The sequence below is a fragment of the Triticum aestivum genome, chromosome 2B (assembly GCF_018294505.1).
Source record: "Triticum aestivum cultivar Chinese Spring chromosome 2B, IWGSC CS RefSeq v2.1, whole genome shotgun sequence".
NCBI classification, from domain to species: domain Eukaryota; kingdom Viridiplantae; phylum Streptophyta; class Magnoliopsida; order Poales; family Poaceae; genus Triticum; species Triticum aestivum.
Window position 1 is genome coordinate 536,471,189 of NC_057798.1, and position 72,089 is coordinate 536,543,277.

The following is a 72,089-nucleotide window of genomic DNA, read 5'->3' on the forward strand; positions in this document are numbered from 1 at the left end:
AAATTCCAATTTCAATCGCTTATAATTCCAAGATCTCGTATCATCACATAGCCTATACCATGTCATTGCATCTCCCTTCAAAGATAAAGGGAAGACCTTCCTTTTGACAACATCATCGGGAATACCTGCAAGCTTAAATAATCCACAAACTTCATCCACAAAGATAAGGTGTAAGTCGGGATGCAAAGTTCCGTCTCCTGCAAAAGGATTAGCTAGCAGTTTTTCTATCATACCCGAAGGAATCTCAAAGTGAATATTTTCATAAAGTTCAGTAGGTTGAGGAACATCTCTTTGCTCCTCTGGTTGGGGTGAAGATACCCCAAACAAGCCACTCAAAGGATTAGTTTCCATAGTGACAAGTAACAGAAAATTTCAGCACACTATATAATTGTTTCCTTACCAAGTTCCACTCACCAAGAGCGCTACGCTCCCCGGCAACGGCGCCAGAAAAGAGTCTTGATGACCCACAAGTGTAGGGGATCTATCGTAGTCCTTTCGATAAGTAAGAGTGTCGAACCCAACGAGGAGCAGAAGGAAATGATAAGTGGTTTTCAGTAAGGTTTTCTCTGCAAGCACTGAAATAGTAGGTGGTAGAAAGTTTTGTGATAAGATAAATAGTAACGAGCCAAAGTAAATAAAGTAAATAAGGTGCAACAAGGTGGCCCAATCCTTTATGTAGCAAAGGATAAGCCTGGACAAATTCTAATAATAATGAAGGAGCTCCCGAGGACACATTGGGAATTATCGTCAAGCTAGTTTCATCACGTTCATAAGATTCGCGTTCGGTACTTTGATAATTTGGTATGTGGGTAGACCAACACTTGGGTACTGCCCTCACTTGGACAAGCATACCACTTATGATTAACCCCTATTGCAAGCATCCGCAACTACAAAAAGGAGTATTAAGGTAAACCTAACCACAACATTAAACACATGGGTCCATATCTACCCCTAACGAAGCAACGCATAAACTAGGGTTTAAGCTTCTATCACTCTAGCAACCCATCATCTACTTATTAATTCCCTATGCCTTCCTCTAGGCTAAATAATGGTGAAGTGTCATGTAGTCGACGTTCACATAACACCACTAGAGGAGAGACAACATACATCTCATCAAAATATCGAACGAATACCAAATTCACATGACTACTAATAGCAAGACTTCACCCATGTCCTCAGGAACTAAAGTAACTACTCACAAAGCATAATCATGTTCATAATCAGAGGTGTAATAATATGCATTAAGGATCTGAACATATAATCTTCCAAAAAGTAAACCAATAAGTATAAACTATAAGGAGTAATCAACACTACTAGCAACCCACAGGTACCAATTTGTGGTTTTGGATACAAGATTGGATACAAGAGATGAACTAGGGTTTGAGAGGAGATGGTGTTGGTGAAGATGTTGATGGAGATTGATCCCCTCCCGATGAGAGGATCATTGGTGATGACGTTGGTGATGATTTCCCCCTCCCTGAGGGAAGTGTCCCCGGCAGAACAGCTCCGCCAGAGCCCTAGATTGATTCCGGCAAGGTTCCGCCTCGTGGCGGCGGAGTTTCTTCCCGTAAGCTTGCCCACGAATTTTTTTCCAGGACAAAACCCTTCATATAGCGGAAGATGGTTGCCGGAAGCCCACCAGGGGGCCCAGGAGATAGGGGGCACGCCCTATAGGGGGGGCGCCCCCTGTCTCCTGGACAGGGTGTGGGCCCCCTGGCCTATTTCTTTTGCTCATAAATTCTTAATAAATCCAAAAGTGGTTTTGTGGAGTTTCAGGACTTTTGGAGTTGTGCAGAATAGGTTTCCAACGTTTGCTCCTTTTTCAGCCAGAATTCCAGCTGCCAGCATTCCCCCTCTTCATGGTAAACCTTGTAAAATAAGAGAGAATAGCCATAAGTATTGAGATATAATGTGTAATAACAGCCCATAATGCAATAAATATTGATATAAAAGCATGATGCAAAATGGACATATCATTCATCCACCCCCAACTGGCTCGATCGGGGTCATGTTTATCTAGCGGCAACAGCCTCTACTACCACGGGGTCCTATTCATCCAACCCCCACTGGGAACTGTTCATCCAAGGAATTGCTCGATCCGGTTCAAGGGAAGGAGGCAGCTGGTTCGATCGGCTTCAGTTAGCAGTAGTAGCAAAGGAATTGCTCGATCCGGTTCAGTTAACAGCTAGGGATTGATCGATCGCTCGGGTTCAGTAACGTGTAGCCTGCAGTGCAATCGCTCGGATTTAGTTAGAGCCCAACGCCTCGCACCCACGCGCGTACGTGTACGAGAGAAACGCACAATACCTCTATGCATCGCTTGGCCCCGACCACCCGCCGTAACAGGGAACTCCCCGAAATTTTCCTCGCCCTCGCTTCTACCATGATTTTTTCCGTCATGGACGGCCCAAAGAATGTCCTTCAGGTTCGTCTCTAGCCCGCCCAGGACGAAAAGCCCATTTTCTATCATGATTTTTTGTCATAGAAGTAGGATCCCACCACATCTATGAAGATACCGGGTTTTGTCATAATCGTCGTCATAGAAGTGTCATAATTGTGATAGGAAAAAAATTCATTCGGCCCAAAATGTCACGGATGTGTCTTTTTTTGGTAGTGCTAGTAAGAATGAAATAATTGGTCTAGCTTCTATTGTTGTGCCTCCTACTGATCCTGTAGAGCTAGTGGGCCCATAACCCACAGGTCCCAGGATGGAAACAATCCGTAATTCCCGAGTAGTTAAGCTACAATAACCACACACTAATGGTGCCATCTCATCGCGATTAATTTCATAAACCTCACCTTGATCCTAACCGAACTTGAATTCAATTCAAAAGCAAGTCAAACTATTAATTTTCAAATAATAAAATAAAAATGTAGGCTGGGTTGAAAATATTTCCTAACTATTTGTCATGAATTATCCAACATATTTTGAATTAATAAAATGTCCTAAGCTAATTAAAATAGAGTTAGCAACAATTAAATTTACCAGTCCAATTAAAAAAATATCCAACCTTTTCAAAATTAAATTTTAACTTTGTGTGCTGCTTTAAAATATTGCCTAGTAATTATGTGCTAACTGGAACATTTGACAAAGTTCGTTTGATAACTAAATAAATAGAAAAGCATAGAGGAGATAGCAAACAAAAAATAATAAATGAAGAAGGAACCTAAGTACTGTGCACTTTCACCCATCATACATAGTACTGGCCCAGCCCAACCTCTCAATCATCTCCTTCCTTATGCTACAGTGGGGCAGGGGGTGGCCGTGGCGGCCATCCCGCGGCCATGGCCATGTTCTGGCCATCGCTGACCTCCCAAGTGCCGGAAGGCATCCCCTCTTTCGTCTTCGTCTATCGGTAACTTTACTTTAGGCTATATTTTTATTCACCACATGATATGTGTTTTGCTTGGAGCGTCTTGTATGATTTGAGTCTTTGATTTTTAGTTTATCACAATCATCCTTGCTGTACACACCTTTTGAGAGACACACATGAATCGGAATTTATTAGAATACTCTATGTGCTTCACTTATATCTTTTGAGCTAGATAATCTTGCTCTAGTGCTTCACTTATACCTTTTTAGAGCACAGTGGTGGTTTTATTTTGTAGAAATTATTGATCTCTCGGGCTTCACTTATATTATTTTGAGATTCTTTTAGAACAACATGGTAATTTGCTTTGGTTATAAAATTAGTTCTAATATGATGGGCATCCAAGTTGGGTAAAATAAAAGCTTTCATATAAAGTGCATTGAATACTATGAGAAGTTTGATTCTTTATGATTGTTTTGAGATATGAAGATAGTTATATTAGAGACATGCTAGTGGAGTAGTTGTGAGTTTGAGAGATACCTGTGTTAAAGTTTGTAATTCCCGTAGCATGCACGTATGGTGAACTGTTATGTGATGAAGTTGGAGCATGATTTATTTATTGAATGTTTTCCTTATGTGTGGAGGTTGAGGTCGCGCGATGGTTAACTCCTAGAAACCCTTCCCCTAGGAGCATGCGTGTAGTACTTTGTTTTGATTACTTGTAGATTTTTGCAATAATTATATGAGTTCTTTATGACTAATGTTGAGTCCATGGATTATACGCAATCTCACCCTTCCACCATTGCTAGCCTCTCTTGTTCCGCGCAACTTTCGCCGGTACCATACACCCACCATATACCTTCCTCAAAACAGCCACTATACCTACTTATTATGGCATTTCCATAGCCATTCCGAGATATATTGCCATGCAACTTTCCACTGTTCCGTTTATTATGGCACACTCAATCATTGTCATATTGCCTTGCATGATCATGTAGTTGACATCGTATTTGTGGCAAAGCCACCTTTATATTTCTTTCATACATGTCGCTCTTGATTCATTGCATATCCCAGTACACCACCGGAGGCATTCACATATAGTCATATTTTGTTCTAAGTATTGAGTTGTAATTCTTGAGTTGTAAGTAAATAAAAGTGTGATGATCTTCATTATTAGAGCATTGTCCCAGTGAAAAAAGGATGATGGAGACTATGATTCCCCCACAAGTCGAGATGAGTCTTCGGACTTAAAAAAAAATAGGCCAAAGAAGCCCAAACCAAAAAAAGGAGGCCAAAGAAGCCCAAATAAGAAAAAGGCCAAAGAAGCCCACAAAAAACAAAAAAAGAGATAAAAAGAGAGAAGCGACAATGCTACCATCCTTTTACCACACTTGTGCTTCAAAATAGCACCATGATCTTCATGGTAGAGAGTCTCCTATGTTGTCACTTTCATATACTAGTGGGAATTTTCATTATAAAACTTGGTTTTTATATTCCAATGATGGGCTTCCTCAAAATGCCCTAGGTCTTCGTGAGCAAGTGAGTTGGATGCACACCCACTTAGTTTCTCTTTGAGCTTTCATACACTTATAGTTCTAGTGCATGCGTTGCAATCCCTACTCACATTGATATCTATTGATGGGCATCTCCATAGCCCGTTGATACGCCTATTTGATGTGAGACTATATTCTCCTTTTTGTCTTCTCCACAACCACCATTCTATTCCACCTATAGTGCTATGTCCATGACTCACGCTCATGTATTGTGTGAAGATTGAATTTTTTTGAAAATGCTAAAGTATGAAACAATTGCTTGTCTGAAACCGAGGTTGTGCATGATTTAAATATTTTGTGTGATGAAGATAGAGCAAAGCCATACTATATGATTTTGTAGGGATAGATTTTTTGGCCATGTTATTTTGAAAATACATGATTGCTTTGTTAGTATGCTTGAAGTATTATCCTATTTTATGTCAATATTAAACTTTTGTTTTGAATCTTATGGATCTGAATATTCATGCCCCAATAGAGAAGATTACATTGATAAATATGTTAGGTAGCATTCCACATCAAAAATTCTGTTTTTATCATTTACCTACTCGAGGACGAGCAGGAATTAAGCTTAGGGATGCTTGATACGTCTCCAACATATCTATAATTTTTGATTGTTCCATGCTATTATATTATATGTTTTGGATGCTTAATGGTCTTTATTATGCACTTTTATATTATTTTTGGGACTAACCTATTAACCGGAGGCCCAGTGCAAATTGCTAATTTTTTTTGCCTATTTTAGTGTTTCGTAGAAAAGGAATATCAAACGGAGTCCAAACGGAATGAAACCTTCAGGGAAATCATTTTTGGAACAAACGCAATCCAGGAGACTTGGAGTGGACGTCAAGGAAGCAACATGGTGGCCACCAGGTAAGAGGGCGTGCCCAGGGGGGTAGGCGCGCCCCCACCCTCGTGGGCCCCTCATGGCTCTACCGACCTAGTTCTTTTGCCTATATATACAAATATACCCCGAAAACATCCAGGAGCACCACGAAACCCTATTTCCACCGCCGCAACCTTATGTACCATGAGATCCCATCTTGGGGCCTTTTTTTGGCGCTCCGTCGGAGGGGGAATAAATCACAGAGGGCTTCTACATCAACACCATAGCCTCTCCGATGATGTGTGAGTAGTTTAACATAAACCTTCGGGTCCATAGTTATTAGGTAGATGGCTTCTTCTCTCTCTTTGTTTCTCAATACAAAGTTCTCCTTGATCTTCTTGGAGATCTATTCGATTTAATACTTTTTGCGGTGTGTTTGTCGAGATCCGATGAATTGTGGGTTTATGATCAACATTATCTATGAACAATATTTGATTCTTCTCTGAATTCTTATATGTATGATTTGATATCTTTGCAAGTGTCTTCGAATTATCAGTTTGGTTTGACCTACTAGATTGATCTTTCTTGCAATTGGAGAAGTGCTTAGCTTTGGGTTCAATCTTGCAGTGTCCTTTCCCAATAACAGCAGGGGCAGAAAGGCACGTATTTTATTGTTTCCATCGAGCATAAAAAGATGCAGTTTATATCATATTGCTTGAGTTTATCCCTCTACATCATGTCATCTTGCTTAATGCGTTACTCTGTTCTTGTGAACTTAATACTGTAGATGCATGCTGGATAGCGGTCGATGTGTGGAGTAATCTCTACTCCTTATGTCTCAGTTGGTAGTCTCCGTTTCGGGTTTATTTTCGTCCCACCACTTTCGTCTGGTTTTTTTCATCGGTTTTTTCGTCCCCTTCTCACACTCCGAACTGCCCGACCCGCTAAAAAAATCCCCTCGTCCGATCCCCAACCTCCCCCCATCCCGTCGCCGTTGCTGCCTACCTTGCCTCCTACCGGTGCGCCACCGCTCCCGCCTATTTCCGGCGCGCCATCATCCCCGCCTCCTACCGGCGCGCCGCCGGACCCTCCTTCTTCCCTGGAGCGCCGCCACCCCGCTGCCCCCGCCATCTTCCCGAGCGCGCCGCTGTTGCCGTCTACCCCGGAGCGCCACCGCCCCGCCACCCCCGCCCATGGGACCAGTGGTCCCATCACCGGTCCACCCCCACCCAGATCTGCCGGAGGTGCACTAGATCCTTCCTCACGGCCGGTTCCCACGACTCGGTCGCCGCCCCAACCGCTGTAGCAGCCGAGCACCTCCACTAGGTGCCCCGGCGGTTCGGACCCCCACCTGGCTCCTCCCTCGAACCCAGCGAGCCTCCGCCCCGGCCTACTTCCCGCGCGAGGTCGCCTCCGCCTCCTCCTGGTGCACCGCCGCCTCCACCATCTTCCGACACAAGGCCGTCCCCTCCTTCAGGGTGAGGTGGATTTGCCTGTAATGAAATCCAAAGACATGGCTCAATTTTTTTTCTTTGAATGGCTTCTACCAAAGAAGCATGTCAACACACACCCATGGATGGATGGGGATGGGGCGACGACGGCGGCTGTGGCGGCCTTCTCTCGGTGCTTGCTGATGTGGTGGATATCGATGTCGGTGACGGGTTGCAGCACGTAGATGTCAAAGGTACTGACTCCTTCCATCCTACTTCCCTCACCTCCCCTCCCCTCACCTCATCTTCTTCTTCTGGATTTTTTGATTTGATCCGTGCGGTTAGTTTCTGCAGGCTGCGGGTGTAACGGAGGAGCACCATGGCGGGTGTGCAGGCCATGGCTCGCTATGGAAGGCCCTTCCCTTCCCTCTCTCTGTTCGGGCCATGCTCAGGCACGACGACCTATGGAAGGAAGGGGACGCCAACGACCTATGGAAGGGAGGGAAGGGGAGGCCGGTGAATTGGGGTAGGGGATGCGGGTGACCTGGGGAAGGGCGGTCGGGGGCTGTTTAGCTCGCCGTCGCTGTCGGCAGCCGGCGGACACCACCCGTCGCTTGGAGGACGACAGTAATGGAGTAAGAGGGGGCGTATCGGGAAGGAGTTTTGGGCGATGGGAGGAGGGGAACAGCAGCCGCGCTAGGCAGCAAGCCTCGCCGTGCCGCTTGGTGGCCGAGATGTGGCCGCCCCATGCTCTGATCCGATGGGCCTCCTCTGCTTGATGGTTGCACTTGTTGAGGTTCGTCCTTCTCTGGTTCGCATCTTCTTCATCTTTGCTTTGGATTGGTCGTGCTAATTTCACATGTTTTCCTTTGTTTCGTTCATGTGCAGTTTGGTACGGTTTCCTATTGTTAGCTGTGTCGAGCCTTGGGTCTTGTCTCTTCTTTGCATTGAGGTTAGTCCACTCCTATGTGCTTGCCTATATAATGCTCGGTGAAATGTGTGTGTGTTGATGCTTGTTCTACGGTTCAACCTACTTCTCCTATCACTGTTGCTTCTTCTTCTCGTCCGTCCTGCTGCTTACCCAATGTGCTTCTGCTTGCTGCCTGAGGTAAATAGGCCGTTCTGTTCCTTCTGTGACCGGCGAGTGTTCATTGCATTCCTGTGTGTCATTGTGCTCTGACCATTTTTTTGTGTATTTCATAGGTTGTACGATCTCTTCTGTCGCTGTGTCGTTCGACTCATCAAGGTTTTCTTCTTTCGTTTCTACTACATTTGTGCGTGTTTTACATTCAGTATCTTTTATGTCATGATGTTTGCCTTGGTGATCTTTTAAATATCTGAATGTCGTGTTGATCATTTAAATGTTCCGGATATGGTCGGGGGTTGTGTGTTGTTGGTTCTCGTGCTACTTAGGTTTCATGTATGCGTGTGAGCAGGATGTGTACGCTTGTTTTCTTTGTAATACCTGTTTTGGAGGCCATGGTAGCTCTATGCCCCACGCGCTCCCTCTTTTTGTTTTACACAAAAGCATATTTGTCAAATTCTCAGACTAAATTTTTGAAAGAAACCACAGTTCATTACAACACCAATTATGGATATGGATCCATCTTGCTGCACTGGATGTAATAAGAATTGCATGTGATAAGCAGGCGCCTCCTGTAGGTATGAATTTTTGCTAATATCATTGAATTTCTCCTGAGATCTCTCTAGACCTTTCCAAATGTATTTTAGTTCAGTGTTTGTATTAACTAGCAGAAGAAGGGATGCTAATGGAAAGAATTTGAGATGCATAAACATGAAAGCACTAAAAGATTTGCTCGAAGCAAAGATGGCTAGCCGAGATACATATGGCAAGAATCTTCGGAGATTGACATCTTTTCATCTTCTATTGAGATATACTTGCCCATGGGTCACAACTCATGAAGTTACTTCCTTTTGGTTTTGATTTTGAATTATATGTGTCATAGGTCTCAACTGATGAAGTTACTTCCTTTTGGTGAAGGTCTGAATGTCATCACGATCTTGGCTGAGAGGCAGACATTTTGGAAGGTTCTTGTCTGTATAGATTAGTTGATAGGATGACAATTTAAGTTTATTGAAGCTCTTGTTTAGAAGGCGGGGGTCTGCTTTGGTTTCTTGCTATTTGCCTTTCTCTTAAAGTAATTGACTGGATGCATCCGACAGTTTATAAATCAATAATTTCAATGGTTCTACTTTTTAAATTTATAACTCTTAGGATTTTCTCTTAAAAATAATGTGAGAGTTATTTTTTAGGGGGAAATAGCTTTTGTTCACTTGATAAATCATGTTCGTTGTAATCAGTGTTGCTATATCAAAAAGTAGTGCCTCGTGCCGGGTAGCATCCATGTTGCTATTTCTCCATGTCTTCTTCACCTGAGTAGATTGCCTTCCATCGAACAGGGCTACTATTCTTGATCATAAGAACTGTTATTGTTCTAATTTTACTAGATGAAGCTACAATGGTTAACATATGAAGTGCAGGTTCTAGGTTTGTTATATTAATCATGGCTACAGTTCTTGATCATATGATCTTATATCCTATATGTGCAAATCATGCCTTTAGGTTACTGGAATTTCACTATTGTTTAATTTAGGAACAGTAGATTGATCCGTTATCAAGGGCAACATGAATTATATGTGATTCCGAACCTTTATTAAGTTTCCCTTCTTTTAGCATATTTGTTGCTAACTGAGATAGTACCAAGCACGATCTTTGGTTTGCCATGTACGACACCGCGGAGTCATTTTATTAAGCTGGCATTAGTAATTTTGCATTTTACATAGTTCATGTGCAAGTTAAACGTATGTCCAATAATTACTAATATTAAGTTTATAATGTTGGCACAGTCTGTTATTGCCGTTATCTTCTTGGGAGTACTTGAGAAGGCGTGGCTGGGAATGTGGGGACACGCCATGGCAGAGGCGCATGTTCGGCAGGAGGAGTCAGGGAGGCATGAAGGTGGACATGTGGATGTTATCGTGGCATTGACACATTTCTCTCCACCGATGCTATATACCAGGGTGAGTGAATGCTATCGTGGCCTTAGATGCCCTGTCTAATTCTTGCTTGAATTTTTGGTTTTGTATGCTTGGATGTATGTTCAGTTCCTACATTGTTTTTCTCATGTGGAGTTGAAACCACATTTGGTTGCTCCAATAGCAAATAATTGTATGTTTCACTCTGAAATCATATTGCATATAGAGAGATGTTCATTGTTAGTCATCGGGTTGTGGTATGAATTGACAACTTTCATAGTCAGCTTACCATGTCATCTATTAAGAATCAAGCAAATTTGGGCCTCTAAAAAACACTCAGGTTGACGCAGTAATTTTGGCAAAATGAGATACTATGATTTTCCTCTCTTTAATTTTGAATTACCTTTGACAAGAAAATGTTTCCTGTTTTTTGGTCTAACCTGTCGTAATTTTGTCTTGTTGGTCCATCTATATGAGAACCTTCTAAGTGGAAGTCACATGGTGGAGCCTTTGACAGGAAAATGTTTGTCTTGTCGGTCCATCTATATGAGAACCTTCTAAGTGGAAGTCACATGGTGGAGTCTCAGTATGTCAAGTACAGTTTGATTAAGTACAGTTTGATTAGTATGACAAGTCATGTCAGCGGGATGAATATTTACGAGGTTGATTATCTCCCAGGAAGACAACTAGAAAGTATGTTCGCAATTTCATGACTAAATTATACAATTATATAAATTGTGTTCTACTTGAAGTTTGTCAGTTAAAATCATGTTGACTCGCCTACTGTTTAGTGGCTCTATTTTGATCATATAATTAGGTTTACATCTTGACTCGCTTGATTTGATAAATTCCATTCTTACCAAGGGTCATCATTTGTATATTTCCTCTTCGGAGGGTGATCTCGTCGCCCACGGAGAAGCAATCCAAGGAGAAGATAGTAGGTTCTGCGCCCAACCTCTGCTCCCTATCAAAGGAGGGGAAGTGGTTGCGAGCATGCCATCAGCGTTGGGTCGATGGTGTTGTGCCTCGGCAGCTGGGATCATGCAAGGCAGATGGGAAGCAACAGTGCCGCCTCTCCCCCCGAGCTCCAAATACATGATAGCAGCATCGAGGTGAGCAGTGGCAAAGGTTCCCACCTGAACATATCGAGCCGTGACACCAGTACAGCCACAACCTCCAATACTACTACGACTGATGGCTATCCTCTACCCATGAGTGTTATGCAAATTTGCGTAATTTAACTCCAGTGATGTGGATTTCATTATGTGGTAATTTTGTTTATGTAGAAATTGATGCGTTGGAAATAGTAAATCTGTTATCTTGTTTACAAGTGTGGTGATGCCGATTGTAGAAATTGGGCAATGTGGGATCTCCGATCCTCGTGTTGGTTTGATTTCGCTTTGTTCATCTGACTTAGGAATCATGAGGCTATTCATGTCCAACTGAACACAAGGGTTTTTTTAATACTTTTGGAATATATGCTACTTATGCTTATCTATGCTGAAACTGCATCTGCAAGGCATTGTTTGTCCTGCGTTCCAGATCGATGCCGCTTTATTCATGGGTTGGGTTGTCAGTTTCAAGCCACTTAATTTTTGGGTTGCGATTGTTGTCAATGCTGTTGAATAGTACAAATCAATGATCCTGCGTTTGTAGGTTCTGACCTGGTAGTATCATGTATGTACTCAACAAAACGTGAACTGACAGCCATGGTAGTATTATGATTCCTGGCAACCATGGTAGTATTATCTGTAGTGTTGGCCAGCATGTTTATTTCACAATTTTACAAATATCTTTTCTTCGTTTTGTGTTGGAAAGTTAAGCATGAACCATTTAGAGAATTCAACAATATGACTCATGCTCATCTCCATGTCAATGCTAGGAGGAGAAAAACTGCATTCAGAGGTTACGGAATGGCAATGGGTGGGTTACCTCCCAGGAGCAGATGACTGGCATGGTTAGTGCTCTAGGCCATGAATCTCATGGATCCCATGATACAGGTACATCAAGGAAATTGTAATAAGTTCATGGCACAACATATAATTTAACGTTAGCTTTCTACATTAAATATCAGGAAAAATTTCTTACAATTCATTTACATGATGGTCGGTCCTGTTACATGAATCTTAACAATAAAGATACAGTCGTCTACATTTAGTTTGCTTTTCTATTGCTGGGTAATCCTCTTATGCCATCATTTTCTTAGTATTTTTATGGTGCATGTATCTGGTCCAAATCCGACGGAGACAAGCAAAATCGTGCTGCTTCTTCTTCTTTCGATTGTAAGTGAATCCTTTGATGACAGTGCTATTTTTTGTTGTATTAATACTGCATCTGATTCACACACTTCATCTATCCTTGTTCGAGAAATTGTGCATGTTTTTGCTTCATTAGTCCAGGAAAATCCAGTTGAAAACATTTAGGAACTCAGGACGACACGTATTGATTATATTTCATTGTGATGGCCGTTGCCGACACAGCTACTATGGGTACAAGCAACTTCTATTTCGCTCGTCACCGGAAACCACCGCCCAGATCCATCTCTTCTCAACCATGCCGACGTGGTGGTCAGGGGCGCTTACAACTTGTGAGGGCCTGCATTCTCGCTGTTGATCCGTGATGGCATGTCCTCCCCGCGCCCTAGCCGCGTTTTAGCTGATGGTTTGGGTCTGCCGGTGGAGGGAGAGGGGGCGACCTCTGTCGCTCCTTCTCTCTAGCCTCTTCATCTTGATGAAGCTGTAGGAGTAGAGGGGCATGCGCGTGATGGATCTGCTCCAAGCACCTCAAGCCACGCATCTTCAAGGTGATCACTTCATCCACATTCAATCTCAGTTCCCGCGTTTACTCCTTTTTTGGGGTGGATGGATGCATGATACTCTGATAGTAGCGGGCAGCTGTAGTACATACTACACATTGGCACGCTGAAACAAGCATGTAATTTTCTCAGAAATTTTTATGTCACATGCTAGTGGAGTGGATTATAACATTTGAATGGAACAAATTGTAGGTATTTCTTTTGCAATGGCAGCATAAAGCAACAATTGATATATCATATTTCATTAATGGTTGCTTGAAATATATTAGGGTGTAGATAATTAGCTATTTACCTTCACTTCCTTTTCTTTCCTTTTACATATATTGGGCTGCATAATAGCTTAATTTTGTAAGGTTGACACAAATGATGTAGGGATTAAACGATTGATGAAAAGGCTTGTCATAGAAGAGAGATGGTGAGAGAGAACATAATGGAGTGGAATTTCATGACAAGCTTCCACAAAATTCAAAGAATCTACGGGGATATGAGACAAGAGAGTGAATTCTTTTCACTTGTATCATCTTGGCCCTGTATTAAAAAAGAGAGTCTGGGACTATTATAGGGGTCTTATTTTGAGAAATATTATAAGGGACTATGGGACGGTGCGATCAGTTGCTACCATGGTTATCAATGTATTCGTGAGTAATTGCAGGTTTTCTTTGCCACAAAGGTGCACACATATTGTAGTAAGCCACATGGTTTTGTAGCTTCAGGCATGAGACTAAAACCGTTCTCTATTTTTTCCTTAATTGTAGTCAGTGGGTACCACATATTTCTTTTGATAGATTGTGACATGTTTCTACTTTTTACACCACAATCGTACTCTCGTAGATGGACATGAAGAATATTTGCCTGGTGAAAATGCGATTTTGAGTGCGGTGAATTTTGCCTGATATGTATTCTTGTTGTATGGTGGATGGGAAAGAGCGACACGGCCTTTCCATTTATCCATCACCAATTCCTTCTGATCTTTCCATTCACATCAGCCCTCCGTCGCCGGTGGATGACAACGGCGAGGTGCGGCTGGGACTCCATGAGGAGGCCGCAAATAAGAAATGTGATGGTTTTGTTTCTCTCTTTACATATTTCTTTTTCTTAAGGGCAGACGAGAAAAATTGATGAAACATGTAAGTTGTCAAATTCTTTTGCTTTATCTTGAGAAGTGCAAGTTTTCTAAAAATTGTGATGCAAATTTGGTAAGGTGGTAGAGATCCTCAACATATAATATTGTATATGCTCCTCCTCAGGATGTAGCGAACTAGGGATCTATTATGCTTTTTCTTGACCAAATCCAAAGTACTATTATTAGGAGGTCCACCTGTTCTTAAACCATGTGTACATGATTTCCTTTTTGTATTTGTTTTAGTATATCTTCCAGTCTTCTTAATGATTTTTCACATATGTGTTTCTATGTCAGTGCTGCTCGGAGTGGTGCATACAACGTCGAGTTTTGCTTGGCTGATACACATGTGGACCATGACTTGCTTCCCTTTATTTTGCTCACTGAACAGGTGCCATTAACTCCTACAATTGCAGGTTTCATCTTCTCAGATGCCAGATTATATTCAGTTGAGAGAGATGACAACGAGGTGCATGCAAGTAATGATAGGTACCCCTATCTTACACCTTTTTTGCAATAATTTTTTTGCATGCTTTCCTTGATTTGGTTTCCTTTTCCATGTGCAATGTCAATTTGTTATTCCTTCAAAGTGAGATGAAAATGAAGATTATACTTGTATAACTAAAGTTTGATCTTCAGTCCTACTCCCTCCGTCTGGAATTAGTTGACACTCAAATGGATGTATCTAGATGTATTTCAGTGCTAGATACATCCGTTTGAGCGCCAACTTATTTCGGACAGAGGAAGTACACAACATCCTTTTTAACAGAATAAAAGGCCACAACTTCACCACATATGAGTGTAACTAAATCTCATGTTTCATGCTATAACTTATGTACTAAATTCTATTAACATGACTAATTTTTTTGGTTTTATTTAATATCCCTCTATAACATCTTCAATTATCAAACATGCCAGCATTCATGTGAATGTTGGTAAAATATTCCTGTCCATTTTGGTTCAGTATCAATTAATGTATTTTTCATTAGATATAGGCAGTGGTGGGTGGCGGAATGGCAAGGCGTCCAATCAGATGTCCTGGGTCCGTGAGGAGTTGGTGGCTCTCAACTACAACAATATCATCATGGCAATCTATATTGGTTGATCAATTGCTAACATCCTAACACAGCATGTTTTGAATTGCATTTATTTATGACTAAAAGTAGCCGTTTCTACTGTTGTATTAAGATTTCAACGAGAATGCAGAATCGGCTCTAAGGGAGCAAGGGTGTTCGGCGCCTAGAGGAGTGTTCAGGTTCAAGGATCTGGCCCTCGCCGTTGAGACCAACGGGGTCGTCGCCGAGTACATCTGGTATGTACACATGAACCTCCCTCGACTACAATGTCGCTGATGTTTATTTCTTCTTTCATACTATGTTCCTAGAGAGCACAGTAGTAGCTTCAGGATAGGGGACCAATCCTGCATCTTTTTCTGATTTCTTTTTTATTAGATTAGCACGAGAGCGAGCAGTGCATTGAAGATTTGACCCCTTAAAGTTCATACTACTTATATCCAAAGTTTCCAAGACTTGGTGGGTGATAAGTGACGTTTGTAGTTTGTAGTCTATAATCGTCTTGGTCCCGGTTCCAACTGGTTGGATACATGTTTTACCAGAAAAAGAAAATTGTGTGTTACTAATTCATGTACTCTCAGAAGTAATGTTCCTTTTTCCCTGTAATTGGGGTTCGCTTCATGTTAAATTTACTATAAATTGTATGTGGTGGGATCTAGGATCCTACCTGGTCTAGGGCGTAGGTTGTACGGGAAGGGGGAGGGTTGACGGAGATGCGATTGCGGCTGCCGGCGGTGGGGTGCCGTGTCGTGATGAAGAAGAGGCGGCGGCGGCGCAAGAGGTGGCTAGCAAGATGAACAACACAAGGGACGCGAGATTTATACTGGTTTAGGCCACCATTGTGGTGTAATACCCTACTCCAGTGTGTGGTGTGTGGATTGCCTCTTGGGATGATGAGGAACAGTACAGGGGGAAGAACTGCCTCGCGAGGGGAGGAGTACTTGTGCTGGTGTGGGTGATTCTGGTCAGGGTTCGATTGGTCGATCCCCTGCCTTGAGAGTGGCTAGTCCTATTTATAGAGGCCTTGGTCCTCTTCCCAAATATTGAGCGGGAAGGGATTCCACAATGGCGGGATTTGAAGGGGGACAGCTAGTACAAGCTATCACTACAAAAAAAAGAAACATCCGTGACATTTTGGGCCGAACGAATTTTTTTCCTGTCATACATATGACACTTCTGTGACGATAATTGTGACAAAACCCGGTATCATCATAGATGTGGTGGGATCCTACTTCTATGACAAAAAATCATGACAGAAAATGGGCTTTTCGTCCTGGGCAGGCCGGAGACGCAACTGCATGACATTCTTTGGGCCGTCCATGACGGAAAGAACCGTGGTAGAAGTGAGGGGGAGGAAAATTTCGGGGAGTTGCCGGTTACGGTGGGAGGTCGGGGGCCGAGCGATGCGCGTTTCTCTCGTACACGTGCGATGCCTTGGCTCTAACTGAAACCGAGCGAGGCATTGGGCTCTAACTGAACCCGAGCGATTGCACTGCAAGCTACGCGTTACTAAACCCGAGCGATCGATCGATGGCTGTGAACCGAACCCGATGGAGTGATTCCTTTGCTACTGCTGCTAACTGAAGCCGATCGATTGGATGAACAGAGAGCATTGCAGGGGGGGGGTTGGATGAACAGTGAGCAGTGGCGTTGCCTCTGGATGAATAGGACCCCGTGGTGTGGAGGGCTGGATGAACAGTAAATGGTGGAGGGGTGCCCGTGGAGGGGTGGTTGAACAGGACCCCGTGGTGTGGTGGAGGGCTGGATGAACAGTATACGGTGGAGGGGTGCCCGTGGAGGGGTGGTTGAACAGTAGCCGGTGGAGTAGCGCGCGGTGGAGGCTGGATGAATAGGAGCCCGTGGAGGCTGGAGGAGGTCGATGGTAGCCCGTGCAGGCTGGAGGAGGTCGACGGTGGAGATGAACACTATCCCGTGGAGTCCCGTTTTGCGGTACGCCACACCCCTCCCGATGAACAGGACCCCCGTTTCGACCGTAGCGCTCCAACACAAGTCTGTCTCGTCCGTTTTGCGGTACGCCACACCCCTCCCGATCAACAGGACCCCCGTTTCGACCGTAGCGCTCCAACACAAGTCCGTTTCGTCGGTTTTGCTGTACGCCGCACCCCTCCCGATCAACAAGACCCCCGTTTCGACCGTAGTGCTCCAACACAAGTCTGTTTCGTCCGTTTTGCGGTACGCCACACCCCTCCCGATCAACAGGACCCCTGTTTCGACCGTAGGAGATCCGTTTCCTCCGTTTTGCGGTACGCCACACCCCTCCCGATCAACAGGACCCCGTTCTGAATGTAGGAGGTCTGTTTCCTTACGCCAGGCCTCGTTTTCATCGCCTGTTCCGTCCAAGCCCTCCCGATGAACACGACCATGCATTCCGTTCCAACCCAGCCGGTTGGCTCCCCATGAACACGACGACGGCGCTGTTTCTCCGTTCTGACCCAATCATGTACGTATAAGTGAGTAGGCGTTCGAGACCCTGCCCGTATGTACGTACGTGGCCGTACTTTCTTTCTTGCACCCTCGCCGTTGTATGTACGTGTACATGCTACGTGCGCGCCTATACTACAACACATGTGCGCCTCTACTACGACACGTGCGCGCCTCTACAACGACAAGTATGTACGTACACGTTCGCGACCAGAATGACAACCCTACGTACGCTTCGACTAGGTGGGTCCCGATTGTCAGGCACTTCCTTGCCGGCGAAGATGTAGCTGGTGGGTCCCAGCAGTCAGGGGGGCGAATCGTTTTTTTTGCCCGGACGTACTTCCTTGCGTGCGAAGATGTAGCTTTCTGGTGGGTCCCAGCAGTCAGGGGGAAACGATTTTTTTGCGAAATACGGTAGCCTGTTCGGTGGGTCTCCGCTGTCAGGTGGAGGAATAATTATTTTGCGCATAATAAGGAGGCACTTCCTTGCTGCGGCCGTGGACCCAGCTGTCAGCCTCTCCACGTACAGTCCACGTCCGATGGAAGCCATTCCTTGACCACGTTGACCACGCCGCGCCGAGAGCACCAGGGCGGTGGACGACGGCGAGGCCTAGGAAGGGGACGACACGGAGCCGGGGAAGACGCGGCAGTGGATGCCCACGCGTAGAGGAGTACGAGGGTTCACTGGTTCGCTGCGGTGTGAGGCTGCCATCGCCGCAGAATAACAGGGGGTGTGGGTGAGTAGAGGGATGGCCTGGCCAGCGGTGGGAGTAGTAGGGGCGGTGAGGCCTCCGCCGCATCGCAGCCGGCCACGGGAGGCAGGAGCACGAGGCACGACCGGCGCTGGTTTGGGCGGCTGGAGAAAGAAGACCAGAGGTTGAAGAAGCACTACGGCCGTTGGATGGACATCGTACGGTCACTGGAGCTAGAATCGTGCATATTGACTAAGTTGACAAAGCCCTCCGTCCCCGTCAACTTAGTAGGCCCACAAGTCAGCCTGCCACTATACTGGGTCCCAGCTAACAGGGGGAGTATTCATTTTTTTGTGCGTAATAAGGAGGCACTTCCTTGCGTGCGAAGATATAGCTGGTGGGTCCGAGCTGTCAGCGGCGGTAACGTTTTTTCGCGAAATACAGAGGCCCTTTCGGTGGGTCCCTGATGTCAGGTGGAGGAATCATTATTTTGCGCGTAATAAGGAGGCATTTCCTTGCGTGCGGCCGTGGACCCAGCTGTCGGCCTCTCCACGTACAGTCCACTTCAGATGCATGTCGGTCGTTGACCACGTTGACCAGGCCGCGCCGAGAGCACCAGGGCGGTGGACGACGGCGAGGCCTAGGAAGGGAATGACACGGAGGCAGGGAAGACTCGGCAGTTGTTTCCCACGCGGAGGGGAGTACGACTGTACGAGGGTTTACTGGTTCGTCTGCCGTCGCCGGAGAATAACAACAGGTGTGGGTGAGTAGAGGGATGGCTAGGCCAGCGATGGGAGTACGGTGGGGCGGTGAGGCCTGCGCGGCAGCACAGCCGGCCGCGGGGAGGAGGGAGCAGGCAGTCCCGCCGGCGCTTGTTTGAGCGGCTGGAGCAGGAAGAGCAGAGATTGAAGAAGCACGACGGCCGTTGGATGGACATCCAACAGTCACTGCTTGTGCGTCAACCTTTTTTTAGGAAAGCCTCAAATCTGTGGAAAACAGCATACAACCCATCTGCCATTATTTCTAATAATTTACAGCCCATTTGCTAATTCTTAAGGTTTTTTTGGAGCCCATATTCTTTTTGTTAGCATTACAGCCCATATTGTGGCCACGGTTAAAAAATTATACGAAATTTTGCATATTTCGGTGCGGTCCGAACTGTTTTTAATCCCGAAATTTCGACTCACATTCAAACTGATTTTAAAAATAAATGTATATCAATATAAAATCCAACAAATTCTCCACGCATAAAAATTAATGTAATTTAAAATCTCGAAATGAAAAAAAGATATTTGAAACTAATTGCCGGTTTGATGTGTTTTAAAAATGTACGGCCCATTTCTCATTACTGATAGGCCATTTTCTCGGCCAGCCGAATGAAGCTCTCCTCGTCTTGAAAGATTTGCAGCCCAACAGGCCTGACAAAGCGACTTACTTGGCAAATCACAAAAAACTGGGCTGTGGCCTTGGACCCAGCTGTCAGCCTCTCCACGTACAGTACTCTTCCGATGGAAGTCGGTCGTTGACCACATTGACCACGCCGCGCCGAGAGCACCAAGGCGGTGGACGACGGCGAGGCTTAGGAAGGGGACGACGCGGAGCCGGGGAAGACGCGGCAGTGGATGCCCACGCGGAGAGGAGTACGAGGGTTCACTGGTTCGGCTGCGGCGTGAGGCTGCTGTCGCCGCAGAATAACAGGGGGTGTGGGTGAGTAGAGGGATACCCTGGGCCAGCGGTGGGAGTAGTAGGGGGCGGTGAGGCCTCCGCGGCATCACAGCCGGCCACGAGAGGCAGGAGCACGCGGCACGACCGGCGCTGCTTTGGGCGGCTGGAGCAAGAAGACCAGAGGTTGAAGAAGCACTATGGCCGTTGGATGGACATCGTACGGTCACTGGAGCTAGAATCATTCATATTGACTAAGTTGACAAAGCCCTCCGTCCTCGTCAACTTAGTAGGCCCACAAGTCAGCCACCCACTATGGTGGGTCCCAGCTAGCAGGGGGTATTCATTTTTTGGTGCGTAATAAGGAGGCACTTCCTTGCGTGCGAAGATATAGCTGGTGGGTCCGACCTGTCAGCGGGGGGAACGTTTTTTTCGCGAAATACAGAAGCCCTTCCCACGTACAGTGCACGTACAGTGCGTAATAAGGAGGAACTTTCCTTGCGTGCGACCATGGACCTCGTGGGTCCCAGCCGTCAGGCTCTCCACGTACAGTCCTCTTCCGATGACTCTCGTATGTTGACCACGCCGCGCCGAGCGCACCGAGGCGGTGGACGATGGCAAGGCCCCAGACTGGAACGACCCAGAGATGGGGAAGACGCGGCAGTGGAGTCGCAGACGGAGAGGAGTGGGAAACTTGACTGGTTCGGGTGCGGGGTGGGCCTACACTCGGCAGAGAATAACAGGAGGTGCGGAGTGGAGGGATGGCCTGGCCGTCGGCGGGGTAGCGTTTCACTGAGGAGCGCAAAACAACGCCGCTGGACGCCGAAGGCTGGAGCAGGCGGTTCCGGCAGCGCTGGGGGAAGAAGACGAGAGATTGAAGAAGAATGCCGGCCGTTGGATGTAAATCCAACGCCTTCTTAGGCTTCGACCTACTGGCCCACATGTCAGCCAGTCCATTTGTTTTTTAGTCCATTTGGTGGGCTGGGTGAAACAATGATGTAGCATCTATGCAGCCCGTTTAAATCCCATTTGCATTTTTCTCGAAATCCGCGGACTTGCTGGGCTGGGTGAAAATATCATGTTGGGCTAGACGGAGAAATGTTATAAAAACATAAACACATGATTGCACGTCAGTAAAATCTTTGCAAGCTTATGTACGCAATCACTAGGAGTTAACTTGGCAAGTTATATATAAACAATTATTATTATTATTTTGTAAGAACTTTCAACTTACGAAATAAAATATCATTTTAATTTGATGAGTTAATAGTACGTGGGGTGTTATTATTTTTTAGGCTAGACGTGGGACAGTTGAGTTGGTTCTAGGGGAAAGTACTGGGAGAAAACTCAGTTTACATCGAAAAAGAAAGTGGGAGAAAATTCAGAGACCTGCTGGGTCCACCTGAGGAGAGGAATATGTTGGGAGGAAGGAGATTCAAAGCACGGCAGCCGAGTGAACTAGTTTTTTTTACGGACAAGTGAACTAGTTTACATACATAAGCAAATAGCCACTAAAAAAGCAATCAGGTTAATGGGTTCTTAAAAGAAATATTTCGGACAAAACAGATAATTACGACACATAGGCTAATGCATGAAACACTCAGATGATAAAGGTGCTTATAAACAGATAAAGTACAACATCTAGACCTTCCTGGCACGCTTGATCATGACGCTGCGGCTGTCCGTGTACTCGTCGGTTACGGGAAGCAGACACGCCCTCATGTCCAAGATCTGCCTGTACATGTCGTAGCATGCGTATGCGTCCTTGGCCGCGTAGGTTATGTAGGCTAGATTCAGAGGTACCTCCCACGTGTTCAGGTCGTCTTCTTTCATGTTGGCGTATCAGGGGTCGATGATGGTCTCAGCGAGGTCAACCACGGAGTCCTTCTCCTGCCCGTTGCTGATGATCTTGTATTGCTTCTGGATGTCGACAAGCTTGTTGCACCAGATGGCCGAATCGTCGCGTTCTTCCTTCTCTCCACCGTAGCGAAGGTGCAGTCGGCGCTGCCGATGAAACGGGCGAATGCTCCAGAACCTGGTGCAGCCATAGGACTGAGGCGAGGCAGAGCTTCACCGAGTCCGTATCGTTGGTGTACATCACATTCAACTTGGTGCAGCCATAGGACTGAACGGCGAACTAACTCCTTGCTGAAGTCCATATCCAGCAGGCTCACCCCTCGGATCGCCATTGGAGTCTCTTCGAGTGAACGAGTGTGTAGGCGGCGGCAGCAGTTCGTTTTTCAGCTCTTGGGGAACTGGATTCAACAGTAAGCTGAGTGTGTACAGGCGACAACAGTTACTACCCCTCCCTCGTCCGCTGCACGCCCGGCAGAAGATGCACCCTCGGCGCATTCAAACGCCTCCATTAAGAAACCTACTCCGGCCACACGTCGGTTCACGAGCGGGTCTGTATTGGTACTGTAATAACAGGAGTTAGTGGTCACTTTACTTAAATTTAATTAGCTTTAATAGAAATTTATACTTAAAACAAGCAATGCATTGGCTCGTTCTATCAGTGCCACGGGATCAACATGCACAACAATTAGAATTATTATTCTCAGGACGCACACGATCAGCACATTTGTCGCACTTTCACAAAGATAATACTACCAAGTTTGAACTGTTTGTTATGGTTGTTGTCCTCTGCATCATCATGCCGTGTTTCCCAGCTTGCAAGATTCAGAACCAACAAATAAGATCCAAATAATAAGTACAACAAAGATGCCTACACATCTCATTGATTCCCAGCTTGCAAGATTCAGAACCAACAAATAAGATCCAAATAATAAGTACAACAAAGATGCCTACACATCTCATTGATTCCCAGCTTGCAAGATTCAGAACCAACAAATAAGATTCAAATAATAAGTACAACAAAGATGCCTACACATCTCATTGATTCCCAGCTTGCAAGATTCAGAACCAACCCATTAGAGCCTTTTGATAAAGTGAATATCGGGATTAAATCCATCTTGGCTAGCCATGTCATACAATCGAAGAACTTGGCGAATGCTCTTGACCGTCACAACATCTGTAGTTGAGTATTCCCGTTTGCACAACATGTTTGCACAGCACAAACAAGGAGACAGGAGAGCATGATTTCACTTTAATAGCGGCCTCCTTGAACTCAACCTCCAGCTCCACTAGGATGAGGTCTGCCTGGAGTTCCATGATTCAATTCATGCGCCTTTTTCTGCGGTTCACCTGAAATGAAGCAAAGATTGCATCATTCAGCTAGCAAGAAGTACTTGCTCTTGTGAGCTGGCAGGTTCTTCTTTAGTAGTTGCACTAAAATTGAGGAACATTAAGGTTGGCTGTCCGGCTCATGTAAGGTGCAACTATAATTTTCTTATCCTTTTGTGCAGTTCCACTAAAATAAAGTGCCATTGTGGTGACAGTGACGGCTCCATCTTGCAAAGGCTAATAAAATGTTGCACGAGATTACCAGCAGAACTTGACGGAGATTTTGGAAACTCCAATCACCATTTTGTGCAGTTCCACCAAAATTGAGAGATGTTGCCCACGTGACATTTTAGTTGAACTGCACAAGACACTCATTCCAAAAAAAGTGTTTTGTGCAGTTCACCAAAAGGTCACAATAGCAACAAGGTGAAATGGATATCCCTATCTGCACAAAATGATAGAAAGTAAACAGTTGCTGGTCAATAAGAATATACGAAACATATACAAAATGAAAAGAAGCATCTTAATTATGTTCATGGCAATCACGCAAGGACAGTAGAAATTTTAAAACGTCAGCAATGCTTCATGTTACCAGAAGCATTACGATCAACAATGAGATTCCTCAGATATGGGATTACTTTAATGGTGGCATTGCTTGTTTACCAGACACAGTAAATCAACAGCAGCTAAAGAGTTGGTTTAAGGGCATGGGACCGTGGGGACACCAGGACACTCAGCAGCGTAAAGGAGCAACTTACTTATCATACTGGGGAAAACAGCAGGAGTGCCATTTGTAACACAGTTTAATTGCATCTTATCACTGGAGGCATTAGATTAACAATAACACTGGTTAGACATGTCCCTAAGGTAACAGTGTGATCGCTTCATTTTACATGCGCCCTTACATTAACAACAGCAAAAGGTTGGTATAAGGACATGCGACAGTGGACGCATCAGCACAATGTACCTACAAGGAGGCATAAAGTGGTGATGCCGAGCTTGTTCACGCTATGTGAGGGCAGCAAACCTAATCCTGGAGACCTTTTACTATGTGAGGGCAGCAAATCTAATCCTGGAGACCTTTTACTATGTGAGGGCAGCAAATCTAATCCTGAGACCTTTTACTATGTGAGGGCAGCAAATCTAATCCTGAGACCTTTTACTATGTGAGGGCAGCAAATCTAATCCTGAGACCTTTTACTATGTGAGGGCAGCAAATCTAATCCTGAGACCTTTTACTATGTGAGGGCAGCAAATCTAATCCTGGAGACCTTTTACTATGTGATGGCAGCAAATCTAATCCTGGACATACTCTGTTGACTTGTCCACCAGCCGCCACTTTCTATCCTTTTTTCAACCAATAATAGATCTGTTCCTTATCCAGTTTGTACTGCGTTTTCCCATTATTTCCCTTTTCAACCAAGAGACCGGTTGGGTATCCGGTCTCTACTACTTTCACCATATTATTTCCTCTTTGAATCAAGTCCTAGATTCATGCTACAACTTTCCCCCCTTTCTTCGTTGTTTGAACAAAGCCCTAGATTCGAATGCATGAAGTAGCTTTACCTCTAATAATACTAAAAATTTAGGTGGCTTTGGAAGAGCTGATGGGAGTAGAAAAAGATGCACATGCAGACACGTGGGAGCTGGGGCAGTAGAGCAAGGCCGCTTTCGAAGAACTTATACCTGAGGGTCGCCGGGATGTCGGCGGCGGCAGGTCGGATCTGCGGACAATACGGCAGGGAGGAAGAAGGGTCGGAGGACCTCCCGAGCCGGCGCTGTGTCGGAGAGAACGGCACAGGCAGAGGATCGGGCCCCTCCGACAGCTGTGGGTTTCCTCCCTCGGCGGCGATGACCGCGTGAACGATGCACCTTTTAGTCCTCTACACACACCGGCCGAAGGGATCCGGCCGGATCTATGACCAGCGGTGAGCAGAGAGAAAATGTCGCTACCGCTGTCTTGTTTATATCTGGAGAGGATGAGAGAATGAAGAGAGCAACCCTAGTAAAGCAAGCGCTCAGGCCCCTGCGTCCATATATAGTGGAGTGATTATCTTTTTTCTCTCCACAACAAGCGTTTCAATTTGTGTACGTGGCATTAAAGAAAAGAAACTCTCTATTTAAGGTGACTACTCTACGACTCCTACTTACTATTACCTCCGTCCTGGTTTATTAGTCCCCTATGTAGTTTGTGCTAAATTTTGACAAAAGATTTAACTGACAAAATGTTAGTGCATGTTAACAAAAATTATAACGCGGGGTTCATATTCGAACATAGTTTTCAAATATATAATTTTTTGTGACATGCATGAGCATTTTGTTAGTTAAATTTATGGTCAAAATTTGGCACAGATTACAATGAGGACCAATAAACCAAGACGGAGGTAGTACTACAGTATTGTTCACTTGTGCTCCCCGCCCCTCCATTCATTGAACAACCCCACGGGTGAATAAACATACAGTAAGTACTGTATTTATATAGAACGAACAAGCTCGAACTATTTTCGCTAGTTAAAAGTTGAGGGCGGGGCTTTTCCCAGGCAGTACGTGCGGCAGTTTTTGGGTAGGCGGTTTGACAGAGAGGCGAGGAGGGTGAGCGAGTGGGGCTGTGCGATTTGACGGCGCGTTACTGCTGGAAAGACTTGTGATATGACCACTCACTATAGTCATGAATTACTGGCGCTCCGACCGGGGTGATGCCCCCCTTCCGTTCCACGCTCTAATCTGGTGCATGACACGTCGACCCGGATGCTGGCTCTCCCACATGTCGGAGTAGTAAGAAGGAGCAAAGAATGATGCGGTATATACTAGTACTATACTACTCCCTCCGTTCCTAAATATAAGTCTTTGGAGAGATTTCACTATGGACCACATACGGAGAAAAATGAGTGAATCTACACATAAAATGCATCTATATACATCCGTATGTGGTCCACAGTGAAATATCTACGAAGACTTATATTTAGGAACGGAGGGAGTACTACTCAGGTCGGAGGAGTGCGAACCACGGCAGCCCAGTGAACCAGCCGTGCGAACCACGGTAGCCCAGTGAACCAGCAGTAGAAAACAATGTGGTGATATGGCCATAAAAAACAATGTGCTACGGTCCACACTGTAGCATGTACAGTAACACTCCTCTTTGTTTGGATCCCTGAGTTAGAGCTAGTTTGGGTTGAAATAGCCTCAAATTATCGAAACAAGAGGGGTTAGTTTGAGCTAGTTTGCTCTAACCCAGCTAAAAAAACTAGCCCGGTGGAGAGGTTCTAATTGGGTTAGTTATCCTCGGGCCCACTAAAAGAGAACTAAAAAATCTCACCTGCCCGTACCAGATCGCTCCCCTAAAAAATCTCACCTGCCCGCACCAGATCGCTCCCCCCTCTCGCACGACTCCTCTCTGTTCCCCATAGGGCCGCCCGCCCAAGCGCCGCTCGCCCTCTCTCTCCTCCGGCCGCCCTCTCCTTCCGGCCTCCGCCGCCCTACTCCGGCCGCCCTCTCCCTCCGACCTTCGAAGGTCGCCCCGCTCCCCCTTCACCAGTCGTTTTTCTCCCTCTGTCGTGCGCGGCGGCGGCGCATCTACCAGGGAGGTCGCGAGAGGGGTGAGTTTGTTCGTTCCTTCTCTGTCTCACGGCCATATCATTGATCTTGCTTGCTCTAGCGCTAATTCTGATTTGGAAAAGTAGATCCTGATCAAACTTGCTATAGATTTGCGGTGCACGCATGGAATTGTTTGATGCTGCTTGAGGAGGTAATAAATCTTTCTAGAGGCCCAAAGATTCAGGTCACCTTTCTAGGTATTTCAATTTCAGGCTTGCATTATTTGTAGAGGCCCAAAGATTCAGTTCACCTTTCTAGGTATTTCAATTTCAGGCTTGCATTGTTTCTAGAGGCCCAAAGATTCAGTTCACCTTTCTAGGTATTTGAGTTTCAGGCTTGCATTATTTCTAGAGGCCCAAAGATTCAGTTCACCTTTCTAGGTATTTCAGTTTCAGGCTTGCATTATTTCTAGAGGCCCAAAGATTCAGTTCACCTTTCTAGGTATTTCAGTTTCAGGCTTGCATTATTTCTAGAGGCCCAAAGATTCAGTTCACCTTTCTAGGTATTTAAGTTTCAGGCTTGCATTATTTCTAGAGGCCCAAAGATTCAGTTCACCTTTCTAGGTATTTCAGTTTCAGGCTTGCATTATTTCTAGAGGCCCAAAGATTCAGTTCACCTTTCTAGGTATTTTAGTTACAGGCTTGCATTATTTCTAGAGGCCCAAAGATTAAGTTCCCAGTCGGCGGCAAGCGGCCCTGCTACCCATGCCGGTGTCGACCTCAACTCGCAAGGGCCGGCGTCGGAGGGGTTCCCGGGGCTTGGGCTCTACAGAGCCTTCCTCCAGAGCGACGATGGCGAGCTCCTCCCTCGGTGCGTGAGGGGCTCCGGGCTCCCTCCCTATCGTGAACGACTTCCGTGATGAGTTAGCTCATTCTTTGTTTCATGAAGTGTTTTTTTATTTTGTGAAGCTTGATTGACGACTTGTATGTTTAAGTGGGATATCTCATTTGTATGGACAAAGTAAAAATTATCATGTTTTGCATGCTTGATTTGTATAGATGGTTCGTTTATGTCAATTGTGAGCGGGAGGAGGCCACAGAAGAGCCGGCCACACCAAGAGGGTGCTTGGATCCAAGGGACTTATTTTAGTCTGACTAAAAATAGGGTCCAAAGTAGTCAAATGATTGAGATAGAGCATTTATTGTCAATCTAACCCTGCCATCCATACACCTCTTTGGTTTAGAGTTAGTTCAGGGTTAGAATCTAACTCTAACCTCTAACTGAGTTAGAGTTCTCCTCGTCTCGGTTCATCGCCATCATACTTTCCCCATTCCTGTGTTTTCAGTATCCTGCGAATCAAAGAGGCCCTTTTTTCGGGAAAAATCAAAGAGGCCCTTAGACTGGTTTAGGTCCGGTCATTTTTTATAAACGTGTTATGTCCAAAATTTAATGAACGTGCTCCGGTTTCCATGAAAATAATCCGGTTTCATGTAGTAATTCATTGATTTATTTATTCTTCTGCGGGGGGTTTGCATGTAATTCGTGAGGTCTGAAATGTAAAGTACCCCGGCATATGCTCCGAGTCGTGCATGCACTACGACCCAGATGCTCTATGTCCCACATGTCGGCGAATGGGAGCACGTGGAAATAGCCTAGGAGTACATATAGGAGGATATAAATGCGTGAAAAAATATGTACTGTGAAGCGTAGCCGCGGTTCGAAAAGGAGATCTAAAGTGATGACATCTATAGGTCGCACGCACCCAACTAGTGGTACTAGACATACGACTAATTTTTCCCTCAAAAAAAGAGGCACGAGTGCTCAGTACTCCTATTCTATAAACACGAGTCCCATCTGACAACAGCGTCCGTGCTACAGCTAGCTCTCCTCCCTCGTTTCTCTCTTCTAATTCTAAACTCGGCCGACGCCCGGTGGGTGGGGTGGGTTGCTCAACTGCGGCCCCACCTCACAGTGAAAACGTTACGACTGGAATAAAAATGCCATATACTCCCTCCGTTCGTAAATATAAGCCTTTTTAGATACTAGTTCAAATGGAATACAACATACAGATGTATGAAGACATAGTTTAGAGTGTAGATTCACTCATTTTGCTCCGTATGTAGTAGTCACTTGCTGGAATCTTTAGAAAGACTTATATTTGGGAACGGAGGGAGTACTATACTAATAAAACATTAAGGCCACGAGGCGATGCAGTGCTGGTTACAGGAGGCAAGAAGAAGAGATGCATCCATCGACGACGTCCACCTCCTCGACTCAGGGCGCCGGCCCACCGAACGGCGCCTAAGTAGCAGCGGCTTTCGTGGCCAGGTCGACGTGCTTCTGAACAATGGCGTCCAAAGATTCCAGCCGCTGGAAGAAGGCCAACGTCTTTCTGTCCTCGCTTGCCTTGTAGTGGCCTATGTAGACGATTTCCTCGTAGACGTGGATGTGCAGGTCGACGGTTTCTTGCATGGCGAGGCGCTGCGCGGCGAGCGCGGCCTCGAGGTGCACATTCTTCGTCGCGACCTCCGGCACCTGCAGGGCCACCAGGGCTTGAAAGAGTTCGTCACCATGTAGGCCGATGAGGGTGGCAGGCAATGAGGAGCCTGGGCGCGCGGGCTGGAGCAGTACGGCAAGGTCGTCCGCGCGCTTCTTGACGGCGGTGAACTTGCGGATGGAGTTGACCATCATGTCGTCCATGCGAGAGGCGAAGCCGGCGTCGGCGAGGGCTACGATGCCTGCGGTCGCCAGCACCGTCTGGAAACGCTGCACGGTGCGGGGCCGCAGGCCGGCGCCTTGGATGATTTGGCACAGCCGACTGCCGCTCGCGTCCATCGCCTCCATAGGTGCTTGTGGCTTCTGGTCACTTGGTCTTGGATTGGAGTGAGCAGTGTTGCGCAGAGACTTGGGAGTAGATGGATTGGAGTGGTGGGGCGCCTTTATTATATGAGAGTCCAAACTCTGTTGCATTCACATCATGCTGGCTCTAGTCTGCTTCTCCAATTAATTCCCTCTGCATGTAATTGAGGATGCATCATTGACCGTTCAACGTCTCGGGAACCGCTACCCTCTTCCTCCTTGGCATTCAAGCACCTATGGACCCGTCGACGACGAGGTGCCTATGGTGACTTCGTAAATTTCAAGATGATAGTGCCGTGCGTGTGTGCGTTCATAGGGGTGAGTGTATGCGCGTGTATATGAGCGCTTGCGTCTGTACTGTGTCAAAAAAAACGTAAATGCGTGTCAAAAAGAGACTAGTCAGTATACTCAATATTGTGCACCTCGGAGAGGAAAACGATAGAACTAGTACGTATTTATTTACGGTGCAGATTCACTCATTTTGCTCCATATGTACTCCGTCTCGGTGTAGTCTAGTCACTTGTTGAAATCTCTAGAAGGGCAAATACTCCTTTCTGGTTTACAGGGCTATACTAGCAAGTAGTTGTACGTACTAGTACAATAGTGGGCTCACATAGCAATTTTGTCTCATGCAAGAGCCTGGCTATATGCGTGCTCCAATGTTCGCAACTGCAACGTTCGGTTTGCGCTTGGCTCTTCGCCTCTTCGAGAAGACGAACAATGATGTTACTACTACTGCTTCTACAGTGTCGAATCCACTGCTGCATGTCCGTCCACCGCGAGCGGGACGGATAGCTTGTTGTAGAAGTACTACTAAGCAAAAGCCTGTCCTTGTTTGCGAGCAACAGAGCGCATGGGCGAGGGAGAAGGCGTGTAGTAAACTCAAGCTTCTCCTCGTTCTACAAGTTGACGCGACACATCATAGCACTGGCCCCACATGCTTGCCTCTAAACTTGGCTGAAAGACCCGCAGTGTACAATATATTTGCTGCAACCTCTAACATTTACCCACCACAAATTAAAATATATGTGGCCGTATGCATCGTTCTGATGCAGAGGCCGGGGAGTCCCCCCTTTTCGAAAAAAACAAATTAAAATATATATTCCTGTCTTGACCAGATGAGCGTGCAAACTACAATCACCAGGGTGACAGGTAGGGCCAGAAGACTATTTTAATTTAAAAAAACTTCGAGACGGCCACATAGCATGGAGCCGACCCCAACGATTTTAAGCTTACAGGCACGGTACACGCTATCTAGACTACTCTACACATGAAACTGCCACACGAGCGTCCGGGCTGCGCTTGGCTCTTCGCCTCTTCGGGAAGTCGAACAATGATGGTGTACTACTGCACTGGAGGAGTACTACAGTACGCTTCTGGCCATCTGACACCGATTGAACTGCTGCATGTCCACCGCGTGCGGGAGGGAGAGCGTGTAGCGAAAGCTTCTCCTAGTCTTGCCAGCCACCACGCTCATGGGCGAGGGAGGGACGCTCCTGTCTTTGCGTGTATGACAGGTGGGCCCGACAGGTGTGTGGCCAACCTGTCATACAGCCAAAGGCAGGTGCAGTTAAGTCCGCGAGGGAGAGGATAATCAAACTTCTCGTTGATGTACGAGTTGACGCGACACATCAAAGCACTGCACTCGATATATTTCAATAATTTAGGGTTACCGATGCATTAATTACAACGCATGCATGCATGCCGTGACTCTCCTTTTGATACTTGCATGTGTTGATTTAATGCACCTTGAAGTAGTACTCCCTCCGATTCCTTTTACTTTGCGTATAACTTTTTCTTGTTTTTCTCAGATTAGTCTGCGCGTCCGCGTTGGTTTCCATCTGTGCCCCCGCTCGATTAGTTCTGCCCCCATTAATCGCGCCAGTTTCCAAAGCAGAAAATGGCTACAGGCAAACGCGTGCAGCGCCGGATGCGGCTTGACCGCCTGGGGAAGCCAACTCAAGCGAAAAGGAAGGAGGACCAGCCAACCATTGCATGCGCATTTACTGTCGATATTTATGCAGCTTACTCATGCGCAGGGGCAAATTTGTCCAAAAAACTCAAACTACTGCCTTCCTTGGTATGCGGGAGGACAGTTATGCGCAGAGTATAAAATATGTGATGGTAAAGCTTTGTAATGCCCCGGCCCAAGCGAGAGATGGTTGTGCACGAGGAGGGCGAGATCATGCAGACGGAACAGGAACCGACGAGGGAGCTCACTAAGGTCTCGATGGACCTCACCGTGCTCCACTGCCCCTTGTGCCTCCGCCCCTTGACGCCTCCAGTGTATGAGGTTCGAATACACCTCGTCCATTCGGCTGATTGAGCAAGGTGCAGGTTTCTTGATTGATGTGCTGTTCGATTGATTTCTGCAGTGCAAGGGAGGGCACCTGGCCTGCGCGGACTGCCGCGTCGAGCGCCCCGGGAACCAGCGGCAGTGCCAGAAGTGCGAGCGCGGCGGTGGCTTCGACGTGCGGAACACGGCGGTGGACGCCGTCGTTTCGTCGCTGAGGGTGGAGTGCCCGCACGAAGGCTGTGGGCTCTACGTCACTTACCACAAGCTCGCCGATCACCAGAGCGTGTGTCCGCTCGCGCCCTGCAAATGCCCCGTGCCCGTCTGCGGCTACGAAGGCCCGCCGCCGGCGCTCTACCACCACATCAGCAACGCGCATCCCATGCCCGTGCACAGGATCCAGTACGGCAAGGTGCTCCAGCTGCAAGTGCCACTGTCGGAGCCACGGCTCTTGCTGTTCGCGGAGGAGGACCGCCGCGCGTTTTTCTTGGTCGGCGGCGTGCTCGACATCGGCGCGCCTATCGCCGTGTCGGTCGTCTGCATCAGAGCGGGGGCGTCCCCACTGCCGCACTACTGGGCCAAGCTGTGGGCGAACGGCCCGCCGGGGGAGCCCAAAGGCACGACCGACGCCGTCGAGGTGGAAATGGAGGTGACAAGCAGCAAGGATCCCGGCGACGTCGACGTGCAGGAGCTGACCTTCTTGACAGTTCCGCCCAAGCTGCTGGCCGGGGCTAAGCTTGTGTCCCTCCACATTCAGATTGACAAGCTCACGTCCTAAATGTTTCGACAGTGCCTTCTGTTTATCTTAGTAATATGCTAATATAGGGATTACCTTGGTCTACTTTAGCTTAAGAAATGGTGGGTTTTGGTGGCGATGCAGCAATTACTTCGACATCAGATCAGTAATTTCCAACAGTCGAACGGATATTTTGTGTCTGTTGGATATAAAGTTCCTTTGGGTAAGAAGTACTACTTGTCATCAAAATGGATAAAAGGAGATGTATGTAGACGTATTTTAGTTCTAGATACGTCCCTTTTTATCCATTTTGATGACAAGCACTCCCTCCGTTCCACAATACATGCCTTCCATTTGTCAAAATATAGATGTATCTAGACATGTTTTAGTATATAGGTACATCCATGATAGAGCCAATCGGATGGTTGAGAACACTACAATTCGTAGCTACAGATGCGTGTGTGACTCCCAGATGCAGAGGCCGGGGGTCATCATCCTCCTTTTCGAGAAAAAACAGACGCGTGTGTGAGAGGACGAGTGCGTGCGTGCACCTCTTCTCTTCCTGTATAACGTACTACTAAACTCAGAGTACAAGTTTTTGTGGGTGGCACGATGGTGCGTGCGAGAAGTCCCGAGAGATAGGTTTAATGCGTCTGAAAAAAGGACTAGCCTAGAGCTCGCCACGCGGGTATTTATAAATTTTGAGCTTGCGTCTCGTCACATTCCAAATTACTCCACGCTATATTGCAGACCTGTTCACACCGATCACAACCTAAACGGTTTCCCACTTAGGAGCGTATTAGTACCACGCTATATTGAATTCCAAACCTGTTCACACCGATCACAACCTAAACGGTTTCCCACTTAGGAGCGTATTAGTACTCGGTTATAAATACTAGTATGCCAAGATGACTGCACATTCCTCCTCAACTCCTCATCCACAAAAACAAACAAGTCATTCAGCATCCTTCCCTTGCGTCTGCCATGGCCAGCGTGAGTTCTGGGTCGAGAGATTGCCACCAGGGAGAGGCAAGCATGGAAGCGGAAGCACGAGAGATGTCCCGCCTTGCTGCGAGAGCAGCCGACATGTCCCGCCGCACGGAAGTAGCAGCACAGAGGTCCCGCCGCGCCGCTGAAGCAGCACGGAGGTCCCGCCGCGCCGTCGATGCAGCAGACTGGTCCGGCCGCGCCGCGGAAGCAGCAGAGATGTCCCGCCGCGCCACGAATGCAGCAGAGATGTCCCGCCGCGCCGCGGCGGCCTGGGAAAATTTCTCGCGGGCAGGCGACGACTGTTACAGGCGCATGCATGCGATCGTCCATAGCCAGATGGATCAGATCTCCGGCTTGGCGAGGTTGCAGGACGACGTGAAAGCCTCGTTTGAACAGGCTACCGGCGTCATCCGGCAACTAAGGGAGGGCAATGAGAGGCTCCGGGCCAAGCGCGACCTGCTGAGGGAGAAGATCGTCCGAAGTGCAGACCAGCAGGAGGAGACCAGTGCCTTGTTGAAGAGGACCGGCGTCATCGTCAAGAAACTTATGGACGAGAATGACATGCTCCGCAACGAGCGCCAAAGGCTGGTGGAGGAATCCGTGGATGTTCTCAAGCAGCGTCTTGAGGACACGAAAGAGCTCATCGCCGCTCGCCGCGGAGACTAGTTCCCGCGGCCTGCAGCAACGCATCAAGAAAGTAGAGATCAGCGAGCCAGATCCTTGTCTTCCTTCTTCTTTTGCCCTTGTGTATTTCGGGCGTAGCCGCATGTGGCTTTTTTAATTATCTTTCTAATTATGTAAGACAATTAATCGTCCTTATCTTTCTGTGGAAGATCAATGTTGCGAGGCTGGAATGAAGAAAACTCTTGCTGTGGCGACCCTGGCGTTGCTGTTCTTCTAGTTGCTGCTGGGCTTCCTTCAGTTTCCTGGTTTCTTTTGATGTAATAATCGGTTTAGGATGTGGATTGTGTCGTCGGTTGTGAAATGTTGGGTTCTAGCACGGATGTTTGGCCTTTGTTGGCCTCTTGGGATGTTGCGATTTCAATCTGGTACTCCCTCCGTCTCATAATGTAAGACGTTTTTTGACACTATACTAGTGTCAAAAAGCGTCTTATATTATGGGACGGAGGGAGTAGCTTTTAGTCCTTCGTGTTAGGCTGGAGTTGTGCTAAACTTCTTGTGAATTGTGGTGGTTTTCAGTAATGAAAATCTGAAGGGGCAAGCCCTTCTTTGATAAAAAAATCGTCCTTATATATTCATCAGTCTTGCTATAAGTCGCAGTAGATGCTATATAGGTCCGTCGGATCTTACATCAAGATCCGTGCTTTCAGATTTTCTTTTTTCTCTCTTAAATCTCAGTCGAGTGAGACATAGCCACGCCATTAACAGAGGCTCGGGCCCATTAATGGAGACCTTGGGAGAGAGGTGGACGGCAGATGGAGGTCAAAGGGCTCTCCTCCCGATAAGCACGCGCAGGGGTCTGATCGCACGCCTCTCGTACTCAAATAGCTACCCTGCACGGCGCCTCCTAGCTAATAAAAAATGGGGACGCGTGGCGGCACGTAAATGGTACTAGTAAGTAGAACGCCCACGGTTTCAATAATACTTGTGTTTCCGATTGTAACGTGACAACACTTGTTCCAAAATGACTTTGTTGATTGTTAATGTGTGCGCCTTCGCAAATCGGACTGCAAATTTACCACAGCATGTTGGTGCCATGTCATGGCACCAAGCCAAGTTTCATTATTTTCATGCGTGTTTTGGATTTACAGGAATTAAAAAACTAAGTTTCTCAATGTTTCCAACCCAGCCACGACGCCCAGAATTTTGAATTTCATTCCCATTTCTTGCATGGAACCTAGAAATTTACCCGAGGACACACATGTGATTTTCAACCAACTTTGGTGCACTGGAACATGTGCTTGTATTTCAAATTTGAATTATGCACACAAAGGTGACACGTTCCCTCCCAGAACCACGAGCCTTCTTGAGAGAAGCTCCGATTTGCAAGAAGCTTATACCAAAATTTGTTCCTATTCGGCCAATTTTTTTACCACGGCATGGTACTACCATGACATGACACCATGCCAAGTTTCATGATTTTAAAACCAAGTTTCTCAATGTTCTCGACCGAGCCACGATGCCCAAATGTTTGAATCTTATTCTCATTTTTTGCATGGGAGTAGAAATTCACCCGAGGACACAAATGTGATTTTTCAACCAACTTTGGTGCATGGGAGCACGTGCTTGTAGTTCAAATTTGAATTATGCACATTAAATGACCAAAAACTCAATTAATGTGTAAATAAGGCCAAACGAAGCCGGAATAATTCCAAAATTTAACAATGCACTCATGTAGTTCTATGTTGCCTTTGTAAATAAACTCAAGGGGGACAACATATATCGTTTCGCACTCAAAGGTGACACGTTCCCTCTCAGAACCACGAGCCTTCTTGAGAGAAGCTTCGGTTTGCAAGAAGCTTATACCAAAATCTGTTCCTATTCGGCCATTTTTTTACCACAACATGGTAGTACCATGACATGACATCCATGCCAAGTTTCATGATTTTCAGACGTGTTTTGGATTTACAAGAATTTTAAAACCAAGTTTCTCAATGTTCTCGGTCGAGCCACGATGCCCAGATGTTTTAATTTTATTCTCATTTCTTGCATGGGACATCCCGAGGACACAAATGTGATTTTTCAACCAACTTTGGTGCACGAGAGCATGTGCTTGTAGTTCAAATTTGACTTATGCACATTAAATGACCAAAGGTGACACGTTCCCTCTTAGAACCACGAGCTTCCAAATCGGCCCAATTTTTTACCACAACAAGTTAGTGCCATGACATGACACCATGCCAAGTTTCATGATTTCCAGCCGAGTTTTGGATTTACATGAATTTAAAATCTATGTTTCTCGATGTTCTCGGCAGAGTCATGACACCCTGATGTTTGAATTTCATTCTCATTTATTCCATGGGACCTAGAAATTCAACCAAGGACACACATGTGATTTTTCAACCCACTTTGGTGCACCGGAGCATGTGCATGCAATTCATATTTAGATTATGCACATTAAAAGTCCAGAAACTCAATTAATGTATAAAAAGGCCAAATGAACCCAAAATAATTCCAAAATTTAATAGGGCACTCATATAGTTCTATGTTGCCTCTGTAAATAAAATCAGGGGGGAGGCAGCGTATATCGTTTCGCACACAAAGGTGACACGTCCCCTCTCGGAACCATGAGGCTTGTTGAGAGAATCTCCGGTTTTGCAAGAGGCTTATACCAAAACTTGTCCCAATTCAGCCAAAAATTATACGTATGAAAACAGGGTTTAGATTATCCCGAACATCTCGCTACCTAGACCAATAATGTACTATGATTTGAATTCAACATAAAATGGATATAGATATTTGAATTGGAGAGCGTATGGTACATGCAGTTCATAGTGAAATATGATTACTGCTATATGCATGTCTTTTTGTTATCAAGATAATATTTAAATTATTGTATAACTTGACAACAATCGTATTCAAATAAGGAAAATTGATTCAAATTTAGTCCATATGGTAGACGACAATATATATGTTCACATGGTGGAGTAAAATGTTCATATATGATGGAAGATCAAAATGTACGACTACATCAATTATAAACCGCAAGGTCACCTAATGATATATTCGAATTCAACATAACGTGGATTCAAAAATTGAAATTCAAGATCATGGCATCTGTAATCATATAAAAAGGGACATTACTCTTTCTTAGGTGGGTTTGATTTGTTTTTTGTTGTTGTTGAGGGAAGTGCGAATTGATTTGGTACTGTGCAGGGTAATCTTGTTCTATTGATCTTTTTTTACATTTTTCTTGTAGTTTTTTCAGTGGCATCTATAGCAATATAGTAAAAGGGGACATGACTCTCTTGTGTCTTGTATGATAGTTTACACGTTAAGTTTGTTCTGCCGAACAAGGAATCCGCACCTTGTTATCCCGAAATTTTCAAGCTCGAGTATCTTTTGTCTCACCTGCTTTGAAACTCCCGCTTCTTCAACCCGCGCCGCGCCTTGTTCTCCCGAAATTTGGACGCGCGCGAGAACTCCCTCCTCATCCGAAATCACTCCCGCAGCCCAGACACGCGAAATCCCCCTTCTACCCCTCAGCCAGAAATGAAGCTCCACGTCGCGGTGTCAAAACCGGTGGGAGTACGCTGGTAACTTACCCTACATTTTAGAGAAGCGCGTCCCTAAGCTTGGATCCCCCCTCCCCCTTCGCCCCCCATTCGTACATCGAGGCCGCCAAAACCCGCGAAACCCCATGCTCCTCCATCGGCCTCCCAACTTCCGTCGGCCTCCCAAAGCCAGAGGTGAGCAGCCCGAGGTCACGATGCTCAGGAGGTCCCCTTTAGCGCGCAAGCAGCCGCCGAAAGATGAGAAAGGAAACCAACGTTGCCGCCACAGAGCTACATTTAGGTGGGGGTTATGTGTTGCGTCGATCGACTGTTGCAGGCGCAAAATTTATCTCAAAAGTGCGGAGCCATTCCATCGCGTTGCGCCAGGCTTGGTCGTCGGCACCTGGGTTAGGTATTCGCGAGCTCCTCCTCTCCTCCCCTTGCTTTCCTTTAGGCCCCGGCCCTCGAGTGAGCTCAGCCACCGCTGGTATGCCAGGTCGCGATGAAGTGGTCAAGTCCAGGGGGTGAGGGCTGGAGAGCCAGTAAGAGCTCTTGAGTCGCGATGCTCAGGAGCCCCCCTTTTAGGGTGCAAGCGGGCCGCTCAGGAAGGAGAGAGAGAGAGAGCTTGTGATCCCACCCGCGGTTGGCCTCGTAGGAGTTCCTGCAAACCAACACAAGAGGGGCATGGATCGCCACTATGATTGTCGGCCGGCCATTGGTTGCTCCGAGAGTGGCGAGGGCACTGAGGGCCTGGTGAGGTGACGCTTGCGGGGCTGCCTCGGGCCAGAGCTTGACCACTCAAATTTGTCAGCGTTGCAGGGACGGACCCATGCACAGAAACCGTGCTAGCGTGAGAAGCTCCAGTGGTAGGTGCCAATCGAACAGGTGATAATCGCGGCAGATTAAGCATGCAAGGCAAATCACCTTAGATAATGCAGGAGAGAGTACAAGTCACAGGGTCTAGCCCAAGCGACTTAGGGGATGATGCAGCCCGAGGGGCACCCCCTAGCAAAGTAAGCTTAAGACATAGGCAAAATGGGATACATGCCGCAGGGACGGACCCATGCGGCCTAGGAATGATGCAGCCCTCGGGGCGCTCCCAGTTGAAATGAACTTGGAAGATGTCACCTGGTTCCATTGCAGATGAAGGGGTGTTGGAGTAGCTGGGGACACATAGTGAAGAGCTCGGCCCTCACGAGCCACCAGAGTCCTGAGCCTCGGGAGGCTCCGGGGCCCCTGGTGGTTCTCTAAGGACCGCCTCCATCTCCTCCAGAACCTCCTGATGCCTGGCCTCCTAAGCCGCCAGAATGCTCCGCAGATGTCGCTGGTGGACTGCAGCCGCGTTTGGCAGGCCGAGGGGCATGCGAACGTAGCTGTACGGTGGACCCTTGCAGTGTCCTGAGCACGTAGGCCAGAGGCGCTCCTGAGACGCGGCTCGATTGAGCCCTGGTACATCGACGCAGACGCGCAGCCCGCCATCCTCGCCTGGATGAGGAGCCACGCCAGGCAGGCGGCGATCGTCGCGTATGACTCGTGATTCTTGAAGCTCCTGAGTGATCTCGGTGATGAACTCCTGAGGGTTAGGTCTCCCTTGCCTCATGCCTTCCTGAGGGAAACTTGCTGCAAAGCACGCCTCCAAGTGGTTCCCGGGCGCCTCCCTCATGTTCCTGGCAAAGTCTGAGGCCGTCCAGAAGAGAGCCCACGAGCCCTGCCCGAGGAGGGTGCTGGGCGCGCCTTCCTATGCGTCGGAGGGAGGCGCCCCTTGCGCGGGCGCAGATCTTGGTGCCACACCTCCGGAGACGCCAATGTCTAGGATCCTTGAGCTGGGCGATGTTTTCTTCTTCTTGAGAGCTACTCCAGGGGGGTTCTCCCTCTTGCAGTCTGGGTCTTCAATTGAGGCAGCTTGAAAGGCGCGCTCGAGCAAGCACACCGCGTTCTTCTCTTCATAGGGGACTGTGATAACCCCGCCGCTTCCTCGCATCTTGAGAACATTGTAGCCATGGTGGGTTACCTCCATGAACTTGGCCAAGGCTGGATACCCGAGGATGGCATTGTATGGCAGTCGAATATGAGTGACGTCGAAGTCAATGAGCTCAGTTTGGTAGTTGTTGCGCTGTCCGAAGGTGACAGGGAGGCGAACCTGCCCTATCGGAAAGGTGGAGCCGTTAGTGACTCCAGAGAAAGGCTTGGTAGGGTGGAGCTGATCATAGGGCACTCGAAGGTTGTCGAACATCTCGACGGACAGGACGTTCAGGCCTGCACCGCCATGGGTGAGAGTCCGGGTGACTTGCACATTGCTGATGACTGGGGAACAGAGCATTGGGAGGATGCCGGCTGTGGCCGCACACTTGAGTTGGTCTGCTGAGCTAAAAGTGATGGCGCACATGGACCATATGAGTGGGCGTGTGGCCTCGAGCTTGGGGAGGACTGCATTCACCTCGCGAGCAAACTGCTTGAAGATGCGCTGAGAGGCTGGGGCTTGGGCACCACCCAGGATACAAGCGACGGCTCGCGGCTCCTGGAAGCCCCCAGCCCCCTCGTCCTGGTGGTGGTCATCATTCCTTCTTGGCAGCGACAACTGAGGGAGGCTTGCGTTGCCCTGCGGGCGGTCCTCGCGAGGCTGATCTCTCCAAGCTCCCTCACGAGGCTGGTCCTGCTGGCGATCCTCACGAGGGCGGTCACGCCACTCCTGGTGAGGGCCTCGGTCTTCCCAGCGTCCTCCGCCTCTTCCTCCTCCGCGGACGTAGCCCTGGTCGTTACGCTCGGGGCGCCGACTGATGCACCCTTTGCGAACGGCTCTGAGCTCTTGGCATTCATTGGTGTTATGGGTGTAGAGGTTGTGGTAGGTGCAGAATCAGCTACCCTTGGACAACTCCGGCTGGTCCCTATCGCGCTTCATGTCTAGCTCTGCAGCAAGCATGGCTGCTCCTTTACGCTTCATGTCCTTGGCCTTGGCCTTCTTCTCCTCTGGGTCTGCAGCTGGAAGCTCGAGGAGGGAGAGACCTCCCTCGTCAGCTCTTGCGCACTTGGTCGCCAGGTTGAATAGCTCTAGAGATGTGCACAGATCCTCGTGGATGGCTAGCTCTTCCTTCATCTTGACGTCTCGGATGACATCGGAGAATGCTAAGATGATGGCCTCCTCTTTTACCCTGGGAATCTTGAGACGAGCGTTGTTGAAGCGCTGGATGAACTTCTGCAGGGTCTCTCCAGGCTGTTGCTTGATGTGGCGCATGTCACCCACGGCTGGCGGGCGATCGCGAGTGCCCTGGAAGTTGGCGATGAACCACTGTGCATCTCATCCCAAGAGGAGATCGAGCCCGGGATCAGGTTCAGGAGCCAGGTGCGGGCTCCGTCCTTGAGCGCCATGGGAAACCAGTTTGCCATGACCTTTTTGTCTCCACTTGCAGCCTCGATGCCCAGCTCGTAGAGCTGCAGGAACTCTGTGGGGCCTTTGGTGCCATCGTAGCGAGGAGGCAGGTCCGGCTTGAACTTGCCGAGCCAGGCGACGCTACGCAACTCGGTGGTGAAGGCGCGACGGCCTACCGTGGCTACCAGAGCCTTCAGCAGACGCGGGGCCTGCTCTTGATGATCCTCGCGCGCTGCCGCCCGTGGCAACGCAGTGTCTTGGAGTGCTGGCGCAGGGATGCGGTCGTGACGCGCCGATGCGGGGAGCACGTGTGCGCCTTCTTGAGGACGAGGAATCTCCTGACAGATCCTTTCTTATCGCACGGGCGCTGGGTGCGGCGGGTCACGTCGAGGGGCCACGCGTGTTGGAGCCAAGGCGCCTTCTTGGGGAGTAAGTGGCGGAGGCGCCCCCTATGCCACATCGCCCATGGCAGACTGTGGGCGAGGAAGCAAGAGGGACTGCACGGGGGAACCCCCTGCGGTGCTGACGAGCTCGGTGATGCGAGCGAGCCACTCCTCGTAGAGGTCGTCGATGGGGCGGTAGTGCAGGAGCTCACGTGCCAGGAGCTCCATGGCGTGCGCGTCTGCGGGGGCGCAACGAGCGTGAGACGACGAACCAACTGGGGTCAGCGACGGAGTGGCGGTGCGGCCTTCCCGTTGCACTGAGGGGTGCAGTGAAGATGCTTGCTGTTCGTTCACCGCCAGGCCGGTGGCAGCGTGCACGGCGGGCGATGGAGAACGACGAGGAGCCCCACCGACGGGAGCCATATGGGCGACGTGGGCGGCGAGAGCGGCCCGGCGCTCGGCGTGAGCTTGGCGACCGTCCGCCATGGATGCAACGGAGCGGTGGGACGCAGACGAGCGGAGGAAATATTCCGGCGCACCCCTACCTGGTGCGCCAAATGTTGGATTTTGGGTTCCGGCAAAACCCTTAAGGTTCGAACTCTCGGGTCCGCGTGAAGATCTTTCTCCTATCGATCTAGTCCCTCGCCACGCCGTGGATCCAAGCTAGCAAGATGAACAACACAAGGGATGCGAGATTTATACTGGTTCAGGCCACCATTGTGGTGTAATACCCTACTCCAGTGTGTGGTGTGTGGATTGCCGCCTGGGCTGATGAGGAACAGTACAGGGGGAAGAACTGCCTCGCGGGGGGAGGAGTTCTTGTGCTGGTGTGGGTGATTCTGGTCAGGGTTCGATTGGTCGATCCCCTTCCTTGAGAGTGGCTAGTCCTATTTATAGAGGCCTTGTTCCTCTTCACAAATACTGAGTGGGAAGGGATTCCACAATGGCGGGATTTGAAGGGGCACTGCTAGTACAAGCTATCCTGACTAAAGGTGGTCTTCGACTGTCAAAAGCACTCGCGATTACGCCGCCTTGGGCTCCTGGTCCTGATCTTGTTGCACCGATAGGGAAACCTTTGCCTGACGCCTTGGTACTCCGCACCTGCGCTTGCCCCCTTAGCACCAAAGGGGAAATAAGGAGACTGCACTGGCCGACGCCCGCCTGGCGCCCGCCCGGTCTCGAACGTCATGGCTTGCATCATGTGCACCTCGCGAGGTACTCCTCGCCTTGATCTCTCCGCATCCTCGCGAGCCTACCTGGTGAGGCCGCTCCTGGGGAGGCCTTTTGCCATCCACCCCGCGAGGCTTGGCCCCTCGCGAGGGTCTTGTACCTGGGTTGATGTAGACGGGCCGAACTGGGCCACTGGTGAGCCACGCTGTAGGCCGAAGGCAGGCAAGTGTGGATACCCCCATATCCATGACGCCCCCAAATTTCTTCTAAATTTGTTAGATAATTTAGTGTAAGAGAAAATTGAGTGTTGTACGAACTTGTGATGTCAAAGAATAAAAGCGACAGACTACATAATAAAGGTTGCTATCATAAGGGGCACTACTGGAATCAGGATCTTTGCCGTCAGCTAGCTCTTTGCCATCTGCTAGCTAACAACAAAGAAGGTCTTTGCCATTAGCTTACAGAAAGCCGACGGCAAAGAAAGAACGGATGACAAAGAGGGTGTTTGCCGTCAGCCAGCTCTTTACCGTTCGCTAGCAGACAACAAAGAGGGAGGGTGGGCCACTAGCGAGAACCACCTCACGACCACTTTCTTTGTCGTCTGCTAGCAGACGGCAAAGCTTCTTTGCCGTCCATGAGCAGACAGCAAAGCTTCTTTGCCATCCATGAGCAGACGGCAAACAGAATAGCCAACCTAACGGTCGTTCCCCCATCCCCACCCCACAAGCTACGCTCTTTGCTGTCTGCTAGCAGACGACAAAGAAATTAAACCTAACTAAAAACATTCGGTCCCGTGGCCCACCCCTCTCTCTCTCAAGCACCTCACCCGCGCCGCCCCCGTGCCCGCCGGCCCCGCCGCCAACCCCCACCACCCCGCCGCCCCCGACCCCCACTGACCCCGCCTCCCCCGACAACCAGCACCCGCAATGCCCCCAACCCCCCATCGGCCCGCGCCCCCGCCGCCCACGACCCCCGCCGCCCGCTGCTCGTCGCTGCTCCACTCCGCCCCGCATCCCCGACACCCCAGACCCCCCGCCGCCCCGACGCCCTGCCTCTCAGGCCACCCCCGCCGCTCAGGCCACCCCCCGCTGCCCGGCGCCGCTCCGCCCCGTGGTGAGGTCTCTTTCCTTTTTTGTCTTTTTTTGTTGTTTTTTGATTTAGGTTTATTAGTTAGTTAGTTAGTTAGTTTTTTAGGTTAATTAGTTAGTTGTTTTATCCTACTATACATAGGTTAATTAGTTATTTAGTTATTTTTTTATGTTAATTACTTAGTTTTTTTAGGTTAATTATTTAGTTAGATAAGCCCAAGAACAAGGAAAGAAAGAAAGAAAGAAATAAGCCCTAAAAGGAGTAGGAGGAGAAAACATAGAAAAAGAAGAAGAAGAAAAAAGAAAACAAAAAAAGAAGAAAAGAAGAACTAAAGTCTACTGTCACTGGGACAAGCTTATTTCCACAGTTGTCGCAACTAAACCAAGTGTAGCTGGCGCTGCCGCTGCCGCTAGAGATGCGACGGATATAATAAGTCGGTCACAACCCCTCTTTAGTGTGGTTTGGTTTAGTTGCGACATTGATGTTTTCATGTTCTTCGTCAATCACCATTCCAGATAATCTGCCTTATTCTTGTAACTTGTCTCGAGCGAGGGAATAAGCCAACCGTTTGCTTTTTGGTTGAGGGCAATGCTTGCTTTTCCTCGTTTTTAAGGGATGATGACACTGGTTGTATCTATAGTGGGGCAAGAGTGGTGATCGACCTAGCCACTATCATTATCCAGCCACATTCCAATTGCAACCCATTTTAATACACCTTTTACTCGCAATCTGCTTCAACCACTGTGGGGTGTATTATTGGTCTCACGACGTGGTTCTTACTACAGCTAGTGTAGGATTCAAGTAGTTGATCCCATTTACCTTCATTATGAAAGACCATTGTTTGGGTGCATCCAACTGTTAAGAGCAACCTAAGCATTGTTAAGAAAACGTACGAGACCAAGTGTCCATGCACACACATGCCGTATCCAGATACAGTGATAGAGGAGTAAGTCATCAAACCATAGACATCAAATAAGTGTTGGTTCTTTTAGCGCTTATAGCTAGCTATGGAAATAAGCTGCCCCTCCCCAACTGATTTTAGAAACCCATCATAAATATTTTAGACAAGAGGAAGATGGAAAATAAGGAAAATGAAGATGAAAAAGAAGACAAGAGGAAGAAGGAAAAGAAGGAAGAAGAAGAAAAAGAAGTAGAACTGGAGATGAAAAAATAAGTAGAAGTAGAAGATGAAAAAATAAGTAGGGGAAGAGGAGTCGAGGGTCTAGGAGTCGAGAATCGAGGTGTCGAGGGGTCGAGGGTCGCCGAGGGGTCGAGGGATCGAGGATTTGCCATCCCGACCCCGACACCCCAACCCCGACACGACACCCTGACCCCGCCTCAACACCCCGACACTATGATACCGACACAACACCCGACCCCGACACGGCACCCCCGACCCTGACACAGCACCCCGACACAACACCCCCGACACCCCGACCCCCGACACGACACCCCGAGACCCCGACACGGCACCCCTGACCCCGACACCCCGACACGACACCCCGACCCCGCCTTGACACCCTGACACCGCGACTCCAACACAGCACCCCGACCCCGACACGGCACCCCGACCCCCACACAGCACCCCGACATGACACCAATGACACCCCGACATGACACCTGAGACCCCGACACGGCACCCCGACCCCGACACAGCACCCGGTGAAAGTGCAACTATCCGTAGGTGGTTTTGGTAATTCATAAACAACATATAGCTCATTGAGCTAATGCTATTCCAAGACTATTATTTCAGGAAGCTCAATGAATGGCATGGCATGGATGATGAAAGTGGATCCCCAAAATATCAAGGACAAAGGATTGGCTCAAGCTCAAAAGCTCAAGACTCTACATTTTATATTTCAGTGATCCAAGATCACATTGAGTCTATAGGAAAAGCCAATACTATCAAGGAGGGATGAGGTGTTGCTTAATGAGCCTCTTGCTTCATGTGCTTAGTGATATGCTTAAAATACCCTCAACTACTTTCTCACATCCTCATTTGACCTAAACCTAAAGCCAAAATCGGTCACACCGATTCTTTCTATCCGGCGCCACCGAGTTCAAATGTCATAGCCACTGCCACAAACCCTAGGCAAATCGCTCTCACCGATAGGGATCTCAGTCTCACCGAGATGGGATTGTAATCTCTCTGTTTCCCTTCGTAATGTTTCGATCTAACCGGAGTGAGCGATCGGTCCCACCGAGATTGCAATGTAAACTCTCTGTTTCCCTTTTGTAACATTTCGGTCTCACCGAAAAGAGCAAATCGGTCCCACCGAGTTTACCTGACCAACTCTCTGGTTAGCTAATTAACAAAATCGGTCTCACCGAGTTTGTGTAATCGGCCTCACCGAGATTACGTTATGCCCTAACCCTAACCATATCGGTCCTACCGAGTTGCATTTCGGTCCCACCGAAAATCCTAACGGTCACTAGGTTTACTAAATCGGTCTCACCGAGTTTGTTGATTCGGTCCCACCGAGATTGGTAAATTGTGTGTAATGGTTAGATTTTGTGTGGAGGCTATATATACCCCTCCACCTCCTCTTCATTCGTGGAGAGAGCCATCAGAACGAACCTACACTTCCAACTTACCAGTTCTGAGAGAGAACCACCTACTCATGTGTTGAGGCCAAGATATTCCATTCCTACCATATGAATCTTGATCTCTAGCCTTCCCAAGTTGCTTTCCACTCAAATCTTCTTTCCACCAGATCCAAATCATATGAGAGAGAGTTGAGTGTTGGGGAGACTATCATTTGAAGCACAAGAGCAAGGAGTTCATCATCAACGCACCATTTGTTACTTCTTGGAGAGTGGTGTCTCCTAGATTGGCTAGGTGTCACTTGGGAGCCTCCGACAAGATTGTGGAGTTGAACCAAGGAGTTTGTAAGGGCAAGGAGATCGCCTACTTCATGAAGATCTACCGCTAGTGAGGCAAGTCCTTCATGGGCGACGGCCATGGTGGGATAGACAAGGTTGCTTCTTCGTGGACCCTTCTTGGGTGGAGCCCTCCGTGGACTTGCGCAGCCGTTACCCTTCGTGGGTTGAAGTCTCCATCAACGTGGATGTACGATAGCACCACCTATCAGAACCATGCCAAAAACATCCGTGTCTCCAATTGCGTTTGAATCCTCCAAACCCTTCTCTTTACTTTGTTGCAAGTTGCATGCTTTAATTTCCGCTGCCTATATACTCTTTGCATGCTTGCTTGATTTGTGTGATGATTGCTTGACTTGTCCAAAGATTGCTAAAATCTGCCAAACTCTAAAATTGGGAAAAGGTTAAGTTTTTAATTGGTCAAGTAGTCTAATCACCCCCTCTAGACATACTTCAAGGTCCTACAAGTGGTATTAGTGCTTTGGTCTCCATTTGCTTTGATTTCCATAGCTTTTGGTGGTCATAGCCTTGGTTTCACAACCTAGGAGAGTATGGTGTCTAGCGAGGGAAATTATCACCATAGAGGTCCTTACTTTGATGGAACTAATTTTGCTAGTTGGAAGCATAAGATGAAAATGCATATTCTTGGACATAACCCCACTGTTTGGGCTATTATTTGTATTGGCTTGCAAGGTGAATTCTTTGATGGGAGAGAGCCGAACCGTGAAGCTAATGCGGAAGAATTGAAGATGCTGCAATACAACGCTCAAGCTTGTGATATCATCTTCAATGGATTGTGCCCTGAAGAATTCAACAAAATCAGCCGTCTTGAGAATGCAAAGGAAATTTGGGACACTTTGGTTGATATGCATGAAGGTACCGACTCCGTCAAGGAATCCAAGTTGGATGTGCTCCAAAGTCAGCTTGACAAGTTGAAAATGAAGGATGGTGAAGGTATCACTGAAATGTACTCTAGGCTTGCTCTTATCACAAATAAGATTGCCGGCTTAGGGAGTGAAGAGATGACTGATAGATTCATCATCAAGAAGATCCTAAAAGCATTGGATGGAAAATATGATACCGTGTGCACATTAATTCAAATGATGCCCAATTACAAGAATCTCAAGCCAATGGAGGTCATTGGTAGAATTGTTGCTCATGAGATGTCACTCAAGGATAAGGAGGAACTTCACAACAAGTCAAGTGGTGCTTACAAAGCCTCATGTGAAGCCCCCACATCATCAAGTGAGAAACAAACCTTCAATGAAGAATTGAGCTTAATGGTGAAGAATTTCAACAAATTCTACAAGAGTAGAAGAAAAGAAAGAAGCTCTAAGTCAAGGTCCTACAATGACAAGAGATCTTCCAGTCGAGAGCGCAATTGCTACAATTGTGGGAGACCCGGACACTATTCCAATGAGTGTACGACACCCTACAAAAGAAGAGAAGATTCTCCAAAGAGAAGAAGTATAAGAGAAGAATCACCACCAAGAGAGAGAAGGAGTAGAGATGATCGTTATGAACGAAGACCCTCACGGAGAAGCAATGATTCGGAAAGGAAGGACAAGTCATCAAAGAGCTACACCAAACAAAGACATCAAGCTCATTTGGTGAATGGGTATCCGGTTCCGACTCTGAACATCACTCCGAGAGAAGCTATCACTCCGACTCTGAACATACTCAAGATGAAGGTGTCGCCGGTATAGCACTTGTGTCAACCAACTCCTATGACATATTTGACTCACCAAATGAAGGAATTGGAAGATGCTTCATGGCTAAAGGCCCTAAGGTAACTCATCCCGAGTATGTTGATTTCAATAGTGATGAAGATGACTTGCTAGGTGATGATGATTTACTTGTTGACAACTCTTGTGATGAATACTATGATGAAACGTCAATTAATCATGCTAAACAAGATAAAACGAATGACAATGATAAGGAGAAGATTGAGCATCTAACTAAAGAACTAAACACTCTTAAGTTAGCTCATGAAACTATCTTCGAAAATCATCGAGAACTTTTAAGGGCTCATGAGAAGTTACGCTTTGAAAAGCTCAATCTTGAGCAAGAGCATGAGTTCTTAAAGGCAATCAATGATGATCTTCGCAAGAAAAGTTCTTCTTATATTGCCAAGCGTTTACTCTTATCTACTTACATGCCTCAAGTCAAGTCTAGTAACAAGAACAAGAAAGATTCTTCCTCTAGTAGTAACAATGATTATGCTAAATCCAATATTGTTGCTTCTAGTAATTCTCTTGATTCCACTAATGATACTCTTAGCCAAGTTACACTTGAGCAAGAAAATAGCTTATTGAAGGGAATTATAGAGAAAGGTGTATACAAGAGCCTTGCCGGGAGTAAGCAATTCGAGGAAATTGTACGCAAGCAAGGAAGGCACCGGAAGAATCAAGGTGTTGGTTTTGAACGAAAGTTCAATGCCAATGGAGTTGAGTGGGAAGAAGATCAATACCCCAAGACGAAGTTTGTTCCTCAACAAGAGAAGTATGATCCTACTTCCTTCAAGGGGACACAAGCACAAGATGATCTTCCACCACAAGACCACAAGAACAAAGGCAAGGACAAGCTTCAAGAGGAGATTGATACATTTGAAGAAGCACCTAAGGCCTTGGTCAAGTGGGTTCCCAAGACTACGTCAAGTTCTACTTCATCAAGCACAACTACTACACCAAGGATTCCCATCAAGATGATGTGGATCCCGAAGAAGAAGAACTAGAGAGTTCTTGAGGGTGACTCCGCCAACATTCTTCACTCATATCATTATGGCAAGGACAAGTGCAATCAACTTCCACATCTTGCACTAGTTCAAGGAGTCACAAACCCTCATGTTGGTAAGGCAAGGGACAAGGTAACCTAATGTTTTCATGGACATCATATTATGTGTGCATCACTCTATGTCTATGGATATTCTTGTTTGTTCCTTGTGGGACTAACCCGTGTAGGTATTGAAAGTGCAACTCACTCCAAAGGATTGCTCCAAAAGATCTACATCAATATTGAGCATCCACATCTTCAACACCTACATGAAGTCATCATCGACAAAACCCAAGGTTAGTTCATCCCTCTAAGGGGGGATCTCACATCTAGGGGGAGATTAACTCTAAAGAATTGAGTCAAAGCAACTCTAATGATGTGAACATATCAATGCATTATGTAAAAGTGGTAACCCCACTTGAGCTTAAACGATGAGTATGACCTATGATCAAATGTTCTCATTTGACTCCTAAGTCAATATACTCATATATAGATGACCTAGTCATCACCAATTGTTTGATAGATGCTAGAATTGGTTGTGCATGCTTTGCCACATATTTCATTTGTCATTTTATTGTGTGAGCATGTTGGTTGCATATTTTACTCATTCAAGGACATCCACTTGTTGTTTTGATTGATTGGTTTCTTTTTCTTTGACCAAGCGGATGGACAAGAATGCCTAAGAACCTTCTCTAGCTATCTATGCTTTTCTCGTCTCAAACTCTGTTCATGCTACATCACAAAATTTGATCAAGTCAGATTCGAACCACTCTGTGTGAGGAGCACTTGGAGTCCCCGATTCGTCATAGACTTAAACTTCCAAAAATTCTTTGTGATTTTCGGTCTGACCGATTCCTCCATTTCGGTCCTACCGAGATCACTAAGTCGATCTAGGTTTTCAATCTCGATGCAATCGATTTGAACATTTCGGTCACACCGAGTTGCTGTAACTGTTAACAGTTATGCATCTCGGTGCCACCGAGTTGTTCCACTCGGTCACACTGACAGTGTCGGGCTATATATACTCATGGGCAAATTTTGGAAAACTTTCTCCGAAACTCCTCGCCCGCGCATAGCTCGCTCTGCCTACTAGGTCTACGGATCGTCGATTTCGGTCTCCAGCCGCCTCCTGTCGCTGGTCTCCGCCGCCGTCAACGGATTTCTTCTCCGCCATTGCCGCCATAGCGAGTTCACCGCCGAACTAGGGTATGAACTCGATCACAGTGCTATCCTCATCTAATTCTCAGCACATTGTGTTCGTAATGCATCTTGCCACGATTGTGATACGCCTATCCAGTCAATATGATCCTTAGAATAGATGGGATTCGAAAATTTAGGGTTAGGTTTCCGCCGAAACCATCTCAGACCCACCGAGTTGAAAAACTCGGTCCCACCGATTTGGCTAACACCATTCCACTAGTAAGTCTCGGTCTGACTGAGAATTACAAATCGGTGTGACCGATTTTAGAACTTTGTGAAACCCTAGCAGTCTCGGTGCCACCGAACTACTCGGTCTGACCGAGTTCACTAGTTTAGGTTCCAAAACTGCTTCGGTATCACCGAGTTTGAAAATCGGTAGATCCGAAATGCTTTCTGTGGAAATTAAAACTAAGTTTTTTGAATCATTCTTTTGCAAAAATCTCTGCATTTTGTGATGCTCATCCACTCTATCTCATCTATAACTATTCACAGCGTCAGCAATCAGTGATTTGCAGCATGTCAGACCAAAGTGATAGCCAGGACAAGTCAGCAGAGCATATTCACATGAGTGAGGGCACTAGTCCCTCTAGCAGCTCAGATGAAGGGAGCAGAAGCACTCCAAGCAACTTGCCTAAAGCAGCCACAAGAGCTAGAAGGAAGAGAACCTCAGACTCTGAGGATGAGGATTATGTTGCTGTTGAAGATGAGGCTACTTCCAAGATGGTAGTGCTCAAGAAGGTGCTCAGCTCAACTGCAATAAAACCATGCATGAAGATCAAAAGGCCAGCAGGAAGACAACCAATGTCCAAAGCCAGAGGATCAACTCAAGTATCTGAAAAGCCTGATCCCAAAGAGCCAGCTGCAAAAGGAAAGAAAAGGAAGGAAAGGGTCAAGAAGACCATGGCCAGAGTTGTTGGGAAACCTTCCATGATGGAAGAGGGAGAAGAGGTTGCTAAACCAGCACCCAAGGCACAAAAGCTGATGGGTGATGCTTTAAAGTCAGGGGCTGCAACATGAAAGCCCAAAGAAGCACCCAAAGCTGCCTCCAAGCCCAAGATTGCACCAAAGAGAAATACCAGGAGTATACCAGCAGCTGAGAAGAACAAGGCCCCAATGCCTGAGGTTGCTGCTGAGGAAGATGAAGAAGGGCAGATCTTAAGGAAACTCAAACCCAAGATTCCAGACCACAATGATGCTCATCCTGTGGCTGAGAACATGAAGATCAGGAGAGACTCAGGGTTGAGGCTATGGAGAGAGTCAGATCCATATGCCACCAGGAGAAGGACTGTTGTAGATTACAGGTTCCACACCAAGGAGCAGCAGACTTCTATGAGACAATCTTGTTGGACAAGAAGCCCATAGTGTGTGATATGAGGTGGGTCGACTGGACCTACATGAAGGAAAATGAGGAACACTATCCTCGAGTGCAAGACAGTTTCATTGCTTGTGGAGTTGCAGATTTTGTTGGGCAGAAGCTCACCAACTGGAATGATGAACTCATTATGCAATTCTACTCCACAGCACATTTCTATCCAGATGGCAGGATAGTTTGGATGTCTGAAGGAACGAGATACCAGTCAACCATTGAGGAATGGGCAAGTCTGATCAATGCCCCAAAGGAGAGTGAAGATGACTTGGATATTTATGCCAAGAAGAAAATGGATCATAACTCAATGTCACATATGTACAAGGAGATCCCTGATGAAGCACTTGAGATTTTCAAGTTTGGATCAGTTCATTTTCTTCTGTCAGGGCTGCCTACGATCAGTTCCTAAGGCACACTCTTTTTCCCAAATGAGGTGATCACAACATGATTCGAGGGCATGCAATAAACTTGCTACATGTATTTGATGTGCCCCAGAAATTCAAGGTCATGAGCCTTATGGTTGAAACTATCAAAAGGACTGCAGCAGACCAGAAGAGAAGTTGTGGATATGCTCCACAGATTCAGGAGTTGATTAACTCAAAGATGGGCACAGGAAAATATCAGTTGGATAAAGAACATTTTTCTCTCTATCCAGACTTTGAGGACAATCAAGTTGTCATGAATGAGGATGAACCATCATCAGTGCAAGCTCAAGCAAAGAAGGAGAAATCAAGGAAAGAGAAGGGTGCCAAGATGCCAACTCAAGAGGAGGCATCTGAGTATTTCTTGAAGAACAGGCAGGAGCAGCTTGGTTACTTGATAGCATCAACACTAAGGATTGAGAAGGGGTTGGCCACCCTAACTCAAAACCGGGAGAGCCTGGAAAGGATCATGGAACAAAAATTCGATGATCTTGATGTCAAAGTAACTGAGATTCAGTCTGTTGTGGAACAACTTCAGGATGACATGCAGGAGAGGAAGGGCAAGACAACCACCGATGCATTTGCCAGAGTGCCTAGGGCTCAGAGTTCAGCTGCAGTGCCTGTGACAGACACACGAGCCACATCATCTGCACCAGCTACAGCTCCTACAGCTCCAGTGCAACCAGCTCCAGCACAAACTCCTCCAGCTCCATCTACATCAACTGAAGCCTTCGTCTAAGGAGTTATCAGGACACCACCACCACCACCACCTGAAGACCAAGCCTGAGAGATGATCTAGAACTATGCATTTTCTATGAACTTTTTGGTAACTTGTTGCCAAAGGGGGAGAAAAATGTATAGATCATAGGCTTCGAGAGAGATTTGCTGTTTTTTGTTCTCTCTTGTCTTCTTGGTTAAACTTGTTTGATTGCTTGAGATACTATGCAATTACCTGTGAGACATTGATGATCATGTGTTTGATCATAAGCTACACTTATGCATGTTTGATGATATTATCTTACCTATCCTTATATGATCATTCACTTTGCTTGGTGATAAGTGCATGTATTCAATCTTTATTATTTTGAGCGCTCCACCAAGATGTATGTGACATGGAAGAGTAACCCATAAGCCTAATTCCTTGTGCATTTGCAGTCCAAAGCAAATCTTAAAATATGCACAAATTTAGGGGGAGCTCTTGCTTATCACATACTTCTCAAAGCGACAATGTTTTTTAAACCTTATTATCATTTGTCGAAGCTTTGATCTATATGTTGTCATCAATTACCAAAAAGGGGGAGATTGAAAGTGCAACTATCCCTACGTGGTTTTGGTAATTCATAAACAACATATAGCTCATTAAGCTAATGCTATTCCAAGACTACTATTTCAGGAAGCTCAATGAATGGCATGGCATGGATGATGAAAGTGGATCCCCCAAAATATCAAGGACAAAGGATTGGCTCAAGATCAAAAGCTCAAGAATCTACATTTTATATTTCAGTGATCCAAGATCACATTGAGTCTATAGGAAAAGCCAATACTATCAAGGAGGGATGAGGTGTTGCTTAATTAGCCTCTTGCTTCATGTGCTTAGTGATATGCTCAAAATACCCTCAACTACTTTCTCACATCCTCATTTGACCTAAACCTAAAGCCAAAATCGGTCACACCGATTCTTTCTATCCGGCGCCACCGAGTTCAAATGTCATAGCCACTGCCACAAACCCTAGGCAAATCGGTTTCACCAATAGGGATCTCAGTCTCACCGAGATGGGATTGTAATCTCTCTGTTTCCCTTCGTAAAGTTTCGGTCTAACCGGAGTGAGCAATCGGTCCCACCGAGATTGCAATGTAAACTCTCTGTTTCCCTTTTGTAACATTTCGGTCTCACCGAAAAGAGAAAATCGGTCCCACCAAGTTTACCTGACCAACTCTCTGGTTAGCTAATTACCAAAATGGGTCTCACCGAGTTTGTGTAATCGGCCTCACCGAGATTACGTTATGCCCTAACCCTAACCATATCGGTCCTACCGAGTTGCATTTCGGTCCCATCGAAAATCCTAACGGTCACTAGGTTTACTAAATCGGTCTCACCGAGTTTGTTGATTCGGTCCCACCGAGATTGGTAAATTGTGTGTAACGGTTAGATTTTGTGTGGAGGCTATATATACCCCTCCACCTCCTCTTCATTCATGGAGAGAGACATCAGAACAAACCTACACTTCCAACTTACCAGTTCTGAGAGAGAACCACGTACTCATGTGTTGAGGCCAAGATATTCCATTCCTACCATATGAATCTTGATCTCTAGCCTTCCCAAGTTGCTTTCCACTCAAATATTCTTTCCACCAGATCCAAATCATATGAGAGAGAGTTGAGTGTTGGGGAGACTATCATTTGAAGCACAAGAGCAAGGAGTTCATCATCAACGCACCATTTGTTACTTCTTGGAGAGTGGTGTCTCCTAGATTGGCTAGGTGTCACTTGGGAGCCTCCGACAAGATTGTGGAGTTGAACCAAGGAGTTTGTAAGGGCAAGGAGATCGCCTAATTCGTGAAGATCTACCGCTAGTGAGGCAAGTCCTTCGTGGGCGACGGCCATGGTGCGATAGACAAGGTTGCTTATTCGTGGACCCTTCTTGGGTGGAGCCCTCCGTGGACTCACGCAGCCATTACCCTTCATGGGTTGAAGTATCCATCAACGTGGATGTACGATAGCACCACCTATTGGAACCACGCCAAAAACATCCGTGTCTCCAATTGCGTTTGAATCCTCCAAACCCTTCCCTTTACTTTCTTGCAAGTTGCATGCTTTAATTTCCGCTGCCTATATACACTTTGCATGCTTGCTTGATTTGTGTGATGATTGCTTGACTTGTCCAAAGATTGCTAAAATCTGCCAAACTCTAAAATTGGGAAAAGGTTAAGTTTTTAATTGGTCAAGTAGTCTAATCACCCCCCTCTAGACATACTTCAAGGTCCTACACCCGGACCCTGAAACGACACCCCCGACACCGCGAGACCCCGACACGGCACCCCCGACACCGACACGACACCCTCGACACCTCCCAAAAAAGGTGCTCTTCGACCTTCCAGAGGCTGAAGAGGTCATGTATTTGTGAATTATGAGTTAGGTCGGGTATTCAATTATTATTATATATATATATATTATTATTAATTAGTTCATGTTATTAGGTATTCAATTTTTTATTATCTTCATGATGATGATACACACTTAATTTTTTTAATTATGTCTATGTTGTACTAATTTCATTTACTCTTTGTCATTGCAGGTGTTGACAGATGTTGGGAGCGGGTCGAAACCGCTCCGAGCCTCCTTCGTCGGTGCATGCTGGGAGGTGTGTTGTTATTCCACCCCCAGCACCTTCGGAGAGCGCTGGTAGACAGCATGCAAACACCAACGGGCGCTTCTTCTTCAGCCGGGAGAGGTCGGGGGAAGACCAAGAGGGGTGCAGCTAGAGGTGGACGTGGCGGAGGGAGAGGTAGGAAGGTTGTTGCTTCTTCCTTGCCACCCCCCTAGCTAATTCTCTGGACCACCGGAGTCCTCCGTCTCAGGTGGACCCATCTTACTTGGACCCGTCTTTGACTCCGGTCCACGAGCCTCAGGCCGACGAGCCTCGGGTCACCGAGCCTACGTCCGACGAGACTCGGGTCCTAGAGTCTTCGTCCCAGGAGACTCGGGTCCCAGAGACTTCGTCCCACGTGACTCCGTAGACTAGTGTCCATGCTGATGGTGGCGAGGACACCTTTTCTGATGATAGCTATAGCGAGGGCGAGCTGGTAGAGGGGGGCAAGAAGGTCTACCGGTGTGGTGGTAAAAAGCTCCCGTCCATGCAGGTGACCCGTGACCAGAGGTGGTTGATTGAGCCTAACGGGGAGAAGTAAGTGCATTTACTATTTTGTAACATTTTTCTTTCATGTTTCTCCAAATTAATATCTAATGTGTTGGCCTTGTCATACTGCAGGGGTTGGATACACGGCTCTGGTGTCTGCAGGCCCAACCAGGTCCTTGGTGTGCTTTCTCGGCACCACTTCACGGGGTGGGTCACGTTTCCCCGTGAGGGTGAGGTTCCACAGCTAGCACTGACCTGGGAGTTGTACGAGGATGCCCCGGCCCCGCTAGAGGAGAGGGTCGTTGGTGTTGTGTGTGAGACGGTGGACGACATTGTGAGACGGCGGTTTTGGGTAATTTCTCCTTTACAGAATTAAAAATCAATAGTACCTAGTGATTGTACTAAGCAATGTTGTCTTGTTTGATTGCAAACCTTTTACAGGTGTCTTGAGGAACACGAGGCGGACACGGCTATGGTTCTCGAAGCTGAGTGCAAGCGTCTACTTCAGAACTTACAGCACAAGGCTCTGGTGCAGGCTGTTCGAGACTACTACACCTCGACTAACATCAGGAGGGCCAAGAAGAAGTGTCGCGGCAATTATCTGAGTAAGGGGTGAAGCAAATATGCCCTAGAGGCAATAATAAAGTTGTTATTTATATTTCCTTATATCATGATAAATGTTTATTATTCATGCTAGAATTGCATTAACCGGAAACTTAGTACATGTGTGAATACATAGACAATAGATAGTCTCTCTAGTATGCCTCTACTTGACTAGCTCGTTAATCAAAGATGGTTATGTTTCCTAACCATAGACATGTGTTATCATTTGATGAATGGTATCACATCATTAGAGAATGATGTGATGGATAAGACCCATCCATTAGCTTGGCATTATGATCATTACAGTTTTATAGCTATTGCTTTCTTCATGACTTATACATGTTCCTCTGACTATGAGATTATGCAACTCTATAATACTGGAGGAACACCTTGTGTGCTATCAAATGTCACAATGTAACTGGGTGAATATAAAGATGCTCTACATGTGTCTTCGAAGTTGTTTGTTGGGTTGGCATAGATCGAGGTTAGGATTTTTCACTCTGTGTATCAGAGGTATCTCCGGGCCCTCTCGGTAATGCTCATCACTATAAGCCTTGCAAGAAATATGACTAATGAGTTAGTTGCGGGATGAAGCATTACGAAATGAGTAAAGAGACATGCCGGTAACGAGATTGAATTAGGTATGAAGATACAGACGATTGAATCTTGGGCAAGCAACATACCGATGACAAAGGGAACAACGTATGTTGTTGTGCGGTTTGACCGATAAAGATCTTCGTAGAATATGTAGGACCCAATATGAGCATCCAGGTTCCGCTATTGGTTATTGATCGGAGATGTGTCTCAATCATGTCTACATAGTTCTCGAACCCATAGAGTCTGCACGCTTAACGCTCAATGACGATTTATATTATGAGTTATGTGTTTTTGATGCCCGAAGTTTGTTCGGAGTCCCGAATGAGATCGTGGACATGACGAGGAGTCTCGAAATGGTCGATACATAAAGATTTATATATTGGAAGGTTATGTTCAGACACCGAAATGGTTTTGGAAAGGTTCGGACATTTTCCGGAGTACCGGGAGGTTACCGGAACCCCCCGGGGATTAATGGGCCTTCATGGGCCTTAGTGGAAGAGAGGAGGCAGCGGCCAGGTGGAGGCGCCCCCCAGCCCAAACCGAATTGGACTAGGGGTGGTGGGTGCGCCCCCCCCGTCCTCCTTCTCCTCCACCTCTTTCCCTCTTCTCCTATTCCGAAAAGGAAAGGGGAATCCTACTAGGACTAGGAAGTCCTAGTAGGACTCCCCACACTTGGCGCACCCCCTAGGCCGGCCGCCTTCTCCCCTCCTCCTATATATACGGGGGCAGGGGGCACTGAGGGAGTCCTGGATTAGGGGGTGTCCGGATGACCGGACTATAACCTTTGGCCGGACTCCTGGACAATGAAGATACAAAATTGAAGACTTCGTCCCATGTCCGGATGGGACTTTCCTTGGCGTGGAAGGCAAGCTTGGCGATACGGATATGTAGATCTCCTCCCATTGTAACCGACTCTGTGTAACCCTAGCCCTCTCCGGTGTCTATATAAACCAGAGGGTTTTAGTCCGTAGGACGAACAACAATCATACCATAGGCTAGCTTCTAGGGTTTAGCCTCTCTGATCTCGTGGTAGATCTACTCTTGTACTACCCATATCATCAATATTAATAAAGCAGGAGTAGGGTTTTACCTCCATCGAGAGGGCCCAAACCTGGGTAAAAACATCGTGTCCCTTGTCTCCTATTACCATCCGCCAAGACGCGCAGTTCGGGACCCCCTACCCGAGATCCACCGGTTTTGACACCGACATTGGTGCTTTCATTGAGAGTTCCTCTGTGTCGTCATCTTTAGGCCCAATGGATCCTCCGATCGTCAACAACGAAGCGGTCCAAGGTGAGACTTTTCTCCCCGGACAGATCTTCGTATTCGGCAGCTTTGCACTGCGGGCCAATTCGCTTGGCCATCTGGAGCAGATCAAAAGCTATGCCCCTGGCCATCAGGTCAGATTTGGAAGTTTGAACTACACGGCTAACATCCACGGAGACTTGCTCTTCGCTGGATTCGAGCCACAGCCAAGCGCGCCGCACTGTCACGATGGGCATGATCTAGCTCTGCCGCCGAACAGTGCCCAAGAGGCCGCCCCAGTGTCCGCTCCGACCCTTTGCTCGGAGCCGACTGTGTCAATCGAGGACGGGTGGCTGGACACCGCCTCGGGGAATGCAATCTCTACGGCGATCGAGCCGAACACCGGCCCTATCCTTTGCCAAACTCATGACTCCAAGGTGCCGGACTCCTTTCCGGACTCCGAACCTTCCGTGCCCCTGCCGATCAAACCCGATTGGGCGCCGGTCATGGAGTTCGCCGCCGCGGACATCTTTCAGCACTCGCCCTCCGTCGACATTCTGAATTCACTAAAGTATCTCTCTTTATCAGGAGAGCCCTGGCCGGACTATGGTCAGAGAGGATGGGATGCGGATGACGAATAAATTCAAAGCCCACCCACCACCCACTTCGTAGCCACTGTCGATGATTTAACCGACATGCTCGACTTCGACTCCGAAGACATCAATGGTATGGACGATGATGCAGGAGACGAACAGGAATCAGCGCCTATAGGGCACTGGACAACCACCTCATCTCACGATGTATACATGGTGGACACAACTAAAAGAAACAACGACGAGGGACAAAGGGACGCAACAAGGGATCGTTCCCTTAAAAAGCAATCAAAGCGGCAGCGTAAGCACCGCGCCAAACCCCACCTCGACAGAGACCTAGCCACAGAGCAGGGCGAACCAGCGGACGACGAACATGCCATCGAGCAACCATCCGAACAGGGCAACTTGGGTAAACAAACCGAACAACCCGCCCCCGGTGAAGATAATAGTCTAGACGACCTCACGCCGGACAAGTTTTTGGAGCAGAAGAACCTCCACAAACGGCTCGTCGCCACTGCGCGTAGCCTAAAAAAGTAGAAGCGGAAGCTCAAAACAGCGGAAGATGCACTCAGAATTAGATGGGGCAAAGTACTCAACACCGCAGACAAGTACGACGACAGTCGCCACACAAAGAGCTATCCGAAGCGGAAATTACTGCCAGAGTTTGATGAGGAGGCCTTAGAGCCCACGCAATCAAAAAAAGAAAGAAGACACCCAGTCGGATAAATAACCCCATGGCCAACATAGAGCGGCAAAGGGCGCCGCACTCAAGTCGGCACGCGATCCGCACAAGGATTCGCATCAAAAAGACGGCCCAGCCAGATCTATCTACGGGCCAAGAAAGCAAGCTCTAGTAAGCAATGCAACGCAACAAGTATCCGAACATCACGGCACACCCAAATATAGGGGTGCCGCACACCCCCTATGTTTCACCGATGAGGTGCTGGACCATGAATTTCCAGCGGGATTCAAGCCCGTAAACATAGAGGCATATGACGGAACAACAGACCCTGGAGTCTGGATTGAGGATTATATCCTCCACATACACATGGCTAGAGGAGATGACCTCCACGCCATAAAATACTTACCCCTCAAGCTAAAAGGGCCAACCTGGCATTGGCTTAAAATCCTTCCCGAAAACACCATCGGAAGTTGGGACAATCTAAGTCATATAACTCAACAACCCGGAGAGTCAGCCCGGAAACTCCGGAACAGATTTGTTACTAAAAAGAACCAAATAGTCGAATATCCGGACGACGAAGCCTTAGCAGCTTTCAAACACATCGTTCGAGACGAGTGGCTCGCCAGACACCTCGCCCAAGAAAAGCCAAGAACAATGGCGGCATTAACAAGCCTCATGACCCGCTTTTGCGCAAGAGAGGACAACTGGTTGGCAAGAAGCAGCACCAGCGACCCAAGTACATCCGAAGTTCGGGATGGAAACGGGAAACCGCGACGTAGCAAGGACCAGCACTGGACCAAGGGAAACAGCCTGAAGAGCACGGTAGTCAATGCCGGATTCAAAAGATCTCGGCAGAATCAGAGAAAGCCGCCCCTCAAGGATAACAGGGACGAGCTATCTAACCTAAACAAAATCTTGGACAAAATATGCCAAATCCACAGTACTCCTGGGAAGCCTGCAAACCATACTCACACAGATTGTTGGGTCTTCAAGCAATCCGGCATACTCAACGCCGAACACAAGGGGCTCGACATACCAAGCGAGGACGACGACGAACCCCACAAGCAAAGCACCGGAGAACAAAAGAAGTTCCCACAAGAAGTCAAAACAGTAAACTCACTTCACGTGACAAAAGGGAAAAACAGAGTGGCGCCTATAGAGATACGCGCCATGCGGCCTATCCCAGAGGAGTCCCGCCACTGGTTGTTACAACCAATCACCTTCGACCATCAGGATTACTCTAGAAGTATCCGGAACGCAGGCTGGACTGCCTTGGTATTAGATCCGATAATTGACGGACTCCACTTTACACAAGTCCTAATGGACGGCGGCAGTGATCTAAACCTGCTATACCAGGACACAATCCGCAAAATAGGGTCAAACCCAACAAAAATTCGCCATGGCAACACTTCCTTTCAAGGGGTAATGCCAGGCCCAGATACCCATTGTACGGGTTCTCTCCTGCTAGAAGTTGTGTTCGGCTTCCCCGACAAATTCCGCCACGAAAAGCTAACCTTTCACATCGCCCCATTTACAAATAGCTATCAAGAACTACTGGGACGCGAAGCTTTCGCCCGCTTTAACGCAATACCGCATTATGTATCCCTTACGCTTAAAATGCCCAGTCCACGAGGCATCATCTCGTTAAAGGGAAATATCGAGTGTTTCTCGAGCGCGGAGGACTGTGCGCCTGCCTTGACAGCCACACACTAAACCAGCTCTGCTAGCCAAAGCACCTAAACAGGTCGTTCAAACCCCGGACATGGCTAGACGAGTCCGGCGTAAACATACAAAGGCTTACTAGTCGTATACCCCCGTACAAGTGGCTTCGCGCGCATACAACAAGAGACAATAAAGCTCAATTCTACCCATTTTCCAAATTATACTTTGTTTATTTAAATATAACATAGATTTTCGCACGATTGTTTTCAACTAAGTTCCTCTCTTTTACAGATGAACACCGTGCTACGCCCGTCCAGGATACGGCACAACGGAGACACAGGCGCAGACGTGCAGTAGGGACCCGTTCGAAGGATTCTTTTGAGATTAAGACCCTGCGTAAACCTTTCTCACTGTCTCTTGTTGATACACATCCCCCGGTTTATTGTTATCACCGAGGAGGAGGCTGGCGTCTTGGCATGTGGCCACGTCAGAATTTTGCGCGTACCTGGACACCATGGGCTTCTTACCAAGGGCGTTGTTCAGCCTATTTTCATAAAGACCGAATACCTTAGGGAGTGTTCGGCGTCGCGAGTTTGGCCTTATATGCATCAGCTTCGAATCATGTCTTTGGTCAAATGTTGGGTTTGCCCGGCTCCTATGTTTTGCTGCCTTACGTTCCGCTCTATCGGCTAAGGCGGCACCAGGAGAACTACTGCATTGTGCCCCGGTTTGGACAGGCGAGCACCTCAGTAGAGAAAGCCGAAAGCTGACCGTCATGATATAGCGCGAGACTAGTCAACCACTGGGTGACCCGCCGGAATCTGTAGGATTCCTTCGCATTAACGAAGGGCCGTTTCCCGGTCAGGCACACACGCGCCCCGAATTCCGGTGAGCGCGGTGCCCCTAGGGGCTATATAGTAGCCACACTGTCAAACTCCTATGGCTAAGTGAAAGTGATAAAGCATTATAGTCCGATTTCCTAGTTCGCTGCGCTATCACCTCCTTAATAGGACCAAGACGTTGTATAAAGTGTGAAAATGCGCCTTCTGCGAACACCCCCACATTATATGCGTGGGGGCTGAAGCCGAAGACTGCCATCTTTCAGGTTATATACACATATACATTAACAGCCGCACAGGAGGTATTCTAATTCTTGAAAGCACAAGTATAAAAAGCTTCTATATTCTATTGAAACATTGTTTTACAATAATACACATTATTCGAACATAACATCCTTCGAGCACCGCGTCTCTATTAAACGAGCGCCCGGCAGAACTTCCTAAAAATAATTCTCGGCAGGTACTCGGCTTTCGTCCGAATCTTGGGATGCAACCGCACTGGCCTCCATCTCCGCCCAGTATGTCTTGACACGGACAAGAGCCATATACGCACCCTCTATGCACGCCGACCTCTTCATTGCATTAATACGCGGCACCGCACCAAGGAACTGCTGCACCAAGCTAAAATAACTCTTCAGCTCGGGCCTTTTCGGCCACAGATGACTCACGACATGCTTCATGGCGAGTCCGGATAACCTATTCATCTCCGCCCATGCGGCCAAACGATCGGATACTGAAAGTGGGCGCTCTGGATTGTGGAACTGCGACCAAAAAAGCTTTTCCACTTCGTGGTCATTTTGATCGTGGAAGTGTTCGGCCGCGTCCGCGGCGCTCGCCGCCAAGTCCAGATAAGTGTTCGCCGCACTCCACTTCTGGTCCAATGGAGCATACTTAGGATCCCCGAACTTCATCCGCAGCATATAGGGCTTTCCAGCCGTGATATCTCCGGCCTGACGTAGCTCCTCCTTCATAGCTCTCATCATAGAGCGAGTATCCTTGGCCTCGGGAGTGACCTTCTCTAGGTCCTTGTGTGCCACCCGATCTTCTTTTTCAAGAAGCTCGCAGCGGTCGGCAGCATTCTTCAACTTTACAGCCATCTCGGCCATTTCCTTCTTGCTTTGGCAGTGAGCAGCCTGTTCGGCTTTCAGCTCTTCAGCCGCCTTTAAGGCAGCCGCATCGCTTTTCCTGGCCTGCTCCTTGGCTTGGACAAGTTCCGCCCGAAGGTTCTCCATGGCAGCGGCACCATTTGCATCAAGCATACATGTTGTAAGGTACGGGCATCAAGCTCCTCTTACCAGGTGTCTTCGGAGAAATTACATACCTTGTGCCTCGTCCAGCCGCTTGTTGACAAGCGCGATGTCGGCATCTGCCACGTCAAGTTGCCGCTTTAGTTCGGCAAATTCATCAGTCCGGCCAGCCACCGGACACTTCGCCACCTACATAGGAAAGGCGACATATCATACCTGGGATTACGATCCTCGGCGCACCGTAATTTTTGACAACACACTGAGTCTCAGGGGCTACTATCTATATAGGGCGCATTTTATATATACGGATCTGTCAAAAGGTACATCATTTCGTGTACCTCAAAACCTGTCAGTAAACTCCTGACGGCCTCGTACAACCCGCTCTCCACGGATGAAATCCTTCCAATCACCGTATCCATCAACGCACGATGTTCTTCGAAGATAGACGCTCGCCCGAGCAGATCCTTCAGCTCCTCCGACCGTGCACCAGACGGTGTCGGACTCGTCCGATGGCCTTCTTCGAAGGCTGGACACAGAGGGCCTTGGGGTGCCCTATGACTGCCTTCCGGCCCTGCCGGATTCAGAGAAACCCTCTGTGACGACACCTCGGGGTCACCTGCCTCGCAAAGCTGTGCGACAGGGGGAGGTGTTCCACTCTCCATCATCTTCAGACGAAGATCCCCTGAAGATGAGCTCTGCTAAGAAGGGCTGAGATCCGAACTACAAGGTAAAGCTTCGGTTATCTTCCTCAGAATTAAAACTGGGATGTCTCTCATTTTAAAACCTCCCTCTTTACTTACGGCTCGGTGGAGAGATGATCCCCTTGGGGGCGTAATGCGACCGGGGCACCCCCCGGCGCCAGACCCTCTGACAAAGATTTCTTCCCCCGCTTTGAGGTCGTAGCCTCCGGGTCTTCAGAGGCGGTCCTCTTCTTCCCCTGGTTAGAGGAATTCTCGATTCCTCCTTTCCTGATAGCCTCCTTCGGGGAGGCCATAGCTTCCTTATTCCCCTCTTCGCCTTCTTCCAAAGGCGCAACCTCCAGCATCCTGGTTAACACGGGATCCGGCGTGGTCTCAAGGAGGGGGGCCGGACACCTGATTAGCTTTGCTTTCTCTATCCACTCCTAAGGGACAACTCTTTTAAGGGTGATTTTGTGATAAATATACGGATAGCGAGTCCGGGTATAGGGCTACTTACTTGAGTATCCGGGCGATTGCAGCTCAGACCTGCGTCCTTGGACGAGTCCGGACACATTGCTTGTGATCCGAAGAACAATTTGTACACCTCCACAGGCGTCGCGCCCATAAAATGTTGGAGGGCTCGCGGTCCTTCCGTATTAAACTCCCACAGGCGGAGGGGGCGGCGTTTACAGGGCAGGATGCGGCGAATCAACATAACCTGCGTCACTACGGCCAGATTGATATCTCTTTCTAGGAGATCTCGAACGCGGCCCTGCAACAAGGGCACGTCCTTGGACGGCCCCCAGTTAAGCCCTTTATTGACCCATGACGCCAGCTGTGGTGGGGGACCTGAGCGAAAGGCAGGTGGCGCCACCCATTTGGTGCCCCTGGGAGCTGTGATATAAAACCACTCTTGTTGCCATAAGCTGAACTCCTCTTGAAAAGAGCCCTCGGACCATGGAGCATCAGCATTCTTGCTTATAACAGCACCTCCGCACTCTGCGTGCTGCCCCTCGATCATCTTCGGCTCTACTTTGAAGGTCTTAAGCCACAACCTGAAGTGAGGAGTAATACGGAGGAAGGCCTCGCACACGACAATGAATGATGAGATATGGAGGATGGACTCCGGAGCTAAGTCATGAAATTCCAGCGCGTAATAAAACATGAGCCCCCTCACGAAGGGGTCCGTCGGGAAGCCTAGCCCGCGAAGAAAGTGAGACGCAAACACCACGCTTTCACCAGGCTTGGGAGTGGGAATAACCTGCCCTTGAGCAGGCAGCCTGTGTGAGATTTCGCCGGTTAGATACCTGGCATCTCTTAGCTTTTGCATGTCTTCTTCAGTAACGGAGGAAGGCATCCACCGGCCTTGAAGGTCGGAGCCGGACATCATCGAAGGTCCGAAGCGTCTGAATCTGGAGCTTTGGGTGTTGGAACTCAAGGCGAGAGGCGGATTTGATTGAGGATTGAGAGAAAGGAGTCGAGCCTTGGTCTCTTTATAAAGAGGTTGAATACCAAGAGCCCTCCCTATGACCGTTTGGGACTCGCCTTCATGAGACTGGTTCTACCGACGTGCTTTGCACACATGTGCCTAGCGGGTGGTTGTTTCTCCAACTTTAGTTTAATCGAATTTTACTACGGCCGGTCCTTGTTGAAGGTTAAAACAGCACACTTGACGAAAAATTGTTGTGGTTTTGATGCGTAGGTAAGAACGGTTCTTGCTAGAAGCACGTAGCAGCCACGTAAAAGTTGCAACAACAAAGTAGATTATGTCTAACTTGTTTTTGCAGGGCTTGTTGTGATGTGATATGGTCAAGACATGATGATATATAAATTGTTGTATGAGATGATCATGTTTTCTAACAGAGTTATCGGCAACTGGCAGGAGCCATATGGTTTCCGCTTTATTGTATGAAATGCAATCGCCTTGTAATTTCTTTACTTTATCACTAAGCGGTAGCGATAGTTGTAGTAGCAATAGTTGGTGAGACGACAACGACGCTACGATGGAGATCAAGGTGTCAAGCCGGTGATGATAGAGATCATGACGGTGCTTTGGAGATGGAGATCAAAGGCACAAGATGATGATGGCCATATCATGTCACATATTTTGATTGCATGTGATGTTTATCTGTTATGCATCTTATTTTGCTTAGTATGGAGGTAGCATTATAAGATGATCCCTCACTAAATTTCAAGGTATAAGTGTTCTCCCTGAGTATGCACCGTTGCTACAGTTCGTCGTGCCGAGACACCACGTGATGATTAGGTGTGATAAGCTCTACGTTCACATACAACGGGCACTACAAAAAAATACACTTCCATGATGATATGTGTTTGTCACAGTAGGTCGCATTTTTTGTCATGCATGTACATCCATGACGATTTTATGACAGAATCAAGATAGTCATACCTGTACTGTTGTAGAAGTGTTCCATGACATTACCAAATTTATCATCACGGAAGTGACCACTTCCATGACGATAAATCGCGCGTCACAAAAGAGCTTTCGTCAAGGGTGACCGACACATGGCATCCGCCGTAACGGAACGCGGTTAAGCTATCGGGTCGGGTTTTGGATCCGACAACCCGTTAACAGCCCTGACCAATGGAGATTTTCTACGTGTAAAAGCATCATTGGCTGGAGGAGACATGTGTCAGCTCCGCGTTGGCACATGTGTCACTCATCCAATGGGCGAGACGCGCCTATGATATGTTGACACATGGACCGGCCCATCAAGTTTAAATGGGCCGGCCCGACTAAAGGCCCACAAGATATTGCGGACCATAATGGGTCGTCCCAGCTAAAGGCCATCAAGATTTTGCATACCATAATGGACTGGCCCAGCTAAAGGCCCACAAGATTTTGCGGGTCATAATGGGCCGGCCCAGGTAAAGGCCCACAAGATTTTTGTGTGCCATAATGGGCCGGCCCAGGTAAAGGCCCACAAGATTCTTGCAGATCATAATGGGCTGGCCCAGCTAAAGGCCCACAGATTTTGCCGACATTAATGGGCCGGCCCAGCTGTAGGCCCACAAGATTTTGAGGACCCTAGTAGGCCGGCCCATTAACTGGCTGCCATGGTTTGGGCCAAATGCTGCCCCATATTTGATCCGGTCCATTAATGGACTGCCATGTTCCGGGCCTAATAATGGCCCATATGAGATCCGGCCCGTTAAAAGCCTACCATGTTCTGGGCCAAATTATGGCCCAGATCAAGCCCTGCCCTTTAAGAGGCTTTGGGCTAAATTATGGCCCATATCAGATTTGGCCCGTCAACAGTCCGCTATGCTTTTGGGCCCACTTACTAAAGGCCCATTTAGTAATTCGACCTGATATTAGTTTTGGCCTGTTAAGGGACCGTTTAACATTTCATGCCTATATTAATTTCGGCCTGTTAAAAGCCTGTCATTGATATGTCTCCAACTTATCTATAATTTTTGATTGTTCCATGCTATTATATTACCCCTTTTGGATGTTTATGGGCTTTATTCTACACATTTATATCATTTTTGGGGCTAACCTACTAACCGGAGGCCCAGCCCGTATTGCTGTTTTTTTGCCTTCAGGAGCGTGATTTTTGGAACGAACGTGATCCGAAGAGCTTGGAGTGCAAGTAAAGAAGCTCCCGAGGACCCCACGAGATAGGGGGCCGCGCCCCCTGTAGGGCGCACCCCCCTGTCTCGTGGGCCCCTCGGGCGTCCGCCGACGTACTTCTTCCTCCTATATATACCTACGGACCCCGAAAACATCCAGGAGCACCACGAAACACAATTTCCACTGTCATAACCTTCTGTATCCGCGAGATCCCATCTTGGAGCCTTCGCCGGCACTCTGACGGAGGGGGAATCGACCATGGAGGGCTTCTACATCAACATCCTTGCCCCTCCTATGAGTTGTGAGTAGTTTACCATAGACCTACGGGTCCATAGTTATTAGCTAGATGGCTTCTTCTCACCTTTTGGATCTCAATACAATGTTCTCCCCCTCTCTTGTCGAGATCTATTCGATGTAATCTCTTTTTGCGGTGTGTTGGTCGAGATCCGATGAATTGTGGGTTTATGATCAAGTTTATCTATGAATAATATTTGAATCGTCTCTGAATTCTTTTATGTATGATTGAGTTATCTTTGCAAGTCTCTTCGAATTATCAATTTGGTTTGGCCTACTAGATTGGTCTTTCTTGCCACGGGAGAAGTGCTTAGCTTTGGGTTCAATCTTGCGGTGTTCTTACCCAATGACAGAAAGGGTTGCAAGACACGTATTGTATTGTTGCCATCGAGGATAACAAGATGGGGTTTACATCATATTGCATGAGTTTATCCCTGTACATCATGTCATCTTGCTTAATGTGTTACTCTGTTCTTATGAACTTAATACTCTAGATGCAGGCAGGAGTTGGTCGATGTGTGGAGTAATAGTAGTAGATGCAGGCAGGAGTCGGTCTACTTGTTATGGATGTGATGCCTATATACATTATCATGCCTAGATAATCTCATAACTATGCGCTTTTCTATCAATTGCTCGACATTAATTTGTTCACCCACTGTAATACTTATGCTATCTCGAGAGAAGCCTCTAGTGAAACCTATGGCCCCGGGGTCTATCTCTTATCATATTTGCTTTCAATGTACTTTTATTTGCATCTTTACTTTTTGCATCTATATGATAAAATAGCAAAAATATATTTATCTTATCATACTATCTCTATCAGATCTCACTTTCGCAAGTGGCCGGGAGGGGATTGACAACCCCTTTATTGCGTTGGTTGCGAGTTCTCAGTTTGTTGGTGTAGGTGTGTGGGACTTTTGAGGAGCCTCCTACTGGATTGATACTTTGGTTCTCAAAACTGAGGGAAATACTTACGCTACACTTGCTGCATCACCCTCTCCTCTTCGGGGAAAACCAATGCTAGCTCAAGACGTAGCAAGAAGGATTTCTGGCGCCGTTGCCGGGGAGGTCTTCGCTCAAGTCAAGACATACCAAGTACCCATCACAAACCCATCTCCCTCGCATTTACATTATTTGCCTCTCATTTTCCTCTCCCCCACTTCACCCTTGTCGTTTTATTCGCCCTCTCTTTCCCAATCTCCTCCTCTCTTTTCGCTTGCCGTTTTTCTGCTTGCTTGCTTGTGTGTTGGTTTACTTGTTGCCATGGCGCAAGATAATACCAAATTGTGTGATTTATCGAATACCAATAATAATGATTTCCTTAGTACTCCGATTGCTCCTCTTAATGATGTTGAGTCTTGTGAAATCAATGTTGCTTTGCTAAATCTTGTTATTAAGATCAATTCACCGGCCTTCCTAGTGAAGATGCCGCTACTCATCTAAACAATTTTGTTGATTTGTGTGATATGCAAAAGTAGAAATATACGGATAAGAATATTGTCAAATTGAAGTTATTTCCATTTTCACTTAGAGATCGTGCTAAAGTTTGGTTTTCATCTTTGCCTAAAAATAGCATTGATTCTTGGAACAAGTGCAAAGATGCTTTTATCTCTAAGTATTTCCCTCCCGCTAAGATTATCACTCTTAGGAATGATATCATGAATTTTAAACAACTTGATCATGAGCATGTTGCCCAATCTTGGGAAAGAATGAAATTGATGCTTCGCAATTGCCCTACTCATGGTTTGAATTTATGGATGATCATACCAAAATTTTATGCCGGTTTGAACTTTGCTTCTAGAAATCTCTTAGATTCGGCCACGGGAGGCACCTTTATGGAAATCACGTTAGGAGATGCTACAAAACTTCTTGATAATATTATGGCTAATTATTCTCAATGGCACACCGAAAGATCTTCTAGTAAAAAAGTGCATGCTATAGAAGAAATCAATGTTTTGAGTGGAAAGATGATGAACTTATGAAGATGTTTGCTACTGAAAATACTCCTCTTGATCCTAATGATATGCCTTTGTCTTCCTTGATTGAGAATAATAATGAATCTATGGATGTGAATTTTGTTGATAGGAATAGTTTTGGAAACAATGCTTATAGAGGAAATTTTAATGCTAGACCGTTCCCTAGTAATTCCTCTAATAATTATGGAAATTCCTACAATAATTATTATGGTAATTTTAATAAGATGCCCTCTGATTTTGTGAATAGTGTGAAAGAATTCATGATTTCTCAAAAGAATTTTAATGCTTTGCTTGAAGAAAAATTGCTCAAAGTTGATGATTTGGCTAGGAACGTTGATAGACTTTCGCTTGAAGTTGATTCTCTTAAAATTAGATCTTACCCTCCTAAGCATGATATCAATGAGTCTCTCAAAGTAATGAGAATTTCCATTGACGAGTGCAGGGAAAGAACCTCTAGATTGCATGCTAAAAAAGAAAGCTTTATAAAAGCGTGTTCTTCTAGTTTTTGTGAAAATAATGATGAGGATCTTAAAGTTATTAATGCGTCTCTGATTAGATCTATGTTTTGCAATATGAATTTTGATGATTATGGGACTGATGATGAATCAACTTTGCCTAAAAGGCGTCCCAAGAATTCAGAGTCTTTATATCTTAATACTAAAATTGGTAAGAGTGAGATTGGAGAATCCTCAACTTCTAATAATGTTGAACCCACTATCTCGGATTTCATGGAATTTGACTATGAGAATTGCTCTTTAAAAGGTTGTATTTCCTTGTTGCAATCCGTTGTTAATTCTCCTCATGCTTATAGTCAAAACAAATCTTTTACCAAACATATTGTTGATGCCTTGATGCAATCTTATGATGAAAAACTTAATTTGGAAGTTTCTATACCTAGAAAACTTAATGATGAGTGGGAACCTACTATAAAGATTAGAATTAAAGATTATGAGTTTTTTGCTTTGTGTGATTTGGGTGCTAGTGTTTCCACGATTCCGAAAACTTTATGTGATATTCCAGGTTTCCATGATGTTGATGATTGATCTTTAAATTTGCACCTTGCGGATTCCCCCATTAAAAAGCCTATGGGAAGGATCAGTGATGTTCTTATTGTTGCAAATAGAAATTTGGTGCCCGTAGATTTTATCGTTCTTGATATAGATTGCAATCTTTCTTGCCCTATTATTCTTGGTAGACCTTTCATTAGAACAATTGGTGTGATTATTGATATGAAGGAAGGGAACATTAGATTCCAATTTCCCTTAAAGAAAGGAATGGAGCACTTTCAAAGAAAGAAAGTCAAATTACCTTATGAGTCTATCATGCATGCTACTTATGAATCAAGTGCCAAAGATGGCACTACTTGAATCTATCTTCGCTTTTATGCCTAGCTAGGGGCGTTAAACGATAGCGCTAGTTGGGAGGCAACCCAATTTTTCTTTATGTTTTTTGTTTTTCTCCTGTTTAGGAATAAATCTTGCATCTACTCTCTGGTTAGATGTGTTTTTATCTTTTATTTAGTGTTTGTGCCAAGTAGAACCTATAGGATAAACTACGATGATAGTTGATTTGATTCTGCTGAAAAACAGAAACTTTGCGCTCACGAGAAAAAATTCAATAAATCACAGAAACGTGATTTTGCATTGATTCTTCTTGCTGCTGATCAATAAATAAATTGTCCAGTACTTCCTATTTTTGTAGGATTTTTAGACCTCCAGAAGTTTGCGTTAGTTACAGATTGCTACAGACTGTTCTGTTTTTGATAGATTCTGTTTTTCGTGTGTTGTTTGCTTATTTCAATGCATCTATGGCTAGTAAATTAGTTTATAAACCATAAGGAAGTTGGAATAAAGTAGGTTTAACACCAAAATAAATAAATAATG

General features: G+C 47.0%; 1 long non-coding RNA gene across 34 annotated transcripts; it reads left to right on the forward strand.

Annotated features, from left to right (window-relative positions):
- Positions 1 to 6,647: 6,647 nt before the first annotated feature.
- Positions 6,648 to 34,361, forward strand: LOC123045892 (uncharacterized). 34 transcript variants are annotated; one of them, XR_006421667.1, is made up of 14 exons: positions 6,649 to 7,371; positions 7,472 to 7,913; positions 8,006 to 8,225; positions 8,321 to 8,363; positions 9,986 to 10,159; positions 10,632 to 10,807; positions 10,979 to 11,226; positions 11,997 to 12,114; positions 12,321 to 12,396; positions 12,595 to 12,917; positions 14,466 to 14,538; positions 15,039 to 15,149; positions 15,238 to 15,361; positions 34,347 to 34,361. It is a non-coding gene; the product is annotated as an uncharacterized lncRNA (long non-coding RNA). The 34 variants fall into 34 exon arrangements; XR_006421666.1 differs by lacking the exon at positions 34,347 to 34,361 and adding an exon at positions 15,501 to 15,728; XR_006421665.1 differs by lacking the exon at positions 34,347 to 34,361 and adding an exon at positions 15,506 to 15,728.
- Positions 34,362 to 72,089: the final 37,728 nt, after the last annotated feature.